The sequence below is a fragment of the Dromiciops gliroides genome, chromosome 3 (genome assembly GCF_019393635.1).
Source record: "Dromiciops gliroides isolate mDroGli1 chromosome 3, mDroGli1.pri, whole genome shotgun sequence".
NCBI lineage: Eukaryota > Metazoa > Chordata > Mammalia > Microbiotheria > Microbiotheriidae > Dromiciops > Dromiciops gliroides.
In genome coordinates, this window is record NC_057863.1 from 400491111 (window position 1) to 400563199 (window position 72089).

The 72089-nt window shown below is 36.3% G+C and overlaps 1 pseudogene; it reads right to left on the reverse strand.

The window, feature by feature from the left end:
- Positions 1–19313: 19313 nt before the first annotated feature.
- LOC122745374 lies at positions 19314–20077 on the reverse strand (annotated as a pseudogene).
- Positions 20078–72089: the final 52012 nt, after the last annotated feature.

Sequence of the window (72089 nt, forward strand, 5' to 3'; positions counted from 1 at the left end):
CTAGGGTCCTCCCTCCTTCTAAATCTGTAAAGCTTTTCCTATAAATACAATAGAATTCCAGGAAAAGGAGACAATGAAAACTGTGGTTGTGAGGAAAACCACAGAGAGGAAGTTGGAACTTGATTTAGTTCTTGGATAGACAAAGGGATAGGGAAAATGATTCTGGGCAAAACAGGGGGGACATCATGATCAAATATTTTGAGGCAGTTATGAAGAAATAGTATGCAGGGCAGTGAAGAGACAATCTTTACCAGAGCAGGAGTTTCAGGTATATTGTTCCCTGTCCCCAAGGATTTAAGATGGGGACAAATCATGGAGTGGTCTTGAAAGCCAGGCAGAGGAGACTGGACTTGCTGCGGCATCCAGCTGGGAGGCAGTGAAGATATTTGAGAGAGTGACATGATGAAAGCAGGTATTTTGAGAAGATTAAACACCTACCTTTTTCTAAATCTGTTCATGCTTCCTTTCTCCCTAAGACTTCTTTCTATTTTATGACTTTTCCTTACATTTGGTACCTTAGGGATTAAGGAGATTGGCATTTCATAGTATCACGAATGCGTGGTAGAAAACTAACCTAACTAAACTATCAAAATTTATAAATCTGAAGGCTGATCTTAAGCATAAGAATGATGGGTAGCCATCTCCGTGGCATAAGAGAAGGAATTCCTAGAAAGTCCACCTCAACAAAAGAAAAAAAATAGTTACTTCATTGATTTTTCATAGGTGACTAAAATATCACCATTGTTAATATGAATATATGGGTCACCTGGATTTGATGGAGGTACCTTATTATCCAAAAGTATTTTTTAGGAAACCCTGGTTTAATAGGATCAAAATGTCCTTCAACTGAACTCCAAACTGAACCCAGATAGCTAGCAGATAAAAGACCCTACCCAGTGACTTCTTTTCCCTCAGAATAGTAAGTCCCTGTCTTATGGACATCTCAGTGTCCTCATCCTTGCCACCACCCCCCTCCTTTTTTAAACTGCCTTTACTTCTGTATTATAATATTAAAACTTACAATGCCCTATAATCAGTGGACAAAAAATCCATATATACCCTCAGAAGTGGCAAGTCTCTGAGCTGTCTTCTTTTCTTTTCTTTTTTTTTTTTTAGTGAGGCATTTGGGGTTAAGTGACTTGCTCAGGGTCACAGAGCTAGTAAGTGTTAAGTGTCTGAGGCCAGATTTGAACTCAGGAACTCCTGACTCCAGGGCTAGTGCTCTATCCATTGCACCATCTAGCTGCCCCCTGAGCTCTCTTCTTAGGAGGGGAGTCTCCACATGATCATGTGTTATATATTTCTTCTTGGGACAAAATATTAACTTGATATTATGTGCTTCCTATCCATTCTCTGATCTGTTTTTTGTGAGGTACCAATTTCTAGTAAGAGGCAGAAATAGCCTTCTCTGATCTGGGTGAACAACTTGTAAGAGATATTACTGATGTCTCTGACCTGTTTATTATCTTGTAGGAGGATGGGCAGGAAAACCATATTTAATATTCTACACCATTGACCCTTTGGTTTAAGGAATCCTCATCTATTAAAATTTCATTTCCTCTGAGAAAATAGTCATTGGTACCTTAGTGTAAATTAGCTCATTTTATCTTTTCCAAATTGACAATTGACTGAAAACAGGCTTAGGAAAGGAAGGTCAGTATAGACCCTAAGACAAGGAATTTTTAACCCAGAAGGAGAGTCCTACGTGATGAGTCTTAGGCAGCAGTGGGACAACATGAGGGTCATGGATACTTGTAGAGATAGGGGAGAAACTATCACAATGGAAAGTAGAAAAATGCAAAAGACAGACTCTGCCAGCTTAACAGGTTGCTTCACAGCTGGCCCACATTGGGAAGGCCTCTATTGGTCAGGTAGAGCAAACACTTGATTTCTAGACTAGGGACAAGAGGTACTAGTGGTGGTTTGGACTTGCTGTTCCCTTCTCAGCTGTACAAATAAATTTGAAGAGTGCGGGCTACTGGCCAGTGATCAAATGCAGGAATTTTCCAGTGGATTAGTCTAGCCCTGGATGACAGTGAGCAATTTGAAGCTCATTTCTTTGTATGGGGTGATGGACTCAGGCCAAAAAATATAGTGTGTCTTCTTGAGTTACTCAGTAAATGGTATAGTATGAAGGCTATTAAGGACTCGGGAGAAAGCATGATCACTGTTGGCTTGCAGAAGTAGCCTGAGAAAGTTTTACTTATTAGTAGAATTAAGCTCCTTGAGGGGAGGTACTGTTTTTGCTTGTTTATTGTAGTATACTCAGTGCCCATTTCAAAGTCTGCCATATAGTTGTTTGTTCTTTGTTTTCAAAGAGGACTAAGGTCATCATGGGTGATTCTTGACTCCCATGTGAATTGAATTTAAATGAAGCAGAGATGAACAAAGTCAATCAGCCTCATTCTCTTTTTCAGAGTCATTAGAAATCCAGTGGCAAGACAGAAGTTGGGAAGACTGGTGATTGCCTGGTGTTGGGTGGATGAACTTGGCATCTTCAATGTCTGACTAAGCATTAAGCACTCTGCAGCACCTGCATGGCCATTGGAACAAATTGTTCTCACCTGCCCATTCCATTGGGGGAAAACTTCACATGCTTGGGGTAGATATCCCCCTAACTCACCAAAGGGTTTGAGTCCCATGAGTTACCCTCAACCTGGTTTAGCTCATCTGCTGAGATGGTTTTTACTAGGGTGTAGCTGCTGTACATGCTATGGCTTCTTGGAGTTATAGGTAAGAAGAGGTGGGTGAGAAGTAGACACCAAAGCTGGATGAGCAGCCCTGAAAAAAGCTGGGGAAACCCTCACACCAGAGCTGTTACTCCTCCTGAACATCCCATACACCCCTTGTTATATAGTAAGTATTTAATAAATGCTTGTTGAATTGAATCAAATTCATCCAATCTATACTACTCATTTTGAAACTTGAGGTTCTCTGTTCTCTGGCTCTACCTCCCCTTTCTAATCTTTTCTTTTTCAATGTGGCTCTTCTACTTAAGTCAGTCTCTTCACGGGTCCCTATACAAAGCAGATTTATTCTTATTAGTCTTATCCTGAACCTTTGAGCATTCTCTCTACTCTTAGGCTAGGCAGTTAGGTGGCAAAGTAGATGCAGAAGTGGGCCAAGAGTCAAGAATACCTAAGTTCAAATACATCCTTAAACACTTTTTGTCTATGTGAAGCTGGTCAAATTACTTAACCACTTCCTGCCTCAGTTGCCTTATCTGTCAAATTACAATAATAATAGAATCTACCTCCCAGGGTTGTTGTGAGGATGAACTGAGATATGTGTAAAATGTTTTGCAAACTTTATAGAAATATAACAATAATATTAACTCCTCCTCCTCCTCCACTTTATACCCATTTTTAATGCCAAGCTTAGTTCTACCTTTTTTAGGGATCTACCACTGAACAATCCAGCCTAAACACCTTTCTCTAGTCTTGCAATACATAAGGCACTAACATCTGCAGAAATAATGATAATGATGATAGACGTTTATATAGCTGTTTAAAGTTGGCAAAATGTGTACCATCTACTTCTTGAATGTATGTTTGCCTTATATTATTTTCTAAGTCCATCAAAGTACTTGGAGACATCCCTCATACCATCCTTGTCAATAACATGGAAAAGTATGTCAACAATAATATAGTTTGGTTACTTGGAACTGGTTGAATGACTGGGCGCAAAGAGTAGTCATTAATGGCTCAGTGTCACCTTGAAGGGAGGGGTCTTATGGAGTAGCCCAGGGATTTTGTTTGGCCTTATGCTATTAAAAATGTTTTTATCAATGACATAGGCAGATGTCTAAGCTTGTAAGATTGGTAGATAATAGAAAACTGAATACGATAGCTAACATTGGGTGACAGAATGTGGATCTCAAAAGATTTTGACGGACTAGAACAATGGGGTGACTTGAATAGGATGGAATTGAAAAGGGGTATGTATAAAGTTCTTCCCATGTGCTAAAAATTAGCTTCACAACGTAGGATTGGGGGAATATGCCTAGATAATAGTTCTGTGAGAGAAAAAAAAAACCCTCCAAACATCTGGGGCACAAGCTCAGTGTTACTTCATAGTGTGGCATAGTGACCAAAAAAGTTAGTTCCCTCCCAGGAAGCATTGTTCATAATGGGGAGGTTCATAATGCAGAGTTTCCTTACTTCCCAACCTGATCACATATGAGCACTCTGTTCATTTCTATGCATTCCATTTTTTTGAGAGGCAATGAGGTTAAGTGACTTGCCCAGGGTAACCCAGCTGGTAAGTGTCAAGTATCTGAGGTGTAGGGGCCAAATTTAATATGGGGAGAGTTAATTGGGTGGCTCGCCGTAATATTGGGGTTCAGAAAATGAGGGACCTCTAGGTCCAAATTTTCCTCCCTCCTGAACTGCCTTTTTTAGTTATTTCTTCCAGGCCAATAAGAAAGGAGTTTAACAGTCTCTTTTCCACAAACAAATCAGGTTTTATTAATGGGAATAAAATACACAGCAAAGGTGAAATTAATTAAGCCAATGACAAGGAAATGGGGAAAGAGGAAAATGGATAATCCACCTAGCTCTAGCAAAGACCGACACAATCCCCAAACTTGCTTCCAGCTCAGCTAATTCAAAGAGCTTGATTCTTTTTTATTAACTCATCACCTGGGGTCCGTAATTTCAATAGCAAACAACTGTGCAGTCTCTTAGCAGTGTCCTCCTGGAAGCTCAACCACAGGAAAAGATGATCTCCTCTCAGCAAGTGTTCCTTTTTCTACTTTTACTTCCCCTCCCCCAAAAGGGAGGTCCTTCAAGCTGGATGTGCAGAGTGGTTCTCCTGCTGACATTAGCAGCATACAACACTCAGGGCAGGCTAGGTGTGGCCCATAGCCAATCATCCCTAGCTGGTTTCCCAAACAGTAATCTGATCATTCAGGTGGGACCCCTGGGTGTCTGCCAAATTCCATTATTTTATCACAGAGGTCACATTTGAACTCATGTCAGCCTGAATCCAGGGCTGGTGCTTTATCCAATGCACCACCTAGCTGTCCCCATTTGCATTACATTTTAAAATCAAATAGAAAAACTGAAATGCATGCAGAAAAAGTCAGCAATAATAATAACTGACACTTCTCTGGGTGATTTCGAGTTTGCAAAGAGCTTTATATATATTGTCATCTTATTTGAACCTCATAACATGCATAGGAAGTAGATATTACAAGAATTTTGCGGGGCAGCTAGATGGCGCAGTTGATAGAGCACTGGCCCTGGAGTCAGGAGTACCTGAGTTCAAATCCGGCCTCAGACACTTAACACTTACTAGCTGTGTGACCCTGGGCAAGTCACTTAACCCCAATTGCCTCACTAAAAAAAAAGGAATTTTGAACCTTGTTTTACAGATGAGGCACCTGAGGATCAGAGGGTTGAGGGGGTTTCTTGTTCATGAAGACCCACCCATAGCTGAACCTTGCATTTGGAATTTGGACCCAGGCCTTCCTGAATCCAAGTCCCGAAATCTGCCACACCACAGTCTCCCATATGCCACACTACTTCCCAGGAGGGTGAGAAGACTGGAGAGCCTTGCATAGAATGAACTGAAGCTGGAGGAGAGAAGGCTTAAGCATGTTAACTGTCTTATTCAGAGAGCTGTTGCATGGAAGAGGAATTAGACTTTTTCTCTCCAGCCTCAGAGGACAGAATAAGGAGAGTAATAGGTGAAAATTGCAGAGAGGCAGATTTAGGTTTAATTTAAGGAAACACTTTGTAATAAGAGCTGTTCAAAGGCATAAATGACTGCCTTGGGAGGTAATAGGTGACTTCCCTGAAGGACAGACAAGGCTTGATGATTAGTTTGGGAGGAATGGAATTGAAGAAATTCTTTTTCATGTAGGGGCTTCACTAGATGGTCTCTTTAAACTCTTAGATTCTGTACTTTTGTAATTTGTGCAGATGTAGAATTGGAGAGCTAGAAGGATTCTTGAATAACTGTAATGATAATGATAACAATGATAAGGATAGCTAGCATTTCTATAGTGTTTTAAGGTTTGCAAAGTGCTTTACCTATATTCTCTCATTTCATCCTCAAGACAGCTCTAGGAGGTGAGTGCTATTATTATCCTGCATTTACAAATGGGGATACTGAGGCAGACAGCTGTTAAGTGACTTTGTCCAGGGTCACATAGCTAGTAAGTGTCTGATACAGAATTGGAAGGTCATCTGGTCTAGCATCTTCTTTTTAGAGCAGGGAACCTATGCCCAAATCAATTAATGGATTTATCTGCAATTATAAAAGGTATTAGTGACACAGGTGAAATGAACCTGGTCTCTGAACTCCCAGTCTAGTGTTCATTTTCTTTGTCACCCTAACTAAACTGTATGCTCCTTAAGGGCAGGGATTATGTCTTCAACCTCTTCCAATCCAGCAAGCATTTATTACAGGATAAAATGCTATTCTGAAAGCTGGGGATACTCTCAAATACTGATACACATCTTTGATTTTTGTCAATTTGAATGTTTCCTGGAACAATAAGGATCACAACCAATAACTTTAGTCTAATTCTTTCTTTTCTTTAGTTTCCCAAAGGCTGCTCACCCAAGGAGCTGGCATTTTTTCTCTATTTCTCTTGTTTGTGTTTTTTTTGGGGGGGGGGCAATGAGGGTTAAGTGACTTGCCCAGGGCCACATAGCTAGTGTCAAGTGTCTGAGGCCACATTTGAACTCAGGTCCTCCTGAATCCAGGGCTGGTGCTTTATCCACTGTGCCACCTAGCTGCCCCTGTTTCTCTTGACATTCCAAAGATGTCAGAGGAGTACTGAGACTGTCTGTCTGCCATCCCTTACTAGTCACGTCTTCCTACCAAACATTTCTCTGATGACCTCTTTTATTCCTGTCTGTCTTCACAATTCCTCAATGGTTATATATTGCAGCCTGCTCACACCCGTGTGCCTCTCCATTGCCCTTCACTGTGTAATGTTCATTTTCAGTTCTTTGGAGGCCATGGTGTTTCATGACTCAAAGACATGCAAAAACATCATAAGAATACTGAAACTAAAAAGAGGAATTTTTTTACAAGAGAAATTTAGGATTATTGAAGGAAATATGGATTTTCTGGAGGAAATGAATTCTATTCTCCTGCTCCTATTTCATTCTAGGTCCAATTCCTGGTTCATTTGTAGTGTTCCAGATATACATACTGAGGACCAGTTCTATAAATCATCCATCCACTTGCATGTCATAATCTGGGTAGTTAAACATTCTTTAGCCACTTGGTCATCATAAGTGGCTTGAATTGTAAAGAATGTCTTTCTAAAATTTCCTTCAGTGCTCTGAAGTTTGATAAAACTAGCACAAGGTCATCTGAAAATAGGAACATCTGGAAGGCTTCATTATCCAAAGTGAATTTTTCTTCAATTTGGATTCTGTGTTGGATCTCCCCTATCACAGGAAGAAAGTTTTTTGGCAAGTATACTTCTTTCTGATAATGCTTCCCCTGAGGTTCGTGACCAGGGGATTGTTGAATAGAGTTATTTCTGTTATTATACCTTTTAAAGAATATTGTATAATTGTGATGTGTGTATGAGAGATATCAGTTTGGAGAACCTTAAGGGAGCATTTTATTCTTTCAAATAATATGCTTTTTCATAATTGACAATAAGCACACTTGGGATTTCATATGCTTTACATCTTTCAGTCAATTGAAAGATGGAAAAGATGTGCTCCATTGGAGGGTGTCACTGATAAAAGATTTCTTATTCCCACTCATAACTTTAACAATAATACATTCAATTCATGTATAAGTACATCATATGAAGATTTTGTATAGACAGGATAAAAAGGAGCTAGGAATACAAGGCAAAACGAAAACCTTCTCTACCTTCAAGATTCTTACTGTCTGCTCTCATCTTCTCCTTGAAATTCCTTACAAGAATTGAGTATGTAGTAGGTACTTTTAAAAAGTATTTCATTTGATCTTTTGTTACTTTATATGCAAAGTACATAAAAGGATATAATTTTGGGACAGAAGGAGAGGAAACCAGTGAATGTGTATCTAAGCCTTCTATTCTGCTGAGTAGTTCGTTTGTAAGTTCATTCATTCATTCATTTCATTCATTCAACAAACAACATAAATTCATTGCTTACCATTTTCCCTATATTGTCTAAATGCTTTGTGTAGGGGAAAGTACATATGGGGGAGTAGGGACAAAAAAGTCATAAATCCTTTTATATCCTGGAGTTATGTGTTACAAATAAGACAGAATCTTTTGGAGAATAGAGATTTACATATTGCTAGAGGAAAATAACATTTTGGCTCTGTAGATGTGATACCTAAACTTCATCTAACCTTCTCCCTTGGTCGTGTTCAAGCAACACAAATAAACTTTAATTGAATTGGGTTTGAAATAGACAACATGAAAGAATTTAAAAAACTATTCTGAGTGTGGAGCTCTGGAACTGAGGGTTGAATCATCTGCCCCCACACACTAAAATTGTTTCATGAGCAATTTGGAAATATCATGGAGATGCCAATTAAGTGAGTGAGATAATGTGGAATTAGGGTGGGGTTTCCTCAGATCAGAAAGTACAAGAGCACTATTATAGTCATTCTATTTAGAGAAATGGTAGTCACTTGGAAACACACATACACACACACTCACATGAAAGTTTGGGTTGTTCTTCCCAAAATTCTCAAACATCACCATTCTCTCCCTCCTCTTCCCCTTAAAATACAGCACATCTCACCCAGATCACTTGTTTCCTTAATACCTCTCATCCTACTTGGGGCACATATAGAATGAGATAGAATTTTTTCAACTACCATAAGCCAATGCATTGTAAAGATGGTAGGGAGGGGAATAGTAGTGGAAATCAGAAACCCAGAAATGCAATCCTTAAATCATGACAGAAATAACTGCTATTGATCAGAAGGGATGAATATAATTTATCAGGACTTCCATTTGGTGCTTTCCATTTTGCTAATGATCCCATTGCTAGTCCTTGGCAAAAGTAACAAAGTCTTCTGACATTCTCCTACCTCCTTTATCAGTTTTCCTCTGGTTCTTGCTACCTCTTTTATCTCTCCCCTTCCCTGGCAGCCTGAGTCTTATTTTTTCAGGGTTTTCCCTTCAGATATCATATTCTAGGTCTAGTGGTCAAAGTCAGGTTAAAGTCTATAGCTCTTTGTGGTAAAACTGCTTTGTGAGGCAAATGAGTCCCTTTCACTGGGGTTGTTAAGTTATGCAACAAAGGGATGGGCTTCAAATGTGGATCTTCTGATTTCAGGGCACTTTTCATTACACTATATTGCCTGGGTATCAGGCCACTATCAGGTAGTAAATATTTATGTATTTGGTATGTGGGTTGGAATAGTTCACTTCTGAGGTTACTTCTAACAAACACAAGGTCGAATAATTCTTTCATTAACAAAAACAACCCTCCCACAAAAAAATCATGAATCATCTCATACTAAGGATTACTTATTTAGATCCAAACAGGTTGAACATCTCAAAGACTGAAGATCAAACATAGATCCACCCAAGATCTAGTTCAGAGGAAATGAGAGGCCTTGGCCAGTTTCCCAACCTGGGCTTTATGAAGCCTGGCAGTAAGGAGGAGGGAATGAAAGACTAGTTCTAAATACAAAGGATCACTTAATGTGATACTTACTTTTTTTTTTTTTTTTGAAGAGCATTGAGGGTTAAGTCACACAGCTAGTAAGTGTCAAGTGTCTGTGGCCAGATTTGAACTCGGGTCCTCCTGAATCCAGGGCCAGTGCTTTATCCACTGCACCACCTAGCTGCCCTCAATACTTACATTTAATAATATTACTCTATATTCTTACAGCTAGTCAGGGTAGGTGCTATTATCTATTACTGACAGATAGGGTCAGATGGATCCCAGAGGGGTAAAATAATTTATCTAACATCATGCAACTAGTTTGCAGCAGATGGAGGATTAGAACTGTAATATCTATATATCTATGCCTCTATATTTTTACGCAGATATTTATCTATCTACAGATATCTATATATGTATATCTATATATCCATCTCTATCTATATTGATTTCAAACTTGAGTGTCTTTTTTTGCAATAACACTTTCCTATTTTGGGAACATAAACTTCCAGACTTCATTAGGATCATCCCTGATTAAGAGTTTAGCTGAATCACTCTTCAGAGAAGTGGAATATCATGTTTCTGGGGGTAGTTTTTCAGTAAGATCCTGGGCTTCCCTAGCTGACTGGAAAGACATATCCTTCTTACCTGTTAACACTTGATCTTAAAGTGACTTCTACATTTTTAGATCATAAAATTATCTTACCTAATTTAATTAGATGAAGAAAAAGCATTGAGCCACCCAAGTCTCTTGAAAGATATGCCCTGGAAGGACTCTATTCAGCAAAGATTAAATGAGCAAGATTTCCCAAATTGGAAAGAATAAAAATCATCTTCAGGGAGGTTTAGCTAGGTTATATTTTGTCAATTAAACACTCTACTTATAATAGGTTCCATTTTAAAAGATACTTTGCCAACTTAATGAGAGTGAATCACATATCAAAATGACTTTTAGAAGGTTTTAATACATTTCAGTTGAGTCACTTAGAAGTTACTTTTTTATTCTCTCTCACTCTCCCTTTGTAAATGTTCCTTAGTCCCTAGAAAAGAGGGAATCAGATTTATACTCCTGACCCCTCAGCACCATAGTATTATTCTCTGAGGGCCAGCTTTTATGAAGTATTTGGCCTCTATTTTTTTTTTTTTTGCATTCCATTTCTTACTTTGTCAACTTTGCTCCCATCTCAGGTCCCTGATATCTTCTTTTTTTTTTTTAAAAAAATCAATAGTATTTTATTTTCAGTTCTGAATTTTCTTTCTCCTCTTCCCCCTCTCATTGAGAAAGCAAGAAAAACAAAACCTATCATAAATACGCAAGGTTAAGCAAAACAAATTCTGCCATGAGCTGTGTCCTGCCTCCCTCATCCAAATATGCTTCGTTCTGCCCTCTGAATCCATTACCTTTGTAAGTAAGGGAGCATCTGAAAACTGCCTGAGTTGTTGAGGAGTTAATGTTTACCTCTACCTAGGAAGTTTTTTTTTTTTTTTTTTAATGAGCCTGGAGAAGGCAAGGTTTTCTTCACAATGGAATGCTAATGGTGGGATTTGGGGCATCAGGAGGAACAATATGGGAGGGCCAAGGAGGGTCTTCTAGTGTCCCTCATATGTAATCTGTATGTGAACACTTACCTACCTTTATCCAAGGCAGGGGTTGTTACTCTGGGGAATATGAACTTGTTTTTTGTTTTAAATATTTGATAATTCTGTTTCAATAAAATTGATTTCCTTTGTAATCCTTTTATTTAATTTCATGTATTTAAAAACATTCTGAAAAGTGGTTCATAGGCTTTATCAAACTGTCAAAGGGGTCCATGCTACAAAAAAGGTTAAGAAACCCTGATGTAAAGCTAAGAGAATAACACTGAGTGCATCAGTTTTTCCAGTATATGGTAATCCTCTTCTTTCTTTGAGATGCACATACTATTTATTTTTATTCTTTATGTTTATGCTTATTTCCATGCTCCTTTAGCATATGCCACCCTCCTTCTTGTTGGCCTTTGCCTAGTCCCCTCTTCCCCTACTGACTTGTATTTTTAGTTGAAGCTTAGTTTTTAGAATGTTTTTTTTTTCTTGAATGATCATAAGAAGCAGGTAGGTCCTTGAGAACACCTATGGGAAATGGGAAACTTGAGCAGATAAACATGAGCCAGTTATGAGGCTCGTGTTTCATGTCAGCCCATGTAGCAGATGTTTTTGGAAATGATGAACAGAAGCCTTTCATTTTATGTATCTTATTCTTCCTGCTGTTGTTGGTTGCTTGGTTCATCCTGTGGGTATGATTGGGTGTGTTTGGTACCCCCAATCAGATCCCCTCCTCATGCTAAGATATTCTTTCCCAGCTTTGGAGGCTCAGAAGGGGAAAGTACAGATCAATAAATAAACAAATGTTTATTGAATCTATAAGATATATGAGATTAGGAGTTCTGGACCCAGGGTCTATAGATAGATTTCAGAGGAGCCTATGAACCTCGACAGAAAAAAATTAGATTATTATTTTTACTAACTTCTTCTTCTTCTCCTCCTCCTCCTCCTCCTCCTTCTTCTTCTGGCAATTGGGGTTAAGTGACTTGCCCAGGGTCACACAGCTAGTAAGTGTTAAGTGTCTGAGGCCAGATTTGAACTCAGGTACTCCTGACTCCAGGGCCTGTGCTCTATCCACTGCTCCACCTAGCTGCCCTTTACTAACTTCTAATTGAAATTTAGCACTTCTTTCAATTATGAATTCTTTAAAAAAGATTATTCTGAGAAAGGTACCATCATTTTTCTTACATTGCCAAGGAATCCATAACCCCTAAAAGGTTAGATATTCCTGGCATATGTCCTTTAGGAGCAAATTTTGTATGATAAGCACCAACCGGTCATAAACTGGTCTTCCAGGCTAAATTGGGTCCCTCCTTTCAGTCCATGTTGAACATAATTAACAATGTCCACATTAATCTAATTGTGACCGTGTGATCATCTCTCTCTCAAACTCCTTAAATTTGACAGTTATAGTTGATCACATTTTCCCCTGATGCAGCTTTTTACTACTTTTATGGATTCCTCAAATAATAAGACCTTTGCAATAAGGACTGACTCCTTTCTGACCTCATTTGTCCCCAGTGATTGAGACAATTGAGCTACCCCTTGAGATGTCAGGATCCTGTTAGACTAGAAATATAGGCTGGATTGAAGGGAAAAAAATCATGAGGCTCTTTATATATGATGGTGCTAGAGAGATGGAATGATTTTATGCTAGGAGCAACTTGATACTAGGTTATGTGATTCAATGATCAAGGGATGTCAACATTACAAGTTCTATCCCAGTTGGGTTCCAAAGATTTTGGTGGAAGGAAACTTAGGAGAGCAGTTCCACATGGGAAAGCTTGAAGCCTCATGACAAAACAGAAGTCATGCTATCTCCCAAGACCAAGTTGAAAAGGGAAAATTATACCTGAGTGAATCTTCCTTCATTGTGTATTTGTCGAGACAAAAAAAGATAGTTCCCTCATTCCCACAAATGCCCATACCATTTGGATATTATCGGAGAGCTGAGAATTATTCTGTTGCCTATTTATTTTTCTTTTGGTTGCCTTGCTAATCTGTCTGGAAGCAATAAGTGGTGTTCAACATGCGCTGAAAGAAGGAGGAACTAAATTTGGCATGTAAAATGGGCTTATGACTGGTTGGTGCTTATCATACAAAACTTGCTCTATAACTTGTGGTTCCTACAAGATTTGTGAAAAAAGTATGTATTTGATTGGAGACTCAAACTAAATTTACATAATTAGATTTTTCCGAAACCTCCTACACTATGCTAGTCAGGAGCAGAAAAGACATTTGAAGGGCCTTTTATCCCAACTTATTTTCCCAGCCTCTCCATTGTAATCAAACTAGAATTCTTTCTCTCTTTGCAAACTCCTAACTTTGAAAGCCCAGTTCAAATTCTTACCACTCTAGGAATCCTTCACATACCACCCCCATTTCAATCCCCCCATGCCCTGCCCAGAACACTTTCTCTAACCTCTCTACTTCCATTGTGCCCTACCTAGAAGTACAATATATACAATATATTTTCTGTGGTCATTAAATTAATCTGTCTGACTGAAGTGGACAATTTTTTCAGGGGAACTCTGTGTGTGTGTGTGTGTGTGTGTGTGTGTGTGTGTGTGTGTGTGTGTGTGTGTGAAACTGGAAAGGTAGCTTTGGATCAGAGTATGGAGGACCTTGAATGAGACATTTGAATTGGATCCTTTTAATGGCATAACTTTAAAAAGTTTTTGAGCATGTGAGTAACATGAATAAAGTAGTAGTTTAAGTAGATTAATTTGAAGGAAAGAATATTAATGATTCATTTAAAAAAAACAAACAGAAAAAAGTTTGGAGGGCTAGATGGGAACCATCATATAAAAGTAGTAGTGAGGATTCAGACAAGTAGGGCCTACAATGTTAAATTAAAAACATACAAAAGAGGGAAAAATTGCATATAATGGAGATTCACAGTTTCCTATGTTGTCATCTTTTTCTATTCTTCTCTGTATAAGAAAATACTGTTTGCTGTTCTTAAGTTCATAATAACAAAGAAAAATTAAGAAAATCTTAATTTGTATATTATGTATATATGGTATATGTGTATACATATATGCATACACACATATATACTCTCTATATGTGTTATATATTATACTATATATACATATACACATACCTACTATATATTTACCATATATATATATATATATATACATATTATTCTATCTATCTATCTAACAGGGAGGTAATGGAGGCAGGTAGGGCAGTCAGGAAGCTATTATAATAATCCAGACATGAGGTGATTGAGGATCTAGTCTCAGGAATAAAGGAAAAGAGAAAGAATCAAACTTGGAAAGGTAGAATGAAAATGATTTGGTGACTAGGAGGGATAGGGTCCAGGGTTAAATTCTGAGTTGCTCCATTACCTGGAACAGAATCTCTGACCTTCATATTGTTATAACCTTTGAGGGAACAGACCATAGGACTTCAGATCTGAGAGGGGCCTGACAATCATTCGGTTTAATCCTTCTTTGACAGAGGAGAATAGAGGGGCCTAGCGAGGTCCCACATCTAATCAGAAGCAGAGTTAGAATCAGAAGCAGAGTTAGAATTAATCCACAAGTCTTCTGATTCTTATTGTGCCTGTTCCATTCTATCATGCCATAGGAAACTTAGCAGGATTGAGGAGGGTTAGTGGCCTTAATCATCATATTGGTATCTCAAACTACAATCATTACTTACTGGGTATTACAGGTATTATCATTTGTTGTAGTAGTTCAGTTGTTTCAGTTCTGTTGACTCATTCTCACCCCATTTTGGGGGTTTTCTTGGCAAAGATACTGGAGTCATTTGCTATTTCCTTCTCCAGCTCATTTTATAGATGAGGAAACTGAGGAAAGCAGGGATAAGTGACTTGCCCAGGGTTACATAGATATTAAATGTTTGAGGCCGGATTTGAACTCAGAAAGATGTCTTCCTGACTTCAGGTGTAACACTCTATTCACTATGCTACATAGTTGCCATGACCATTACAGGTATTAAGCACTTAATAAATGCTTGTTGGTTGCCTGGCTGATTGGACTGAGCAGTGATATCTTTGGGAAGGATTTGGTATTTGACTTAGGCTTGAAAGGATGGACAGGAATTCAGAAAATTATGAGTATAACTATCAGTATTTGACATTTTAATTGTGTTTGGGCACTCTCAACCTTTGCTGAAGGTCCTTTGCTAGACACTGGGTAAATGCTTGACAATTGCCATAATGAGAAGGCCAAAAGAGCTATGAAACTGATGCAATCAACAAACTTGATCTTGCCAAAAGGAGAGAAATGTCTAGGCACATATGCAATATCAGTTTACAATACAAGAACAATTGCAGAACAATCTGGAGGAAGAAAGCCTGTATTGTCTCACAAAACAAAGGAAAACAGTGGGTGGAAAAACACACTTAAAGAAAGCTCTTCCCCAAACGAGATCATGTCAAGAATATTTATAGATAAAAGCAGAGGGAGAGAGAGCAAAAATACATGGTATAAAGCAGATCTGCTAATGTTTTTATAGGAATTTATTCTTGGCATTGGTGACGGTGCAATCCTGATGTTTTGACTTTACCACCTCAGTACCTAATATGCTATATGAGAAAGTAGAAATGGCACTCAAGAAAATTAAGTTAGGACAATTAGCTGGCCTTAGATAAATCTAATACAAAAGAACTATATGCAAGAGGAAAAGCAATTTTAGAGTCACTCAAGAATTGATATTTTAATATATGCCATAGAGGGAGAGTTAGCAAAATAATGGCAAATATCATGCATAGCATTATTACAAAGAAAGGCAGTCAAGTAGACATGAGTAACTACTTTTAAATATTATTTATTTTTTATTTCTTCCTTTCTGTCTATCCATTTAACTATATGTACATGAGAAAACATAAAAATTCCATAACTAGATATAATACTTCTATGATCTTTTTGATTATTTAATTTTATTTTTTTCCTTAGTTCCAAATTCTCTTCCTCTCCCTACCCCTCTTCCAACCATTAAGAAGGCAAGAAATACAAAACTCATTACAAATATGAAGTCATACAAAACAAGTTTCTGCATTAGCCATGCTACTCCCTTATCTCCCTCTTCAAAAGATAAAAAGAAATATCCTTCAATATGCAGTCTGAGTTCATCAGTTATCTTTCTGGAAGTAGGTAGCATTTTTCATCATAAGTTTTATGGAATTGTGGTGCGTCATTGTGTTGATCAGATTTGCTGAAACTTTTATAGTTTATTATCTTTATAGTATTGCAGTTATAGTGTAAATTATTTTCCTCGTTCTGCTCATTTCACTTTGCATAAGTTCATGTCTTCACATATTTTTCTGAAACCATCCCCTTCATCATTTCATATAGTACGGTAGTATTCCATTACATTCATATATCATAACTTGTTTAGCCATTCCCCATTGATATATATTCCCTTAGTTACCAATTCTTTGACATGAGAGAAAGAATTAATATATATATATATATATATATATATATATATATATATATATATATATATATATATATATATATATATATAAATATTTGTACATATGGGTCCTTTCCTTTTTTATTCAGTTTCTTTGGGTACAGATTTAGTGCTTTTACTGGGTCAAAGGGTATTCATAGTTTTATACCTTTTTGGGCATAGTTCCAAATTACTTTACAGAATGTTTAGACTAATCACAATAGTACATTAGTGTATTTATTTTCCCACATCCCTCCAATATTTGTCATTTTCCTTTTCTGTCATTTTAGCCAATCTGATATATGTGAGGTGGTACCTTTGTTATTTCAGTGACAATTTCTCTAATTGTTATTGATTAGTAGCATTTTTTTCATATGACTATTAGTAGCTTTGATTTCTACCCCTCCCCCACCAAAATTTACTTGTTTATATGCCTCAATCCTTTCTCAATTGGGAATGGCTTTTATAAATTGGCTCAGTTCTCTATATGTCTGAGAAATGTCCTTTATCAGAGAAACTTGCTGCAAATGTTTTTTTGCCCGTTTCCTGCTTTTCTTCTAAGTTTACTTACATTGGTTTTGTTTGTACAAAACCTTTTTTTTTTTTTCTAAACAAAATCATCCACTTTACCTACTGTAAACTCTTTTCCTTATTTGGTCATGAGCTCTTCCCCTATTCATAGATCTAACAGATAATTTCTTCTGTGCTTCACTATTTTAATAAAAGTGATAAAGGATCTTATCCTCTATGTCTAAATTACATACCCATTTTGAGTTTATCTTGGTATACATTGTGAAGTGTTGGTCTGGGCCCAGTTTCTGCTAGACTGTTTTTCAGTTTTCCCAGCAATTTTTGTCAAATAGGAAGTTCTTGTCCCAATATTTAGGATCTTTGGGTTTACCAAATACTGGATAACTCTTCTGATTTGCTTCTGTATGTTATGTACCTAATTTGTTCCATTGGTCAACTGCTCTATTTCTTATCCAGTACTGAATTGTTTTGATGATTATAGCTTTGTAGAGCAGTTTGAGGTCTGGTACTGATAGGTCCCTTCCTTCTAATTTATTTTCACTTATTCCCTTGATATTCTTTTTGTTCCTTCAAAGGAAACATTGTTTTTCCTAACTCTATAAAGTATTTGATAGTTTGATTGGTATGGTACTGAATAAGTTAATTTTGGTAGTAGTCATTTTTAATATATTGGCTCAATCTATTCATGAAAAAGAAATATTTTCCCAATTATTTAGATATGTATTTATTTGGGTGCAGAGGGTTTTGTAATTTTGTTCATGTAGTTCCTCTGTGTTTTTTTGTAGGTAGAATCCCAAGTATTTTTTACTGTCTGTAGTTATTTTAAGTGAAATTTCTTTTCCTAGCTCTTCCTGATGGATTTTGTTGGTGATATATAGAAATGCTAATGATTTATGTGAGTATATATAACGTCCTTGAAACTTGCTGAAGTTGTTAATTGTTTCAAATAGGTTTTTTTAGTTCATACTCTAGGGTTCTCTAAATTAACCATAATATGATATGCCAAAGTGATAGTTTTGTTTCCTCATTTCCTATGCTTACTACTTTCATTTCTTTTTCTCATCTCATTGCTATACATAGCATTTCAAGTACAATATTGAATGATAATGGTGATAATGGACATTCCTGCTTCATTTCTGATCTTATTGGAAAAGCTTCTAATTTATCTCCATTACACACAATGCTTGCTTTTGGTTTTAGATAGATAGCACTTGTCATTTTAACAAAAGCTCAGTTTATTCCTTTGCTTTCTATTTTTTAACACTTTATTTTTCCCAATTATATATAAAAACCCTTTTTAACCTTTCCTTTTTAAAAAATGAGTTCCAAATTATCTCCCTCCATACCCTAACTCCTTTCTGAGACAGTAAGCATTTTTTTTGAGAATTATAACATGTTTATTAAGTATTTTTAAGGGAAAAAGGTTAACAAGTTAACACTAAAAAATCTGTGAATACAATTTGGATTTTCAAGAGTTGAATTCTTAAATATCCCAATTTGCAAGTCATATTTCTTTTAGGTGAGAAAATATAAAAAATAACATTTACTTACATATTACACAACACCTAAACTCATGTATTGTTTTAGCAAGTTATAGTAAAATAATAATTTACATGTTATAACAGAATTTTCACTATTGAAAAATTCATATTTTGAAATGTTCTGTATGTTTTCAATAAGCATTAATTACATATTATAAAAATAATTGTTTATAAGCAATAATTTATCAGTGAGTTACTAAGGAGTTTAACCACTCTTATTAAATTTCTCTGACTCTGATAGGTATAAAAGCCCTATAAAGTATGCCAGAGTAATTATGAAAAATTAGTGCAATCACTTAGGTGAGATAACTAAAAGATACTGATATATAAATATCAAATCTCAAACTGTAAACAAAACTGTGGTTCTTAATACAGACCAAGTGTAGCAGGAAAAAAATGTATATGATAAACCCCACAGAATTGCACTATAGAAGTCCTTTCAATAGTTTTCCAAAATTAACCATTTTCCTATGTTGATAAATGCTATTTACTATGATTCAGTGGGATCAATTTTGTGTATTAGCTTTTATCATGTGAAAATCCATAGCTGTGGGAAAAAAGAAACATATTCAAAAGGGATCCTACAATGTTTACCACAAGCTCTTACCACTTAGTCAAATGGTTTTATTACTCCTTTGGTTTAAGAGCAGATGGAACAATAGGTTAGAATTTTATCTTTGATAATCATAAATCTGCCACTTTCACCATATTGTTCTAGTTTTTGTAAAGCGCTGGTGATTGGTTCTTTGAATTTCTTATCCATTAGTCTCTTGGAAAGACTTGTAAGCAAACGCTTCAGATGATCATTTAGAGAAGGCCCCAAAACATCACTCAACTGTACTAAAGTGTTCAATCCCCTTTCAAACACTTCATCATCTGAATGGTCAGAGATGCTTTCAAGACAGGAATCAGTTTAGGTTGCAAGAGCACAGTTTTTTTCAGTAGCACCTTCAACCAAAAGTAATTCTCTAAAATCTTCTTTTGATACAAACGTGTATGGATGTTTAGTCTCTCTTAGACCCTCTGCAAAAGTAATAAGAAGCAGGTCAAATGGAAGAGTTTCAGGAATACAGTTCCACTGTAATTTGTGTTCTCCTAAACCATGTACCAACCTTCAAGGAATACCTCCTTAGTAAATAGCAGCATAAGCACAAGGGGCATGTGGCTGATCACTAAATGGATCAATAGTTTTAGGATTAAGTCTGTCACTTGGCTGAGGGTGAGGTTTCTTTATAAAATCTGGAGAATTTTGGAGGGTAATGACTTATTTTTGTGTACTACAGATAAATGTTTTACTAAGGAACCTGACAACATTCTTTGCTCAAAGGTCCCTGTCACTCTGTTTCTCATCTGTAGGCTTCCATGATTCTCTGATTTCTGCATTCTTCCTTTCTCAGTGGGTGCTCCTGATTTCCAGGAGCGCAGGCCTCCATCTGGAATCCCTAAGTCCCCTCATACAGGCCATGATCAGCACAGATTCCTGGCCCAGGTCCCTAGGACCTGGTACCACTTGAGCCAGCCCAGGCTGAGGCAGATAAGGTGAGGAGGGACAGTAAGTAATTTGATATCGGTTATACATGTGCAATTATTCAAAACATATTTCCATATTAATCATGTTATGAAGGAAAACACAGACCCACCCAAAACCAAACAAACACATGAAGAAAATAAAGTGAAAAGTAGTATGCTATGATCTTCATTCAGACTCCATCAGTTCTTTCTCTGGAGCTGCATAGCATTTTTCATCTTGAGTCCTTTGGAATTGTTTTGGGGACATTGTATTCCTGAAAATAACTAAGTCATTCACAGTTTATCATATACAATATTGCTATTACTATGTACAATGTTCCCCTGGTTATACTCACTTCACTTTGTATCAATTCATGTAAGTCATTCCTGGTATAAATCCAGCCTGGCTATAATGTATGATCTTTGTGATCTATTTTTTGTAATCTCCTTTCTAGTATTTTATTTCAAATTCTTGGCTGTACCTCACCCCTGATTCTTTACTGTTGCTGCTGCTGTGATGCTTTCTTGGCCAGCTTCTGCCCCGGTGTCCATAGGCTCTGTCTTTGTAAACTGGCCTGGGTTAGAAAAAAATGATTTATTGTGACCTTTTTCTTGGCTTTTCCTGGTTGGGCAAACTTTTTAGGACTCTATAATGGAGTTTGTGGAGGAGCTAAGATAATATTCCCAACCTGTCACTCTAACAACTTGTTTCTACCTCCCCTTTTATGGTCTTAATATATACACAAGAGACACTTTATTGGAGGAGAATTTTTTAAAGATTGTATTTAGTTCTATTGACTCAAGTATCTTTTTGTTAATGATAAACAGTAAATAGAAGAATCTTGTATTATCTACAACTTTCAATTAATCATGTGACTGTGAAGATGTATGGTAGAAAAGACTATTTTCTTTTCCTTCATGTCTTGTGCGGTGAGTTTTCATAGAAAAAAAATTCCATAGAAAGTTGTCTCCCATAGATTTAAAAACTTTTATGGTTTTAAAAATGTTTTACTTATTTTTTTCTTCTTAAACATAGACCAATCACTTCCTAATAGGCTCTCTCCATCTAATAGAACCCTCCCTTCTAACAAATAAGTACACTCAAAGCAAATAATTTCAGTGACCATATCAGAAAGATTTCTTTTATTTTGTTCCTATTGTCTACTACTTTTTTTGTCATAACCAGTAACATGCTTCATGATCAAATTCTTTGAAATTACAATTAGTCATTACATTGATCTGAGCTCTGAAGTCTTCACATTACTTTGGTTATCATGTAAATTGTTTTCATTTAGCTTATTTTGCTTTGTAGTAGTTCATTAAAATCTTCACAAATTTCTTTGTCTTCACCATGTATGTCATTTTTTGGTGGCACAATAATAATCCTCTACATTCATTTTCTACAATTTCTTCAATCATTCTTCAATCAATGGATTCTCATGTTCCTTCAGATTCTTTGTTTCTTTAAAAATTACTGCCATAAACATTTTTGTATATGAGATTTTCTCCTCTGTCTTTGACCTCTTTTAGGGTAAATGCCTTGTAGTGGTATCTTTGGATCAAAGGATATACTCAGTTTAATAAGATTTTTAGTATAATTACAAATTGTTTTTCAGAGCATTCTAATTAATATATGGCTCCACCAGCATTGTTTTAGTGTTTCTACTTAAATATTTATAATTATTTTGTCATCTTTGCCATTCTGAAGGCTATTAAGTGACTTTGCCTGTTGTACTTTTCACATAGTTGTCTTCTTCTGAGTTTGTATCTTGGTCTTTTTGCCACCAACAGTAACCTTTTTATGGTCTATTTATTTATTTATTTATTGATTTATTGATTTATTGATTTATTGATTTATTGATTTATTTATTTTTGTGGGGCAATGAGGGTTAAGTGACTTGCCCAGGGACACATAGCTTATAAGTGTCAAGTGTTTGGGGCAGAATTTGAACTCAGGTCCTCCTGAATCCAGGGCTGGTGCTTTATCCACTGTGCCACCTAACTGTCTCTCCCCCAATTTTTAAAAAATGATAGTTTGCTCACTTTTCCAGCCTATTTATTGACTTTGAACATTATATTAAAGTTGGGCTCTGATCACCTTGGAATAGGGAGATACTGTTCCAAGCTCTAGGCTTTCTCTTGCTATTGTTTTCAGAGCTAGTTCTGGGGGTTTGTAAGTTTTCAGTGTTTCCAAGATGATATGATCTGGGGAGAGGTTTGGTCATTACTCTTCTGGGTTTATACTTTGGTCTTTACCCAGGAAGGGCCCCTGTTTCTCTGCAGCTACAAGTGCTAGTGATCCCCTCCGCCTTGGAATTGTGCCCTGGGCCCTTGCTCCCCTTTGGCCAACCAAAAGCACTCCTCTCTATCCTGTAACTGCAAACCAGAACTATGTATAAGCGATTGAGTTGTCAACAAAAAAATGCCAGGTCCTGCACCCAGTGCTAGCAAAGTGTCATTTGTAATCTATTTCTGACTAGTTGTCTAATCCCCTTATTATCTCTGGGCTGAGAGCTCTTGAAGTTGCTGCTAGTGCTATCACAGCTGTTTCCAAGGCCCACCACTGGTGTTACTGAAATGTGGACTCCGGGTCAGTTCTGACCCCAATGCCACATACCTCTCTTGCTGACCTAAATTATTGTAGACTGTAAAATGCTTCTCCCCCCCCCAACCTTTATTGCTTCTGTCACTCCAGGATTTAATTTGATGCATTATTTTAGAGTGGGTCAGAGAATATTATTGGTAGAGTTTGGATGGGTTGATTCCTCTACTCTGTCATGTTGGCTTTGCCCCCAGTATTTTATATTTAGATCGTGTATCCATTTGAAATTCATTTTGCTACATGGTTCAAATTCTTTATCTAAAGCTAATTTCTACAAATCTCAACATAGATTTTCACATTTAATTGACTGAGAAATATAGTTGACATAATATTCTATTGTATTTACTATTTATTGATGAGAAAAATACATTTTATTCAGTACAGCAAAATGTAATCCTAAAGGTTTCCTGGAATAAGATATCTGTCACAGATACATTAAAATCATACAAGAATTATCAGTGAATGAAGCCATAAAATAAGTTTGTTTAACATACTCTGATGCTAAATCTCAAGCTAGACATAACACAGGAAAACTTATGTTCACAAGAGCTATTTGCCATTGTGCTGATTGAATCAAGCACCAGAACACTGCAGGGTCTTCTCAATGACCACCATGGTCACTCAAAAGAAATTGGTTTAATAGTTTATAGAGAAAAATACAAGTGATAAGGAATTAGCATTACCCAGATTATGGGATACAGGTGGATAGTTAAAACATTAAATTAGTTAATCAGTATGTATAACTTGGACAAGCACTGCAGATGGTTAATGAGTTGGGTTCAGGATCGAATAAGAGGATAAAAGAAGGCTGGATTAGATTTGTAATAATTCCAATTTGTTCCCTGCTGTGACAGGTCATATTTTTATTACCATTATTCTCCCAGTGATGCTACATAGTTATTATCAACATTATCCTAAAGAATAAGAATTTCAGATTACATATAGAATATTAACAGTGTTGATTTTTGAGCAAGAAGTACTCAAAGATATCATTAGGGACATCACAAGACAGTAAACAAAACAGTGGACATGAGTTGACATGGATAAGAGTTGTAAAGAATGGAATGATATGAATAAATTGTGGTCTGAATTTCTATATTATGTCACAGAGTTCTAGCATATTTTTAAAACTTGCTGTAGTGTAGAGAAGCAACTGCAGTGGATAGAGACCTGACATTCAAGCCAGGAAGACCTAGGTTCAAGTCTTCCCTCTGATACCTCCTGGTTGTGTGGCCTTGGGCAAGTAAAATCTTCTCTCACAGCTCTAGATAAACCCAAATCATTCTGACTTTCACTGATTGGCCAATAATAAGTTCCAGCCCAAGCTTCACTTGCTCATTGTTTAGGTTTTGATGACTCAGAGTGAATGTGAATAGTAATTTTCTGTTCTGGCCAGAAACTCAGAGGGTCTTCACCTCCTAGATTGATTCCTTTATGAGGGCAAACTAGGCCATCTTTTGCCTCATTTCTTACCTAGCCTCAAATCACTGAACAGGTGTTGCCTCAGGCAAACTGAAACCTGGGAAAGATCTTACCTTAAAAAGGCCAAAGGCTCTTACTGCATCTGGTACCAACACTAGTTGTCCTGACCTATGTCTTGCCATTGGACTCTGATGACTGTGGAGGGCAAAGTGAGACTGATGACTCTCCATAGCTCTCTCTCTCACTTAAATTCAATTCACTTGCAAGTCAAGATATCACCCTTCTGATGTCATTGGTTCTCTTTGAGAATGAAGGACAGACAACAACATAACTCCAAGAGACTATAATTTGAAGAGAAGGTACTAACCTGCATTGGTAGAGGAAATTTCCTCATCTGAGAGTTCCCCATGTCAATGTAATCATAAGTCTAGTCTCTATTCATATCCCATATGTAATGATAATGTGAGGCATTTTCTGCTTTTCCTTTCTTCTCCAATTCGATTAATTTTGAAAAAAAAACAACCCTACTATTCTGCCTGAAAATATAAACAACAATGTGTGGGGCTGGTAAGTGGAACATAATGGAAACATGATAAAGAAGGGTATGAAAGAGAAGAGCAGTGGTAATTGAGGGCAAGGAGGAGAACTATAAATGATTTTTGCACAGGAAAGTAAAAGCAAAATACTGGGGAATGCTCAAGATTTTACTCACCTTGTCTTAGATACTAAGGAAAACTGGTGAAATGGGTAGCTGAACTTCTGAGTTAAGAGTAGAGCAGGGGGGGGGGGAGAGAAAGGGAGGGAGAGGGAAAGAGATATAGGGAAAGAGACAGAGAGAGAAAGAGAGAAAGAGAGAAAGATTTGGCTGCCAAGAGGTCATCAAAGTCTCTGCCATTCAATAGATATTGGGACAAACCAAAGAGTAGAGCATCATAATAGGCAAATGTATGATACTAGGGGTCATGAAATTCATGGTGACAGAATTTGGAAGGAAGTCTCAGGAATGGTGGTACCCATGGGAACAAACAAACCATGAGTATTGCTTCAGTATCCAACCCAAATGGAGTTGAGACAAGAAGAAGGGACTGGCTACCCCCATAAGCTGTGCCAACCAAGGTTGCTTAAATTACCACTAGAAATCAGCATTGTATAAACTCATCTCTATACTTTGGTGTTTAATGTTCATTTCTCCTTGGTCTCCAAGTTCCTCATGAAAGAGTCTAACTTCATTTCTACAAAACCTAAGATAAAAGAAAAAAAAAGGATTTCCACAGCTTCGGCAGGACAAAGAGGGATATAAAGACCCCACTAGCTTCCCCACTCCAATAAATGAAGAATCAGTCAGTCAATAAGAATTTATTAGGCACTTACTATGTTCCAGGCACTGTGCTAAACACTAGGAATACAAAAATAGGCAAAAAGACTATCCCTGGGGGGCAGCTAGGTGGCACAGTGGATAAGGCGCTGGCCCTGGATTCAGGAGGACCTGAGTTCAAATCTGGCCTCAGACACTTGACACTTACTAGATGTGTGACCCTGGGCAAGTCACTTAACCCCTATTGCCCTGCCCCCCCCAACTATCCTTGTCCTCAAGGAGCTTCCATTTTAACGGGGAGGTTGTTGTTCAGTCATATCTGACTCTTCAAGGCCCAAGTCCATGGGGTTTTCTTAGCAAAGATAATAGGATGGTTTGTCATTTCCTTTTTCTTTCTTTCTTTCTTTCTTTCTTTCTTTCTTTCTTTCTTTCTTTCTTTCTTTCTTTCTTTCTTTCTTTCTTTCTTTCTTTCTTTCTTTCTTTCTTTCTTTCTTTCTTTCTTTCTTTCTTTCTTTCTTCCTTCCTTCCTTCCTTCCTTCCTTCCTTCCTTCCTTCCTTCCTTCCTTCCTTCCTTCCTTCCTTCCTTCCTTCCTTCCTTCCTTCCTTCCTTCCTTCCTTCCTTCCTTCCTTCGTGTGGGGCAATGAGGGTTAAGTGACTTGTCCAGGGTCACACAGCTAGTAAGTGTTAAGTGTCTGAGGCTGGATTTGAACTCAGGTCCTCCTGAATCCAGTGCCAGTACTTTATCCACTGAGCCACCTAGCTGCCTTTGCCATTTCCTTTTCCAGTGTGCCCCCAATTTACAAATGAGGAACTGAGATTAATACGGCTTAAGTGACTTACCTATGGTCACATAGCTAGTAAGTTTCTGAGGCTAAATTGAAACTCAGTAAATTGAAACTCAGATCTTCCAAACTCCAGGACTGGAATCTATCCACTGTACCACACAGCAGCCCCTAAAAGGACATTAAAAGGCAGATGGGTAGCTAACCAGCATAGGGACATGATAGAGAAATCCAGAGGAGTACAGCTGGTGGAAATGAAGATATGCCTGACCTGGGTATCTTTCTTAAATGAAGGTTCATAGAGGAACTCTGTCTCCAATTAGAGGGAAGGTGCCCAGGGACAGAGGGTGCTTTTGAAGCACAAGTTTCAGGGCTGAAGTGGTATTCCATGATGAAAAGCTTTCTGGGTCATGATGGAGAAATCCAGAGTACTGCAGTCTGTTTTGGACTCAAAACCTGAGTTAGCCTGTCATGGTAAAACCTGAAGTAATGAGGGGGTGGCTAGGTGGCGCAGTGGATAGAGCACCGGCCCTGGATTCAGGAGTACCTGAGTTCAAATCCAGCCTCAGACACTTGACACTTACCAGCTGTGTGACCCTGGGCAAGTCACTTAACCCCCATTGCCCCATAAAAAACAAAACAAAAACCTGAAGTAATGGTCAAAAGCCTCTGCTTCCCCCTCACTCCCAAATTTGAATATTTATAAGCTGTTAGTTTCTCAGTACTCTCCACCATCCCTAGCATGAATCAGTCCGGGCTCCTCACCCTTTCCCTCTAATGCCTGGTTCTGCTCAATCCAGATAAGAACCCTATAAATGCCCACCAGATTTTACTGGTTTTGGTGCCCAATTTCTTCCGAATCTTAGTGGACCTGACCTATTTCCGTCCTTCTTGAGAGTTTTTAAAAATTTCTCTGATCAAGAGTGATCTAGAGCATTTTTTCATATGATTATAGATACCTTTGATTTCTTTGTCTGAAAACTGCCTGCTCATATCCTTTATCATTTGGGGAATGACTTGTGTTTTTATAAATTTGACTCAGTTATCTATATATTAGAGAAATGAGGCCCTTATCAGAGATACTTGTTTCAAAAATTCTTTCCAAGTTTTCTTCTGCCCTTATAATCTTGGTTACATTAGTTCTGTTTGTGCAAAAACTTTTTTAATTTTATATAATCAAAATTATCCATCTTACATTTTGTTTTTCTTTATATATCTCCTTTGGTCCTAAATTCTTCTTCTGTCCATAAATCTGACAGACAAACAATTCCATGATCTCTTAATTTACTTATGGTATCCCCCTTTATGAGTAAACCATTTACCCATTTTGACCTTATTTTAGTATATGGTATAAAATGTTGGTCTTACCTAGTTTCTGTTATAATGTTTTCCAGTAGTTTTGGTCAAATAATGAGTTTTTGTTCCAAAAGATTGGATCTTTTGGTTTATCATATATTACATTACTATAGCAATTCTATTCTACTGATCCACCTCTCAATTTTTAGCCAATATCATATTGTTTTGATAATTACCACTTTATAATTCAGTTTGAGATCTGGTACTGCTGGAACACCTTCTTTCCTGATATTTTTTCATTGATTCCCTTGATAGCCTTGATAGTTTGATTGGTATAGCACTAAATAAATAAATTAACTTAGGTATGATTGTCATTTTTATTATATTGGCCCAGCCTACCCATGAACAATGAATATTTTTCCAATTATTTCGATCTGACTTTATTTGTCTGAAAAGTGTTTTATAGTTCTGGACATATAGTTGCTGTGTTTGTCTTAGCAGGGAGACTCCCAAGTATTTTATATTGTCCACAGTTATTTTAAATGGAATTTCTCTTTTTATATTGTTGCTGGACTTTGTTGGTAATATATGTGAGTATCTTGAAGAAAGATACAGTACCTTATATTAAAAAGCAATAAACATGGCCTAATGGAAAGAGCAGTGGAATTAGAGTGAGAGAACCTGGATCTGAGTACTGATTCTTTCTCTTCATAGAAGCAAGGTATGGGGCAGTACTTTCTCTTGTTCTTGTTTCTCTCAATGCAGTTAATAACTTCCATACTATCTACCCCATGGTTTGTTGTAAAGATCAAATGAGATAGTGAGTGTACAAGATGTAACTATACAACGTCAACTCTAATAAATATTGTCTCACAGTAAAAAGTAGCATGGTAGAGTTGGAGAGAAAGCCAGTTTCAGCTGGATGACCTCTGATGCATCCTGACTGGAATTCTCAGTGTCCCAGGCAACTTGCTAAGACTTTAAGGTGCAGAGCAGGTATAAATTTGCAATGTTAGAAGGAATTTCTCCTTTTTCAGGCAAACCATAGGTTCAGTTAAAGCATATCCTATAGCACAGGATCCCATAGCATGAATTATAGCATGGAAATTTTAAAGTTATATTATTAGAACATAAACTGGAAGGTTTTTAATCTGAGCATGGTGATGGACTATATATATATATATATGATCTGAGAATTGGCCCAGCCAAATTCAGATAGGTTCCTCCCCAGAGGGTTGGATTCCAGGTAATTTTTTTCTTAAATTATTATTATCATTATTGTTATTATTATTATTGCTTTTCTTTGTATAGTGATCTCCTAATAAATGTTTGTTGACAAACTGACCTCAGTACCTCATTAACACTAGGTACTAAAACATGAAAGGGTTGAATTAATATGACTTCTATTCCCTCTCCCCCTACTTCCATATCTCTTTCTCTCTCTCTCTCTCTCTCTCTCTCTCTCTCTCTCTCTCTATATATATATATATATATATATATACCCAACTGCATCAACATAGGTCTGTGCACATAGTCATCATGGAATAAATCCTAGTTTAGGTGAAAAATGTATCTCCTTTAGAATCATAGCATTGGACAGTCATCAAGGCCAAACTACCATATCATTTTAGAAGTCCTTATACAATATCCTTTATTGATATTCATATAACATCTATTAAACTATATTCAGTGACAGGGGATTCACTGCCTCTTGAGGCAGTATGTTCCATTAAAATAGATATCTTTGTGAGAATGTTCTTCCATATGCTGAGTACAAAACTACCTATCAGTTAGATACCCTTGACCAGGCATCTGTTCAAGCCTGTGAAGCATTATCATTTGGGAACTTTACCACTGCTGTATTAAGGACAAGAATTCAATGTATAACTGATTGGCTTGGAGCCTTTCCAATGCTTCTAGGTTTCTATACCACCAGAAAGACTTCCTGATGCTTCTCATGTACGTAGGTACCTTACTCATTAATAGCACTGAACTATTAGGTACCCCTCTCTCTATAAGGGTGCCAAGGCCAGCTATATTGGTGAGGGGCTCATTCCAATGTCTTTTCTAAGCCTACTGAGTCAGACTGGTGAAGCATCATATGCTTTGGGATGAATTGAGACTTTATTAACTTCTATTCAATAAACATTTAGTTGGCACCTACTATTTGTAAGGAACTATGCTAAGAGCTGAGAACACCAAGTCAAAACAAAATTGTCCCTACACTTAAAGAACTTATATTCCATTTGTTTTTTTTAAAGTATTTTATTATTTTCCTGTTACATATAAGGATAGTTTTCAACATTAGTTTTCACAGGATTTTTAGTTAGTTAGTTAGTAAGGATTTTTTTCTCCCACTCTCCCTTTTCTCCCTCATCCCCAAGACAGAAAGAAGTGATATAGGTTGTATATGTACAATCACATTAAACATATTTCTACATTAGTCATCTTGTGAAAGAAGAATCAGAGCCCAAGGGAAAAACCTCAAAAAAGAAGGAAAAAAAAAAACAGTGCAAAAGCAGAAACAATATGGTTCAATCTGCATTGATAATCCACAGTTCTTTTTTCTGGATGTTGAAAACATTTTCTATCATGAGTTCTTTGAAACTTTTTTGGGTCATTGCAGTGCTGAGAAGAGCCAATCTATCACCATTTTTTATCACACAATGTTGCTGTTACTGTGGACAATGTTCTCCTGGTTCTGCTCCTCTCAGTCAGCATCAATTCATCTAAATCCTTCCAGGTTTCTGTGAACTCCTCCTGCTCATCATTTCTTACAGAACAATAGTATTCCATTACATTCATATACCACAACTTGTTTATCCATTCCCCTATTTATGGGCATTCCCTCGATTTCCAATTCTTTGTCACCACAAAGAGAGCTGCTATAAATATTTTTGAACATGTGGGTCCTTTTCCCTTTTCTATGGTCTCTTTGGGATACAGACCTAGCAGTGGTACCACTGGGTCAAAGGGTATGAATAGTCTGATAGCCCTTTGGGCATAGTTCCAAATTGCTCTGCAGAATGGTTGGATCAGTTCACAACTCCACCAACACTGCATTAATGTTCCAATTTTCCCACGGGTTCTCCAACATTTATTATTTTCCTTTTTTTGCTATATTAGCCAATATGATAGGGGCAAGGTGGTACCTCAGAGTTGTTTTAGTTTGCATTTCTCTGATCAATAGTGAATTAGAGCATTTTTTCATATGGCAATAGATAGCTTTGACTTAATCAGAAAACTGCCTTTTCATATCCTTTGACCATTTCTCAATTGGGGAATGACTTGGATTCTTATAAATTTTATTTAGTTCCCTATATATTTTAGAAATGGGGTCTTTATCTGAAATGCTGTAAGTAAAAATTATTTCCCAGTTTTCTGTATCCCTTCTAATTTTGGTTGCATTGCTTCTGTTTGTACAAAACCTTTTTAATTTAATGTATTAAAAGTCTTCCATATTGCATTACATAATATTCTCTATCTCTTGTTTTCCTCTCCATAGATCTGAGAGGTAAACTATTCCTTCCTCTCCTTATTTATCTATGGTATCACCTTTTATGTCTAAATCTTGAACCAATTTTGACCTTATTTTTGTATAAGATATAAGATGTTGGTCTGTGTCTAGTTTCTGCCATACTATCTTCCAGTGTTTGTCAAATACTGAGTTCCTATCCCAGAAGCTGGAGTCTTTGGGCTTATCAAACAGTAGATTACTATAATCATTTACTACTGTGTCTCCTGTACCTAACCTATTCCACTGATCCTCTACTCTATTTCTTAGCCAGTACCAAATAGTTTTGATGACTGCTGCTTTAATACTATAGCTTCAAATTTGGTACGGCTAGTCGACCTTCCTGTGCATTTTTTTCCACTAGTTCCCTTGATATTCTTGACTTTTTGTTTTTCCAGGTCAGTTTTGTTATTATTTTTTCTAACTCTATAAAATAATTTTTAGGTAGTCTGATTGATATGGCACTGAACAATAGGTAAATTAAGTTAGGTAGAATTGTCATGTTTATTATATTAGCTCAGTCTATCCATGAGCAATTGATATTTTTCCAATGACATAGATCTGATTTTGTGTGAAAAGTGTTTTGTAATTGTGTTCGTAGAGTTCCTGGATTTGTCTTGGCAGGTAGACGCCCAAGTATTTTATGTTGTTTTTTATTACTTTAAATGGATTTTCTCTTTCTTAACCTTGCTGCTGAGCTTTGTTGGTCATGTATAGAAATGCTGATGAATTATGTGGATTTATTTTATATTCTCCAACATTGCTAAAGTTGTTAATTGTTTCAAGAAGTTTTTTGGTTGATCCTTTAGGATTCTCTAAGTATACCATCATATCATCTGCAAAGAGTGAAAGTTTTGTTTCCTCCTTGCCTATTCTAATTCCTTTAATTCCTTTTTCTTCTCTTATTGCTATAGCTGACATTTCTAGTACAATATTAAATAATAGAGGTGATAATGGACATCCCTGTTTCACTCCTGATCTTATTGGGAAGGCCTCTAACTTACCTCTGTTACATATAATATTTGCTGATGGTTTTAGGTAGATACTGCTTATTATTTTTAGGAAAGCTCCACCTATGCCTATGCTCTCTAGAGTTTTTTAATAGGAATGAGTAGTGTATTTCGTCAAAAGCTTTCTCTGCATCTATTGAGATAAACATAAGATTTTGGTTAGTTTTATTATTGATGTGGTTGATTATATTAATAGTTTTTCTAATGTTGAACCAGCTTTGCATTCCTGGTATAAATCCCACCTGGTCACCGTGTATTATCCTTGTGAACACTTGCTGTAATCTCCTTGCTAATATTTTATTTAAGATTTTTGCATCAATATTCATTAGGGAAATTGGTCTGTAATTTTCTTTCTCTGTTTTGGCTCTGCCTGGTTTAGGTATCACCACCATATTTGTGTCATAAAAGGAATTTGGTAGAACTCCTTCTTCACCTATTTTTCCAAATAGTTTGTATAGTATTGGAATTAATTGCTCTTAAATGTTTGGTAGAATTCACTTGTAAACCCATCTGGCTCTGGAGATTTTTTCTTAGGGAGTTCATTAATGGCTTGTTCAATTTCTTTTTCTAAAATGAGCCTATTTAAGGATTTTATTTCCTCTTCAGTTAACCTGAGAAATTTGTGTTTTTGTAAGTATTGATTAATTTCATTTAAATTGTCAAACTTATTGGCATACAGTTGAGCAAAATAGCTCCTAATTATTGCTTTAATTTCCACTTCATTGGTGGTGAAATCACCCCTTTAATTTTTGATATTTTTAATTTGGTTTTCTTCTTTCTTTTTTTCAAATCAAATTAATCAAAGGTTTAATTATTTCACTGGCTTTTTCATAAAACCAGCTCTTAGTTTTATTCATTAATTCTAGATTTTTTGCTTTCAATTTTATTAATTACTTCTTTGATTTACAGGATTTCTAATTTAGTATTTACTTGAGGATTTTAAATTTCTTCTTTTTCTAGCTTTTTTAGTTGCATGCCCAATTCGTTGATCTCCTCTTTCTCTTTTTCATTCATGTAAGCATTTAGAGATATAAAATTTTCTCTAAGCACTGCTTTGGCTGCATCCCATAGGTTTTGGTATGTTGTCTCATTATTGTCATTGTCTCAGATGAAGTTATTGATTGTTTTTATGATTTGTTGTTTGACCCACTCATTCTTTAGGATGAGATTGTTTAGTTTCCAATTAATTTTCAGTCTACCTTTCCATGGCTCTTTATTACATGTAATTTTTATTGCATCATGATCTGAGAAGGATGCATTTACTATTTCTGCCTTTCTACATTTGACTATGAGGTTTTTGTGCACTAATGCATGGTCAATTTTTGAGTATGTGCCATGTACTGCTGAGAAAAAGGTTTACTCCTTTCTATCACCATTCAGTTTTCTCTGAATATCTATATCTAACTTTTCTAACATTCTATTTACTTCTTTAACTTCTTTCTTATTTATTTTGTGGTTAGATTTATCTAATTCTGAGAGAAGAAGGTTCAGATCCCCCACTAGTATAGTTTTGCTGTCTATTTCCTCTTGTAACTCATTTAACTTTTCCTCTAAGAATTTGGATGCTATACCACTTGGTGCATATATGTGTAGTATTGATATTCCTTCATTATCTATCATACATTTTAGCAAGATGTAGTTTTCTTCCTTATCTCTTTTAATTAGATCTAGTTTTGCTTTTGCTTTGTCTGAGATAAGAATTGCTACCCCTGCTTTTTTGACATCAGCTGAAGCATAATATATTCTGCTCCAACCTTTTACCTTTATTCTGTGTATATCTCTCTGCTTCAGCTGTGTTTCTTGTAAACAACATATTGTAGGATTCTGGTTTTTAATCCACTCTGCTATTAGCTTCTGTTTTATGGGAGAGTTCATCCTATTCACATTCACAGTTAAGATTATTAACTGTTTATTTCCTTCCATCCTCTTTTCCCCTTTGTTTTTATTTTCCCCCTTCTTTCACCCTATTCCACTTGACCAGTGTTTTGCTTCTGATCACTGTCTCCCTCAATCTGCCCTCCCTTTTATCAGGTGTCTTTCTTTTTCTTGCCCCTTCCCAACCCTGCTTCTACTCCCCTTTCTATCAATACCACCATTTTCTCCTTCCCCTTTTGTTTCCTTAAAGAGTAAGCTATGGGGGCAGGTAGGTGGCACAGTGGATAGAGCAGCGGCCCTGGAGTCAGTAGGATCTGAGTTCAAATCCAGCCTCAGACACTTAACACTTACTAGCTGTGTGACCCTGGGCAAGTCACTTAACCCCAATTGCCTCACCAAAAAAAAAAAAAAAAGAAGAAGAAGAAGAAGAAGAGTAAGCTATGTTCCTTTATACAAATGGGAGTGTATTTTATTCCCTCCCTGAATCAAATCTGATGAGAGTAAGGTTGAAACAATGCTCACCCCTCCCTCTTTTCCCTCTATGGTAATGGGTTCTTTTTGTGCTTTTTCATATGATGTAAATAATGGCATTCCACTTCCCCCTTCCTCTCCTCCCCCAGTATTCTTTTATTCTGCCCCTTACATTTCTTTATATCATCACATCAAAGTCAATATAATATCAATACTTTAAGAGAGATAGGGATCCCAAGAGTTAAAAGTATTATCCTCTCTCATAGGGATGTAAGCAGTTTGACCTCACTGAACAACCTTGGGATCTCTATCTCTGTTAAGGTATTGTTATTAGATTGACTTCCATTCCATTTGAATGGAATCTCCTTGTAATCAGGGACCATTTTAGTTATTGAATTAATTAGGGGCAGCTAGATGGCACAGTGGATGGAACACTGGACTGGAGTCAGTAAGACCTGTGTTCAAAACTAACCTTCAGACACTTGTTAGATCTGTGACTTTGGGCAAGTCATTTAACCTCTGTTTGCCTCATTTTATTCAACTTTAAAATGGGTTTAATAATAGCATCTACCTCCCAAGGTTCTTGAGAGTAAAATGAGATAATATTTACAAAAATTTTATGAAGTGAGATAATATTTTTAAAGTCTGGTCCTGGTACTTAGTAAGTGCTATATAAATGCTGTTGTTGTTGTTGTTGTTATTATTATTATTATTATTATTATAACCATTAGTATTAGTGGTGGTGGTGGTGGTGGTGGTGGTGGTGGTAGTAGTAGTAGTAGGAGGAGGAGGAGGAGGAGTATTTGTAGTTGTAGTATTTGTAGTAGTAGTAATAATAGTAGTAGCTCCAGTGGTTTGAATAGTACCTGGCACATAATAGGCATCTAATATATACTTGTTGATTGAATGACAAACTGATTCTACTGGGGGGTGGATACAATATTTATGTAAGTCAATATAATGTATATGAAAAGCAATGCAAATTAATTCAAAGAGAGAAAGAATATCTATAAATGGGGGTATTAGGAAAGACATACTCCAGAGATAGCACTTGAGCTGTGCTCTGAAGTAAGATACAAATTGTACAGGCAGAGGTGAGGAGGGTGCATGCTAGACACAGTTCTGTACAAAGGTACAGAAGTGAATTAATATGAACTCCTTAGGTGACCTTAGGCAAATGACTTGATCTGAATCTTGGTTTTCTCACTCACTAAAGGATAGAGTTAAACAAAACATGCACAGTATATTGAAAAGAGTTTTTGTAAAAATAAGTTAGTTGAACTAGATGACTTCTAAGTTCTCTTCCAGTTCCAAATCTTTGGTCCTGTGATTTTTATTTTTGGGGGGTGGGAATAAAAAAAATCAGATTTGATTTCCCACTTCTATTTATTAGCCAGAAAATCTTGGGCAAGAGGTAAACTCTTAGGTTCCCTATTTCCTCATCCGCAAAATGAGAGGATTGCACTAGATGGTCCCTTCCAACTCTAGGAGTGTTGCATCTGCTCTGCTTGTCAAAGTCAGTCAGTCTCTCTCTCTCTCTCTCTCTCTCTCTCTCTCTCTCTCTCTCTCTCTCTCTCTCTCTTTTATCAGTCTAAGGAGGGACTTGGGAAAGCTATTATTTCTATATACTAATTGGCTTCTAGTCTCCCCATCAACCAAGATTGCATGCAAGATTCTTTTTGAGATACCTTGAAATGAAACATGGCCCAGGAATGTAAATCCTGATTATACATCCCACATCAGAGCAGCCATGAGAACATACAAATGCTACAGCTGGGGGGCATTTATTTTTGATGGGGCCGCGGGTTGGGTGAGGGAGAGAGGGGAAACACCAGGCAAATATGGATGCAAAATAGATGTAGCTTCAAGGTTCTATGCAATTTGGCTTGTCAAGGCAACCCATGTCAGCAGCTTGCCCTGTGGGAAGTAGTGGCTCTATTTTCTGATACTCTGAAAAGTAAGAGAATTAGCTTGTTAACTCTCAAACTGCCAGAGCAGTGATGATAACAATATTAATACCACCTATTGATACAGTGCTTTGCATTTTTCTTTTCCTGAAAGTACTATTTGAAATTTTTAGTTTTTGCAAATGTTAATATTTTAGGTAACAAGCATTTAAAATGAATTGGCCCCTCCCACTACTCTCTTCCCCCACTGAGCAAATTGACCAAAAAATACCCCCCCACACACACCCCAAATCTCTCACTACATAGCTATGTAGTCTGGAAGAACAAATTCCTGTCTTGTCCACATCTGAAAATATATGTACCTTTCTGTGTTTTAAGTTCATTCCCTGTCAGGAGGTGAGTGGTCTTCATTCTTTTGGACTCATAGTTTATTATTGCTTTGATTACAGTTCTAGAGTCTTTAAAATTTTTCCTCTATAATGTTATCATTTTATAAATTGTCCCGGTTATGCTTATCTCATTCTGTATCAGTTCACAGATGTCTTACCAATTTCCTCTGAAATCATCTGTTTCATCATTTCTTATGGCACAGTTGTAATGCTCTACTAAATTTACAAATCAAAATTTGTTTGGCCATTCCAAAATGGAATAGTTCCTAAATTTCCAACTTTTGGAAACCATGGGAAGAGCTGCTATAAATAATTACATGCTATTCTTGTTTTTGTATCTATTTTCATTTGTGTACAACAAGAGTATTTAACTTTTTCTTTTGAGAATGGTAGTATTGCTGGGTCAAAGGGTATGCACAGTTTAGTAAATTTTGGGGGGGTATAACTCCAAGTTACTTTCCAGATGACTAAACTAATTCATAGCTCTATTAATACTAGCACTAGTTTTTCATGTTACCTGTTTTTCCCATATCCTCTCCAACATTTATCATTCTCCTCTCTTGTCATCTTTGCCATTCTGATAGGTATGAGGTAGAACCTCAGAGTTGTTTTAATTCATATTTCTCTAATTGTGTCTTAGAGCCTTTTTAATTTTATTTATTTATTTATTTATTTTTGTGGGGCAATGAGGGTTAAGTGACTTGCCCAAGGTGACACAGCTAGTAAGTGTCAAGTGCCTGAGGCCAGATTGAACTCAGGTCCTCCTGAATCCAGGTCCAGTGCTTTATCCACTGTGCCACCTAGCTGCCCCCCACCTTAGAGCCCTTTTCAAAAATATAGTTATTAACAGTTTAGATTTTTTCCTTTAGAAATCCCAGCTCATATCTTATGACCACTTATCTATTGGAGAATGCCCTTTTTGTCTTATAATTTTGAATCAGTTCCTTATATATCTTGTAAATGGAACATTATTTAAAAAAAACACTCATTGCATAGATTTTCCCAGTTACTTCTTTTCCTTTTAATTTTTACATTAGATTTATTTGTGTAAAATTATTTCAATTTTACATAATCAAAACTATTCATTTTATCTTGTATGATCTTATCACTTGCTTAGTCTTGAACTTTTCCCCTGTACATTGACTTGAAAGGTAATTTCTTCTATTCTTCTCTAGTTTGATTATGATATAACTTTTTATATATACCATGTATCATGCATAGTTTTGGTCTAAACCCCCCCCTTTTTTTTGACAGATTGATTTCTGCTTTTCTAAGCAGTTTTTGTTATATAGTGAGTCCTTCCCTTAGTAAATTGGGCCTTTGCTTTTATCAAACATTATTCTGCTAATGTCAATGAATTAATCAACATTATTAAGTACCTACAATGTGCCAGGCACTGTGCAGGGTAATATGCACCAGTGATTTTCTTTCTCTGTTTCTTTGGTTTTTTGTTCTTTGTTTCTTCCTTCCTTTCCTCTCTCCATCTCTCTCTCTCTCTCTCTCTCTCTCTCTCTCTCACCAGTATCAAATCACTTTAATGATTACTGCTTTGTAGTACAGTTTGAGAGATAGTACTGGCAGATTCCCATTCCTTCCAATTTTTTTTGTTATTTGACCTGAGATTTGACCTTTTTTTCTTCTATATGAATTTTGTTATTTTTCTAGCCCCATAAAATAGATTTTTGGGAGTTTGTACTGAATAAGTAAATTAATTGAGATGTTTTACATTTTTCAAAAGTACTGTAATGATTGGAATGATGCCACCTGCTGGAGACTTACTGTAGGAAAACTCCACCATGAAGCGAAGGCCTCTGAGGGCAAGGCCATGTAGCTTTTCTTTAGCATCAGGAAGTGATGTTTGTTTGTGGGAGGAAGAGGGGATGAGGCTGGCTCTCTCACTTTCTTTTGCCAGGACTCTCCTGGAGAGAGGAGCAGGAGAACTGTAGTTCCCCGAGATAGATAGATGAATCTAGGCCTTTCTCTCTTCACCAAATTTCTTATTCTCCTTAATAAATGCTTAAAAGTCTAACTCTTGCTAAAGCTTTAAATTTATTGGTGACCACTCATTAGATATTTTAGACCGACTAGCTAGAATTTTAGCCCCTTACGGTATATTCATATCCATTATCTTCTTCCCTATCTCAGTGACCCTTCCACAGCTTGATTTTGTTTCTATGACTACCAGAGATAATTTTTTAAATGATGCTTATTTTTAAATGATTTTCTAGAAATTATCAAGAAATTAACTTTTTTTAAAGAACAAAGAAATAAAACTGGAAAACAAACAGAGACTGTTAATTCTTCTCCTATCAGCTAACTGCTCTCTCTTGAACACAGTTGGAATATAAGCTTCTGAAAAACAGGGTTGCTCTTTTAGTTGTTTCAGTGGTGTCTGACTTTTTGTGACCACATTTGGGGTTTTCTTGGCATAGATACTGCAGTGGTTTGTCATTTCCTTTTCCAGCTCATCTTATAGATGAAGAAACTGAAGAAAACAAGGTTAAGGGGCTTACCCAGGGTCATAGAGCTCATATCTGAGACTGGATTTGAATTCAGGAAAATGAGTCTTCCTGACTCCAAACTTAGCACTCTATCCACTGCACTACCTAGCTACCCTAAAGACAAGGACTGTTATAAACAAACAGATAAGTAGATAGATAGATAAATGAATGAATGAATGAATGAATGAACAAATAAATAAATAGATAATATATGAATGAACAAATACAGACATATATAGGTATTTGCTTTTCCCCTGTTAAAATCTTTTAAATTAAAAAAACTTTCTTATTTACATGCAAAAAACTTGTTTTAACATTTGTTTTATAAAATTTTGAGTTGAAAATTCTGTCCCTCCTTCTTTCAGAAGGCAGGCAATTTGATTTAGATTATACATGTGCAGTCATAATGTCATGGGGGAAATAGGTGGTGGGGGTCCTTAAGTATTACTCTGTAAAGAATTATAGTCTTGCACACAGTCCAATTAGAATTAAAATGGTCCTTTATTGGGTGACAGAGAAAGTGACCAAGAAGTTAGTAGAAGACATAGCCTCAAGGGGAGGAGATGGCTTAGAGACATCTTCTTCCCAGAATAGAAGGAAGGCCAGAAGCTTTTAGAGAGGATAGATGGGGTAACCACCTGAAAGTGGAAAGTTCCCTTTTGGGGTGGAGTGTACTGGGGAAAGATACCTGAGAATCAAGAGCATTTTCTTTCTTTTTTCTTCCTTCCTTCCTTCCTTCCTTCCTTCCTTCCTTCCTTCCTTCCTTCCTTCCTTCCTTCCTCCCTCCCTCCCTCCCTCCCCCCCCCTCTCTCTCTCTCTTTCTTTCTTTCTTTCTTATAGTCCTTATATATGTCTCCTAGCTCAGGGAGTAGCCACTCCTAATGAAATTTCCTGCTATAACATTTTATCTCCCCTTCTCAAGTGTGTCTGTCTTGATATTTAGTTGACCAAGCTAAACTTCAATATTCTCTTAATTCTTCCATATCTCTGTCCTGTTGGTCACCCTTGATTTTGCTTCTTATAGGAGAAACTTCTTCTGACTTAGCCTAAGCTCAGGTCAATAGAAAATATATTTTCATATTAGCCACATTGCCAAAGAAAATGTAGACCAGACTCCACCCTCCCACCTCTAACAACAAGAAAAATAAAGTATGCTTCAATATTCATTCAGACTCCCTAAGTACTTTCACTAGATGTGGATAGCATTTTCATCATAAGTCCTTCAGAATTGTTTTGAATCACTATTGTTGAGAAAAGGTAAGTCATTCATAGCTGATTGTTGAATAATATTGCTGTTTCCATGTAAAATGTTGTCCTGGTTCTGTTTACTTCCCTTTGAATCAGTTCATATAAGTCTTCTCAGGTTTTTCTGAAAACATCCTGCTTGTCATTTCTTACAGCAAAATAGCATTCCATCACAACCATATACTACAATTTATTCAGTCATTTATCAGTTGATGGGAAGCCCCTCAATTTCCAATTCTTTGCCAGCAGAAAAAGAGCTCCTATAAACAAACAAATAACTAAATGACTATATCTATCTATCTATCTATCTATCTATCTATCTATCTATCTATCTATCTATCTATCTATTTACATATAGGTCCTTTTCCTTAAGAGATAATATTTTGGGGGCAGCTAGATGGTGCAGTGGATAAAGCACCGGCTCTGGATTCAGGAGTACCTGAATTCAAATCCGGCCTCAGACACTTGATACTTACTAGCTGTGTGACCCTGGGCAAGTCACTTAACCCCCATTGCCCCACAAAAAAAAAAAAGAGATAATATGTTAAAAGAACTTAGGAAGAGAAAATTAAAAGGAGTTTATTAAGCTCTAGGCAATAATTTCAAACTGTGCTCTGCTTTTATATATATATTATAAGAGCAAGATAATCCTGATAAGTACAAGGAGATATGGCCTAGTGCTGTCTCAGCTCCTCCCTTATTACCTCCAGGTCATGTGAAAATGAGATTAATCTAGGGATATGGGAATCAAAGAAATTGCTCCTGCCCTTTGCTATGGGCTGTCTAATACCTGCTCAAGTCTAAATAGGGTTTTCAAATGGAGTCCCTTAGACTGAGTCAGCACAAATTTCAATAAATACCTATAGCAACCTAAGTATTTTATTTCATGCTATTAAAAACATTATTCTGAGAGTGAATCCATAGATTTTACCAGACAGCTCAAGGAGTCTATGATACAACATACAGTTTTAGAAGAACTTCTATTCCCAGAGCCAACTGTCTTGAGTGGTGACTGCTTCTCCTAGACCACTATTTCAGGACAGCCCCAGTTACCATGCTTCACTTCTCTCCCTCCTCTCTGGCCCTATTCAATAGCCTGCTAACTTCAATGTTACTCTGCTATACTCTTTCCTTCCAATCTCCCCACCCCCACCACACACACACACACACACACACACACACACACAAATACAGTTGAGGACCCATGGGACCATGAAATATTATCAAGTCAGTCCTGTCATTTTCCTTGGATCGATGCTATTAATTTATCCCTTTAAGTTCCCATTCATTATTCCTTCATCAAAGGGCCTCTCCTTGGAGACTATTCCTCCATGCATATTGTTTCCTCCATTATAATGTAAGTTCCTGGAGGGTAAGGATCTTCTTGTTTTTTGTAGGTATATCTCCAATACTTAACTTGAACAATTAATAAATGCTTTTCCCCCCATTAATTTATTCATTAACTCAATTGATTCTCAAAATAAGCCTCTAAAGTATGTATCATAATTTTATTGATAGCTGAGGAATTTGAGGTTTGGAGAGGCAAGATGAATTACCCAAAGTCATATAGTTGACTGATCTAGACCTGGTTCCCAGGCCTTCTAATTCTTAGTTCTCTCTTGCTGTAAGTAGTTGTGAGAGCTGCTGCTTTGACCATTTTCATCTTGCTGAGTGAACTAGGAGAAAGAAAAAAAAAAGAGAAAAATCAGCCATACTTCTTTGGTTACCAATTTCATTTGTGACCTCAGATCAAATTATCCAAATTTTAGCATCTTGTTGGTATTTGATTATCAGTTTTTGAGGACAATTTTAGGTAAATATTTTGTGATAATAGTGTCATGGGGCACTATGAGAGAGAATGCTTTTTCTCCCCTTTTTGTCTTTTTATTCCCAGCATCCAGGGTAGTATGCAGAACATAGTAGGTACTTAATAAATGCTTTTAAGTTTACCAAGGACAGAAAGGAGGCAAAGACTGATTCTTATTGGGACTGTTTGATTCTCATATGGACTGTTGCAATGGACTGATAAGGATAGGTTTTGGTGGTTCTAATTTGCAAATCTAATTCTCCTATTGCTGACAATGCATGTTTCCTGGTTGATGACTGAGCAATGAATGATGTCATTAGCAGGGAAGAGAAATGAACAAATTCATGAATCAACGCCTTTTCAGAATTCTTTTCTAAAGGATAATAATTTGTTAAATTAAAGAAGACTTGGTGTCTTGATTGTAGGTGTCAATCTTTGAAAGTATAGACTGAGCTTTGGTCCCTATTGTGAAAGAAAAACATACAGAATTCAAACATAGTTAGAAGAATTCAAACACACTATTATTTGCTTCTATCCAGAGAATCTTCAATTAAGGAAGAGGCTCCTATATAAATAAATGATTTAATTTGATGGGAAAAGTGAAATTTGGAATTTAATTGGAGCTATTAGTTTTTCTTCTTCACTGTGGATGTAAGCTGGTTTGGGAGTTTTCAGTGGTGATATGCATACACACATTGTAGTTATTATTTTTTAGAATAGGTACTATTTTATTTTTATATTTCAATTTTGTGTTTTTTTTTTAAACATGTGAATGTATTGGACTATGATCTTATAATTCTAAATTTGCAGTCAGAGGACATGTATTCAAATCCCAGCTCAGTTGTTAACTATCCACATGGCTTTGGGCAAGTCCTTTAACTTCTCTTGGCCTCAAATGTCAAATGAAAGGGTGAGATTAGATGACATCTGATGTTACTTCTATTCCTATTTTTCCTACAATCTGCTCTCAATGAGTTTACAATGCAGAAAAGATAAGAGAAAAATATACAATAACTTAGATTCTGTCACTTCTCCCTTCTCTCTCTCTTTTAAATTTAATGGCTAAAGTTGAGTTTATTTTCTTCTTTGTATGAATATTGAAGTTAATTTCCAGTATTTTCCTAGAGTTAAGAAATTACTGACAGTCAAATAGAAACATGAATTTATACACTTACTTACTAAATGTTGTTGCATTGCTATAGTGTTTAACAATGTAGCTAGATGCCAAATAGCTTACAGGGACTGTAGAGATCATGGGATCATACATTAAGAGCTAAAAGAGATGAGAAAGGTCATCTCATTCAACCCTTCATTTTGTGGACAAGGAAAGTGAGGCCAAAAAATGTTAAGAGACATGCCCAAGGTTACTCAGGTAGTTGAGTGGCAGAGCTAGGACAACTTCCATCAGAGTCAGCTCCTGGTAAAACAATGAAATGAAATGGGTGTTTGAGGATTCCCAGTCCTAGTCTGTGGTCCCTTCCTTACTCCCCAAACCTTCATATTGTCCAGAGCCCACTATTTGATTTCAGATACTTCAAATTCCATCAATCCAGAGATTGTTTTTAGCTTGTGGTCTGTGAACTTAAAAAAAACCCCACCAAATTATATTTTAATAATTATTTCAATATAATTGGTTCTTTATAATCTTATGTATTCTATTTTATTTTTCTTCTGAAAAGGGCTTCATAGGCTTTCTCAGACCACCTAAAACAAAAAATATGAAGAACCCTTTCTCTAGAACTTCATTCCTTTGAGTTAAGGCATTGCTTTTTATAGGCCCCCACTTTTAAAATAATAGCACGTGTTTGCATCGTGCTTTAAAGTTTACAAAGTGCTTTCCCCACAACTCTCCTGGGAATTAAGTATTGCAAATATTCTTATTTCCATTTTATAGATGAGAAAACTGATTATCTCAGAGGTGAAATGACTTGCTTATGATTATACATGGAGCTAATGTATAAGTTGAATTTGAATCCACAACATCTTTTTTACTCTAGTCAACCACCTAGAAAAGTTCATGAAATAAGATCCTAATAGTTTGGTAAGATTTGAGTTATCAACTGTTATTGTTTTTCAGTCATTTCAGTTGTATCCAATGCTCCATAAGCCTATTTGGGGTTTTCTTGGCAAAGATACTGCAGCAGTTTGCCATTTCCTTCTTCAGCTCATTTTAGAGATCAGGAAACTGAGGCAAAGAGTGTTAAATGACTTCTTCAGGGTCACACAGCTAATAAATTCCTGGGGATAGATTTGAACTCAGGTCTTTCTAATTCCAGAGCCATTGTTCTATCCATTATGCCACCTTACACTTAATAGGAGAGACCCAGGGCTTACAGGGGGAAACTTACTTGTGCAGGAGAGAGGAGAGAAAAAGAAGTTATAGGGAAGTGTGGAAAGTCAGGGAATGACACAAAGAATAGTCACTTCACTAATATTTCCCCTTTCTTCCAGTAGCTGACCTTCTTCTTGTGTGTAGAAGCACAGCTTTGATATGCTCAGACACGTTTCCTCTCATGTGTACTTGTTGCAGCAGCAGCATGTGAACTCTTTATGGCTAAGTACATGGAGGTATTCTCCAACTGGGTACTAACTTTCTTCTGTTTTGCCATTTTTGGAAAGTTTCAAAGAAGCAGATAAGCACAGCATGGTGGGAAGCAAGAAGGGGAGAAGATCACTTGGTGTTATTCTAATTTAGAAATTAGTAGTGGGGTGGCTAGGTGGCACAGTGGATAAAGCACTGGCCCTGTATTCAGGAGTACCTGAGTTCAAATCCGGCCTCAGACACTTGACACTTGCTAGCTGTGTGACCCTGGGCAAGTCACTTAATCCCCATTGCCCTGCAAAAAAAAATTAATAGTGTTTTATGCATAAAAATTAAGAAATACTAGTGAAAAAGATTTTTCATATCTCTCTGTAATATATCTTACTCATCTCTGAGTCAATAACCATTTTACAATTTGGGCAAGAGGATGAATAATAGAGTTTTAGAACTGGAAGGGATCCCTTAGAAATGATCTCATACTGTTCAATCAAAAATGTTTTAATAAATATCATACTCTGTAAGTCTCTTGATAGCCCCTTATTTTAAAGATGGGGAAATCAAGGCCTTGGTCCTTTTGGGAATGGATACATTTTTAGCCCATGGGATAGGATGAATTAGATTCCCCCTTATTGTTTTAATAGCTGAGATTTGTTTTAGGCTTTAGGTATCTACTCTTTGCTGGCAAATCTTATAATGCTATTGTTCATAGGTCATGAAGCAAGGTCACAAACATTTTAGTTCAGTCACAAGAGACTTTTAATCAAAATGATGGAGTGAATTATTCACTTAATAAAACTTTTCATACTATATATTGACAAAGTAATTCTTAGTTACCTGTGGGCCACAGATCACTAGGGGCTTCTTTTATATCCATGGGCAAATCCATAAATTAGCAAACATACCTATTATAGAATGAATAAATAACATGCCTTATTCAGATATCTTTTACTATTTTTCAAATGATATGTGAATGTTGTAAATATAGGATCATTAGATCATGGATTGAGAGTGGGAAGAGATTTTTAGAAGCCACTGAATCTAGATCCCTCATTTTGCAGATGAGGTAAATGAAGTTCAGGAGTTTTTGAGTGCTGAAGATCCCAGAAACAATGTTAGGGGGTGTAAAAATATTTTAACTTACTTAGTGGTCTAATCTGTGGACTTTTGACTGGCTGGCTATCTGACTGCTATTAACTTTCTAAGTCAGTCTGTTAGGGCCATTTAAAAATGTTCCACACTGCTTCTCCCAAATTGATAAGCAAATGCCTCTTTTAATTAAATAATCAAAGCAGGGTTTATTTATAAAAATAAATATAAGAGATAAGGGTAAAGAAATGCAAAGTTATACAACATGACTTTTAATGTTTCTCTCCTGCTGTTGCTTGCACTTATTACCCCCAAGCCTCATCTCTCACCTTTCTTTTTGTACCGTTCCTCAGTCTCCTTAGTGTCCTTGGACCGACATCCTTCTAGTGTCCCCCCTTATGGTCTAACTTCCCTGCTTCACTGTTCCACTCCTTTCTTCTCACTTCAAGCCCCCTTCACTTTGTCAACTCCCCATACTGTCTAACTTCCCTCTCTGTACCATAGCCACAATACTGCATCTCTGCCTCACGGGCTATATATCCCTTCTCTCTCAGGTGAAACTCAGGCTGCCCTCCCCCCCCAGGGCTGGCTGAGCCCAGTGCCGCCCGCGTCGGGAGCTGGGGGTTGGGCAAAGCAAACCCCAGTGTCTCGCCAGTTTTTTCGTGCACCTTTCTACTGTGCATCCAGGCTGCACTGTGCCATGCCCCAGGACCTGGGGTTTTTCATCCATGCAGCTTAGCCCAGCTTAGAGGCCCCCCCCTCAGCTGAAACAGAGGGGGCGGGGCAGCTCTTCTCAGGGAGCCTGAGGCTAATTTTAATGCCTACAGGGGGTAATATTTGAACTCAAAACTTCCTGGTTCTAAGTCCAAAACTTTATCCACTCTGCCATGCTGCACAAAATCATTTAAAAATTATGACATTCATAGTAGCTTTTTGTTATGAGATATTTTCTGAATCAATAGAAACTAGTAGTACAGTGTTTCTGTTGGGGATGGAGTCCATGAAAATTTTTGATATTAATAAAGGATCTTAATATTCCCCAAATTTGGCAACTGCTAATTTGAAAGATTCCTGACTTTTTAAAACAGAAAGGAAACAGATAACCTATCAATATTAATTAAGCTCTATGAACAACTAAGCTGCATCTATGTGGAGCTACAATGTTTAGATGAAGTAAAGTACTGATTCATCCAGATGTTTGATCTCCATGAACAAATACATTGTCTATTCTATACTGTGATGAGAAAAAAAGAGAGTAAATTGATTCTCTTTCCACCTTTCTCTCCTCCTTGTCTCAGCCTAAAATTTTATCTTTGCCCTTTCTTTAATGCTTTAGGGATGCCATGGGAGAGAGAGAAACAGAGAGACAGAGACAGAGACAGAGACAGAGACAGACAGACAGGCAGACAGGCAGGAAGATAGGCAGACAGACAGAGACAGAGACAAATAGAGACAGAGACAGAGACACACAGACACTCAGAGAGACAGACAGAAGAGAGAGACAGAGAGAGGAGAAAGAGAAACCTCCAGAGTTGTTTCAAGTGAAATATGTGTAATGTATTTAAGCAGCATGGTAATATACAGCACATATTAGGTGCTATATAAATATTTAATTTCTTCCTTTTCCTCCCACCCCCATAGTTGCCCATTCAGAATTAGTAAAATGAAATTTGAGTTTTCCAAAAGCAGCTGGATGTGTCATTCTCTTCCCATCTACTCCATCTACGTCCTATAGCTAAACATCAAGATATTTAGTGTTGATGAAAAATAAACATTATTTGAATTCCATTCATTCAATTTATCTACCTATCCATTTATTCATTCGTGTATTTATTTATTTTCTTATTTTTGGTTTTCAGCTGAGTGTTTTGATGCCCCAAAGATGCAGCCATTAACATTAATGATTAAACAATGCTGATGATGAGCATGTACTAGTTTTCTGTGCTCTAGAGCAATAAAACAACATATATGGATGAGAAAGCAGAAATGTGAATTGGTGAGTCAAGTTATAATTTCAATTCACATTTATGGAATATTTTGCAGTTTACAATGCACTTTCTTGACAAACTACCTTGGCTACTATAGGAAATATTATGTTATGTTGTGTTGTATTGTGCTATGCTCTGCTGTGTTATGTTATATTTGAAAGTTGAGAAAACTGATTCGTGGACCAGTGCTTTTCTCACTATTTCCCACTGCTTCTTGAGATATACTGGCTGGTTCACAGAACAGGATATAGAGAATAGTACCAATGATATCATGTATACTTTCTTAAACCATGGAAACTCAAGGATGAAATATGGATTTGGAACCCTTCCCTCTGCTACCCAGTTTTCTAAATAAGAAGCACTCTGTCTGGTTGTAAGATTATTATGCCCCAATAGATGGCCAATTTTTGTGTAAGTCCCATGTACTGCTGAGAAGAAGGTATATTCCTTTCTCTTCCCTTTCAATTTTCTCCAGAGATTTATCATATCTAATTTTTCAAGAATCTTCTTCATTTCCTTAACTTCTTTCTTATTTATTTTTTTGGTTAGATTTATCCAGTTCTAAGATGGGAGGGTTAAAGTTCCCCACTAGGATAGTTTTATTATCTATTTCCTTCTGTAACTCATTCAGCTTCTCCTTCAAAAATTTAGATGCTATACCAAATGGTGCATATATGTTAAGTATTGATAGGACTTTGTTGTCTATAGTAACTTTCAGCAAAATGTAGTTTTCTTTGTTATTTCTTTTAAGTAGATCTATTTTTGCTTTTGCTTTGTCTGAAATCATAATTGCTACCCCTGCATTCTTTGCTTCAGCTGTAGCATAATAAATTTTGTTCCAGCTCTTTATATTTACCCTGTGTGTATCACTCTGCTTTAGGTCTGTTTCTTATAAATAACATATTGTAGGATTTGGGGTTTTATTCCATTCTGCTATCTGTTTCCGTTTAATGGGTGAGTTCATCCCATTCACATTTATAGTTATTATGACTGTTTCTTTCCATGCTATTTTTCAACTGTTAATCTCACCCTTTCTGCCCTGCCCTTTTACTTATGATCACTGCCTTTCCCCAAATCTCTTCCCTTGTATCAGTTGCCCCACCTCCTTCTTTTATTACTGTCCCTTTTGGAACTTTCTTAAAGGGTAAAATAGATTTCTATATCAAACTGAGTATGTTTGTTGTTCTGTCTTTGAGCCAACTTTGATGAGAGTAAGGTTTAATCTTTGCTCATGTCCCCCATATTCCCCTCTATAATTATAGTTCTTTTTATATGCCTCTTTGTGTATGTGTGTGTGTGTTCACCTCATTCAGTTTCTCCCCTCCTACTTCTTCCCTGCAATTTCTTTTAAGCCCCTTAATTTGTTTTCTATGGTGGTGTATCATCAATGTTATCTTATGATCACATCCTCTGTCTACATATACTCTTTCTAATCATTATTATATTACATTTTTTTAAACTTACAAATATTATCATACTTTAAATATACCTTATGACCACAAGGTCTTTACATATACTTCTAATTTCACTAATAATTACTTTTACAATAAAGTTATTGAGAATTACAAATATTATCTTATATAGAAGTAGAAACATTTTAACATTATGAAATTTCTTACAGTATTTTTCTTGTTTTTTCATTTATTATAATTTATTATTATTATTTTTACCTTTTTATGTTTCATTTGAACCTTGCATTTGGAAGTAAAATTTCCCATTCAACTCTGGCCTTTAATCAAAAATGCTTGAAATTCCTCTATTTCATTAAATGACCATTTTCTCCCCTGAAAGATTATATTCAATTTTCCTGGGTATGTAATTCGTGGTTATAAACCTACCTCCTTTGCTTTCCAGGATATTGTATTCCAAGCCCTGTGATTCTTTAATGTGGAAGCTGCCAAATCCTGTGTAATTCTGACTGTAGTTCAATGGTATCTGAATTGTTTCTTTTTGGTTGCTTGCAATACCTTTTCTTTGATCTGTGAGTTTTGAAATTTAACTATGATGTTCTGGGGAGTTTTCATTTTGGGATCTCTTTAAGGTGGTGATCAGTGGATTCTTTTAAATATCTATTTTGCCCTCTGGTTCTAATATTTCAGGGCAATTTTCCTTGATGATTTCTTGAAATATATTGTCCAGGCTTTTTTTTTTTTGTCATGGCTTTGAGTTCAGTAATTCTTATATTATCTCTCCTGGGTTTATTCTCTTGGTTATTTGTTTTTTCAATGAGAAATTTCACATTTTCTTCCATTTTTTGCTTTTTAAATTTTGTTTTACTGCATCTTGGTGTCTTATAAGGTTGCTAGTTTCCATTTGTTCAATGTTATTTTTAAAGAATTATTTTCTTCATTGACTTTTTGTAATTCTTTTCCCACTTGACTAAATCTATTCTTCAGGGAGTTATTTCATTAGTAATTTTTGTATTTCTGTTTCATGGTTTTCATGCATCACTTCCAATTTTTTCCTCAACTTCTCTAATTTGAGTTTCAAAGTCCTTTTTAAGTTCTTCCAGGAATTTGTTTTGGGCCTGAGACCAATTTGTACTTCTCTCTGAAGGTTCACCTGTATTAATTTTGTTACTGTCCTCCTCTATATCTGTGTCTTGATACTTCCTATTATTGAAGTAGCTGTCAATGATCAAATTCTTCTTCACTGTTTTCTTACTCATCTTTGTGGCAGCTGCTTGTTGAGTTGCTAAAGTTTAGACTCTGGAGTACCATAAGTTATGACTTATGGATTCTTACAATGAGATTCAGAAAAGCAGAAATAATAAACACATTCTTTTCAGATCAAAATGCAATAAAAATTACATTTAATAATTCACAATTGAAAGTGAGATTAAAAACCAATTGGAGGGGGCAGCTAGGTGGCACAGTGGATAAAACACTGGCCTTGGATTCAGGAGAACCTGAATTCAAATCCAGCTTCAGACACTTGATACTAGCTGTGTGACCCTGAGCAAGTCACTTAACCCTCATTGCCCTGTAAAAAAAATTGGAAAGGACATAATTTGATCCTAAAAATAAGTGGTTCAAAGAACAAATCATAGAAACAATTGATGATTTCATTAAAGAAAATGACAATGATGACACAACATATCAAAATTTATGGGATGCAGCAAAAGCAGTTATTAGGGTGAAATTTATATCCCTAACCTCTTACAGCCATAAAATAGAGAAAAAAGAAAAGCAGATGAATGAATTGGGCATAAAATTAAAAAAAAACAAGAAAAAGAACAATTTAAAAATCTCCAACTAAACACCAAATTGGAAATCTAGAAAATCAAAGGAGAAATTAATAAAATCGAAAGTAAGAAAACCATAGAAATAATAAATAAAACTAGTAGCTGGTATTATGATAAAAAACACAATAAGATAGCTAAACCATCAGTTAATTTGATCAGAAAAAGAAAAGAATAAAACCATGTGACTAGTATCAAAAATGAAAGGGGTGAAATCATTACCAATGAAGAGGAAATTAAGACAATTATTAGGACTATTTCCCCAATTATATGCCAATAAATTTGACAATCTAAATGAAATGGATGAATATCTACAAAAATATAAATTACCCAGACTAGCAGAAGAAGAAATAAAATATTTAAATAACTCAATTTTAGAAAAAGAAATTGAACTAGTCATCAATTAACTTCCTGAGAAAAAATCTCCAGGACCATATGGATTCACAAGTGAAATCTACCAAACATTTAAAGAACAATTAATTCCTATACTATATAAATTATTTGAAAAAATAAATAAAGGAGTCTTACCAAACTACTTTTATGAGACAAATATGGTGCTGATTCCCAAACCATGAAAAAAAAAACAGAAACAAAATTATAGACCAATTTTGTTAATGAATATTGATGCAAAAATTTTAAATAGAATACTAGCAAATAGATTGCAAAAATATATCACAAAGGTCATACAATATGACCAGATGGGATTTATACCAGGAATGCAGGGCTGGTTCAATATTAGGAAAACTATCACCATAATTGACCATATCAATAACAGAAGCAATAGAAGCCATATGATTACCTCAATAGATGCAGAAAAGGCCTTTGACAAAATACAGCACCCATTCCTAATAAAAACATAAGAGAAAAAAAAAACCACAAGAGAGTACAGGAATAAAAGGAGCTTACCTTAAAACAATAAGTACTATTTATATGAGACCATCAGCAAGCATTATCTGTAATGGAGATAACCTAAAAGTCTTTCTAGTACAATCAGGGGTGAAACAAGGATGCTCATTATCACATCTATTATTTAATATTGTATTGGAGAAAAATTCAACAAGTGGGTGAACCAAGATGGCAGAGGAAAGACATTAAACACACAGAGCTCCTAACACAATTACCCCACAAAACAGCAGTAAAACAACCCCTAGAGCAGCAAAACCCACAAAAAGACGGGCTGAAATTATTTTCCAGCCAAAGATAGCTTAGAGAGGGCCCTGCTGGGCTGTAAGAAGAGTCCAAACCCGCAATCACACTGACACAGTTCTCAGGAAGGCTGAGCCAGAGAAACTTACCCCTGAGCCTCCAAATCAGCTACAGCACCAGCATCTTCTGGAACTAAGCTTACAGTCAGGTGAGAGGGCTGAATGGCTGGCTGGGATGGGGAAGGGGGGATACAGGTGTGTCCATGGGACCTAAGGAGGAATTCGGCTATCCTACCCCAGGAGTGAACCAGGAAGAAATCCTGAGTGGCAGGAGGCCCAGGTGGGGGAGGGGCACAGATTCATCCAAGCTAAGAACCACCACAGCACACAAGATCCTATTGGCTGGTTAATTAGGAAGTTGGGTTGAGGTTATCTTCAGACCATAGAACAGGCCAGGAAAGTGAAAAACCTGCTCTCCCTCCAACTGAAACACCTGGGACCTTCTGAAGCTTGGGACAGTGTAGCTTGGAAGTAGTGTCTCACTGTAAGAGGGAATTAAAAATCAAGTAAAAGACAGCAAGATGAGCAAGCAAATAAAGTTAAGAACTATATAGAAAGTTTCTTTTCCAAAAAAGATCGAGGTGCACCCTCAGAAGAGGATAGCAACCTCAGGGCCATTACATCCAAAGCTTCGAAGAAAAATATGAATTGGTCTCAGGCCATGGAAGCTCTCAAAAGGGACTTTGAAGAGAAAATAGGAGAGACAAAAGGAAGATATAGAGAGAGGGAAGAAAGAATGGAAAGAGAAATGAGAGCAATGCAGCAGAGTTATGAGAAAAAAGTCAACAGCTTGAAAAGCCACATGGAAAAGGAGATACAAATGCTCACTGAAGAAAAGAATTGCCTAAGAATGAGGATTGAACAAATGGAAGCTAGTGACTTTATGAGAAACCAAGACAGAGTAAAACAAATCCAAATGAATAAAAAATTAGAGGGCAATATGAAATATCTCCTTGGAAAAACAGCTGACCTGGAAAATAGATCCAGGAGAGATAATTTGAAAATCATTGGACTACCTGAAAACTATGAATAAAATAAGAGTTTTGATAGAATCTTCCAAGAAATTATCAGGGAAAATTGCCCTGCTATTCTAGAAGCAAAAGGTAAAACAGAAATTGAAAGAATCCACCTATCCCCTTCTGAAAGACCTCCCAAAAGGAAAACCTCCAGGAATATTCTAGCCAAATTCCAGTGCTCCCAGGTCAAGGAGAAAATATTGCAAGCAGCTAGAAAAAGAGGAATTCAAATACTGTGGTGTTACAGTAAGGATAAAACAAGATCTAGCAGCATATACATTAAAGGACCAGAGGGCATAGGATATAATATTCTGGAGGGCAAAGGAACTGAGACTACAGCCAAGAATCACCTACCCAGCAAAACTGTGTATAATCTTTCATATAAAAAAATGGGATTTCAGTAAAAAAGAGGACTTTCAGGCATTTGTGATGAAAAGACCTGAACTGAATAGAAAATTTGACTTTCAAATACAAGACTCTAGAGAAGCATAAAAAGGTAAATAGGAAAAAGAAATCATGAGGGATTTTAAAAGATTTAACTGTCTACATTCCTACATGGGAAGATGATACTTCAAACTCATAAGACCTTTCTCAGTATTAGGGTACCTGAAAGGAAGACACTTAGAGGGCACAGGTCTGAACGGAATATGAAAGGATGCTTTATGTAAAGCATTTATATTTTGTTTATCCTTGTTTTTTCATGGGGCAGGCAGGGTGGGGTACCTTGTGTCTGGGGCCGAATTTGGGCTTGGGGCCTCCTGGGTCCTGGGTTGGTTCTTTGTGCACTGTGCCACCTATCTAACCCATGATGACATCTTTAAAATAGGATTGAGGGGTAGGAGGAATGCACTGGAAGAAAGGGAAAGGGAGAGGTAGACTGGGGAAACATAGCCCACATAAAAGAAACAATAAAAAGCTTATGGAAGGGAGGGGAAGAGGGGGAAGGAGTAGGGGAGTGAGTGAACTTTGCTATAATCGGAATAGGCTCAGAGAGGGAATAACATACATACTCAAGTGGGTATAGTAATATATTTTGCCCTGAGGGAAAGTGGGATGGGAAGGAGATAAGGGAGGTGGGGGGAGAAGAGGGGAAGGAAGGGCAGACTGGGGGAGGTAGCAGTAAAAAGCAAAATAATTTTGGGGTAAGGTGAAGATGTTCTGCATAGCTACACATACATGACTTATATTGAATTGCTTGATTTCATAGGGAGGATTGAGGAGGGAGGAAGAAAATTTAGAACCTAGAATTAGTTCAATAACCTTAATCTCATCAGAGTGGATTCAAGGAGGGAATAACATGCATACCCAATTGGGAGTAGTAATCTATCTAACCCTACAGGAAAGTAGGAGGGGAAGAGGATAAGGAGGGAAGGGTGAAAGAAGGGAGGGCAGAGCGGTGGAGGGGGCAGTCAGAAGCAAAACCCTTTTGAGGAGGAATAAGGTAAAAGAAGATAGAAAATAGAGTAAATACCATGGGAAGGGAATAGCATGGAGGGAAATAATTATGATGATTGATTATAATGGCAAAATGTATGGTACCTACTTTGCTAGGCTATTATGAAGAAAATTCTCTGTCAAGTTTAAGGCACTATATAAAACTTAGATGAACATGATGCTATCAGAAAAACCTGGAAAGACCTACATGAACTGAAGCAGAGTGAAATCTACTGTATACAAAATAACAACAATAGTGTAAGATGATCTACTGGGAAGCACGTGGTTATTTTCAGCAATGCAATGATCCAATATAACTCTGAAGGACTTATGAAAATTGCAGTCCATCTACAGAGAAATAACTGATGATATCTGAATATAGATTGAAGCACAATTTTTTTGACAGTTCCTTAATGTGAAGTTTTGGTTTTATCTGTTTTCTCTCACAACCTAGCTAATGTGGAGATGTTTTCCATGACTACTCATGTATAACTTATATTGAATTGCTTAAGTTCTTAGGGATGGGGGTGGGAAGGAAGGGAGGAAGAAAAGTTGAAACACAAAGTTTTTAAAAAATTCATATCAAAATTCATTTTTACATGTGTAATTTGGCAAATAAAATTCTAAACAGAAAAAATATTGTATGGACATGTTAGCTATAGCAATAAGAGAAGAAAAAGAAATTAAAGGAATTAGAATATGTAATGAGGAAACATGCTATCATTCTTTGCAGATGTTATGATGTTATACTTAGAAAATACTAGAGAATCAGCTAAAAAGCTACTTGAAATTATTAACGACTCTAGCTGAGTTGCAGGATACAAAATATATCCACATAAATAATCAACATTTCTATATATCACTAATGAAGTACAGAAAGAACAGATAGGAAGAGAAATTCCATTTAAAATAACTACAGCCAATATAAAATACTTGGAAGTCTACCTTCTAAGACAAACACAGCAACTATATGACCAGAACTACAGAACACTTTTCACAAAAATAAAGTCAGATCTAAATAATTGGAAAAATATTAATTGTTCATGGGTAGGGAGAATCAATATAATAAAAATAACAATTCTACTTAAATTAATTTATTTAGTGCTATACTAATCAAACTATCAAGAATATCTTATAGAGCTAGAAAAAATAATAAGAAAATTCATCTTGAAAAACAATTTTCAAGGATATCATGGGAATCTGGTCTAGCAGTACCAGATCTCAAACTATACTAAAAGCAGTAATTAACAAAACAATCTGATACTGGCTAAGAAATAGGTGGATCATTGGAATAGAATAGATAGAAACTATACTGTAGTAAATGACTATAGTAAATATGATAAACCTAAGATCCAAGCTTTTGTAATTAAAAGCTCATTTTTTAACAAAAACTGTTGGGAAAACTGGAAAATAGTATGGAAGATTAGATATAGACCAACATCTCACACCATATACTAAAATAAGGTCATAATGGGTACATGATTTATACATAAAGGATGATACCATAAGAAAATTAAAGGATGATGGAATTGTCTGTCAGATTTCTGGACAGGTGAAGACTTTAGGACCAAAGAAGATATAGAGAATAAAATTAAATGTAAAATAGATAATTTTGATTATATAAAATTACAAAGCTTTTGCAAAAACAGAATTAATGTAACCAAGATTACAAGACAAGTAGAAAACTGGGAACATTTTTTGAAACAAATCTCTCTGATAAAGGCCTCATTTCTCAAATATATAAAGAACTAAGTAAATTTTTTAAAAATAGAAGTCATTCCCCAATTGATAAATGGTCAAAGGATTTGAATAGTTTTCAGATAAAGAGACAAAAATTATCAATAATCATATGAAAAATGCTCTAGATAATTATTGATCAGAGAAATGCAAATTAAAACAACTCTGTGATATCACCTTATACCTATTAGAGTGGTAAATATAACAAAAACAGAAAATATTGGTTGTTGGAGGGATCATGGGAAAACTGGGATGCTAATCCATTGTTGGTGGAGTTGTGAAAAGATCCAACCATTCTGGAGAGCAATTTGGAATCATGCTCAAAGGGCTATAGAATTGTGCATACCCTTTGATACAGTAATACCATTATTTGGTTTGTATCCCAAAGATATCTCCAAAAGGAGAAAAAAACCCTATTTCTTCAAAAATATTAATAGCAGCTCTTTTTGTGGTAGCTAAAACTTGGAAATCAAACGTATGCCCATCAACTGGGAAATAGTTAAACAATGTGTGGTATATAATGGTTATGGAATATTACTGTGCAATAAGAAATGATAAACAGGATGACTTCAAAAAAGCCTGGAAAGACATATATGAAATGATGTATTGGAAAATGAGCAGAACTAAGAGAACACTGTACATAGAGACAACAATATTGTTTGATGAAGAACCATGAATGACTTGACTATTCTCAATAATACATCAATCCAAGACAATCCCAAAAGAATATCGATGAAACATACTATCCACCTCCAAAGAAAGAACTGATATTGATGGCTCAGATTGAAACATGCTATTTTTCACATTCTTTTATTAAGTGACAAATATGATGATATTTTGCATGAACATATATGTATAACCCATATCAGATTGTTTGCCACCTCAGGATGGTTAGAGGGAAAGGAGGGAAGGAGGGAAGGAGGGATAGAGACCGGAACAGAAAAATCTAAATAAAAATGTTTAATCTGGAAAAAGGTTTTTAAAAAGATGGGGGAGGGGTGTTCTGGGAAGGGTTCAGTAGGTATATATGTATTTATATACACACACATAAATATGTATGTTATACATATATGAGTTATTTAGGTATTATTTATATAATAATTATATTTTTAAAATTTTGTCATAGATATTAATTATATAAATTGATATGTATGTGTTATTTATAAAAGTCATTTAAAGATTCAAAATATTAATTTATATGTATTAAAATATATCTAGGTATTATCTAAAGGCAATAATGTAGAAAATTTATACTATATATGTCATATATGTATATATCATCTATATTTGATATATGTATAAATTATAATTATATATCACAAATAAAAATAATATTAAAAAAGAAGCACTCTATCTTGAAAGATAATTGGGTGACATTGGAGCCATGGGTTGGCTTTCTTCTTATGTTGAAGGAACCATCCTTCTGGTGACTCAGGGTTATAGCCTTGGTATCATTCTTGACTCTTCACCTTCAATCGCTCAACAAATATAGTCAGTTCTTAAATCTTGCCATTTCTACCTTCCCAATATCCTTGATATCTGACCCCTTCTTCCATTCATAGAGACAACTACCCTAGTTCAAGCACTCAATCCCTTTTCCTTTGGCTGTTGCAATATCCTCCAAATTGCTTTCCCTGCACAAATCCTTCCCCCTTTTCCAAGTGATCCTTCACAAAATCTGCAAACTTTTCTTTTAGTGCAGATCTGACCATATCACTCTCCTACTCAATAAACTCTAGTTTTTACCTATTGGCTTTTTTCTGTTTAGCACTTAGAGCCACTTCATCCTGGAGGGGCACAAACATGTCTGAAATTTAATTCATAATCTTTTTGACAAAATTTTTCCTCTTCTCAATTTTTCTGTCATTGTTGAAGACACCACCATCCTCATAGTCACCAAGGTTACAATCTCCATGTCATCCTTGACTCCTCATTCTCTCTCCTCCCCCAACCCCATATCCAATCTGTCACCAAGACTTGCTGATCTTAACCTTTAAAACATCTATTGTATACATCCTCTTCTCTCTTCAGACCAGCAGTGTCACTACCCTGGTGTAGGCGGCACTCCTCACCTCAAGCCTGGACTGTTTTTGTAACCTGCTTGTGGGTCTGCCTGGCTCAAACTCTTCCTCACTCAAGTCAATTCTTTACTCTGATGGCAAATTTATCTTCCTAAAGCATAGATCTGACCAATTGTTTATTCAGTCATTTTTCACTCATGTCTGACTGTTTGTGACCCCATTTTTTTTTTGGCAAACACTGGAGTATGTTGCCATTTTCTTCTCCAGTTTGTTTTACAGATGAACAAATGAGGCATACAGATTTAAGTGACTTTTCCAGGGTCACACAGCTAGTAAGTGTCTGAGGCTGGATTTGAACTCATGGAGAGGAGTCTCTCTGACTTCTTCCCAGGCACTCTATCCACTGTACCACCTAAATTCCAATGAATCCTGACCTATTTTCATTGGGTTCAAATATAAAGTCATTTTTTGACTTTTAAAACCCTTTATAACCTGACGCCTTCCTACCTTGCACCCCATCATATACTCTGCAATCCAACAACATTGATTTTCTTCCTGTTCCTCTCACAAGACACTCCAACTCTTGAGACTTCAGGCTTTTCTCACTAGCTGCCCCTTCTTTCTGGTACATTTCCTTCCTTCTCTCTATATCCTGGCTTCTCTGGCTTTCTTCAAGTCTTAGCTAAAGTCTCAGTTTCTTCAAGAAACCTTTCTCTTCATCCATAGTCCTTAATCTTAGTGCCTTCACTCTAAGATTATCTCCACTTTATTCTGTATCTATTTTTTGGAACATAGTTGTTTGCATGTTGCCTTCTCCTATAAGATGGTGACATCTTTGAGAGCAGAAGGTCATCATTTACCTTTGTTTTGTATCTCCAGTACTTAGCACAATTGTCTGGCAATAGTAGGTACTTAGTAAATGTTTGTTGACTTTACCTAATTTGTAGCAGCTGCTGAAGCTAGTCTGACAGCAGGCAGCATGGGGCTCTTATAAGGAACTCTGAAGAGCCACTGCCAGAGAAGGACACCCATATTAGAACTCCCAATCCCCTCCTTTTGCAGATGAGGAAACAGAGCCAGCAAATCAATATAGTTTGGGATTAGGATTCAGGTCTCCTAATTCCCTAGTCCAATGTCCTTTCCATTATATTTAATGCTTCTTTTACACATAATAAATACTTATTAAGTGCCAGCTAAATTGAATTGTTGCACCTAATTGATCAGGTGACTAGGTACATGAAGTCTAGACACTAGGGAGTATAAGAAGCAAAACTGCTAGCCTCAGGTCATTTCTTTTCCTAACCTGAACCATCCATTCATGCCTAAGCAATAATTTTCACCCGCATGGATTCTGACCTCACTCCTGGCTCCCATCCCAGGACTATTAAGCAATAACATCATTCAGGGATACTAGCAAGGAAGAAACAACAATAATAATAACTAAAATGATATAACACTTTAAGGTTTGCAAAGTGTCTTGCATATGTTATTTCATTTGTTGATCACAATGGCCCTGCAAGTAAATGCTTAGTATTGCCTTCAATTAACAGATAAGGAAATTAAGGCTAAGAGGTTAAATGCTCATAGTGTCAGGGGTCACCTAGCTATTAGGTGCTGCAAACATTTTTGTTTTGTTTTGTTTTTGCAGGGCAATGAGGGTTAAGTGACTTTCCTAGGGTCACACAGCTAGCAAGTGTCAAGTGTTTGAGGTCAGATTTGAACTCAGGTCCTCCTGAATCTAGGGCTGGTGCTTTACCCACTGTGCCACCTAGCTGCCACTACTGCAAACAGTTTTCAATTCTAGATCCAGTTCTGACTTACAACTAGTAAGTTGTGACTCTGTACAGTCCTTTTACTCTTACATGTAAAATGGTGTCCCCATTTGAGGTTTTCTTGGGAAGATAACTGGAGTGGTTTGCCATTTCCTTCTCTCTCATTTTACAGGTAAGGAAACTGAGGTAAACAGGATTAAGTGACTTGCCCATGGTTATACAACTAGTAAGTGTCTGAGGCTGGATTTGAACTAAAGAAGATGAATCTTCCTGACTCCAGGACCTATATACTCTATCCACTTCACCACCTAGCTGCCCTAATATATTACATCCAAAGCAGATAAAAAGCAGTCTTAGAGATGAATGCAGTAGCATTTGGGAGGATGGGCAAAGGCCTCTTGTTGAAGGTAGCTTTCTTCAGTGGTTATGTGAAGAAAACACATTGAAAACCTTAAAGCGCTATATAAATGTAAGCTGTTATCATAGAGCAAGAAGAAAAAAAAAACGTAAAAATCCAGGCTCATCAATAATGCTAGGCTTTTAAGACACTTCAAAGCTCTTAAGGCAGCTAGAAAAATATGCTGCCTCAAACTTCAAGATAATACAGGGGTAACAAAAATACGAGAATTCACCAGAGCTTTGGCCTCTTGCCATTATAGTTACTACAAGGCACTTCAGGAATATGAAAAATAATGCTATATTTCTAATAGAGTTGGTAAGCAATCCAATTCCCAAATTTAATGAAAATCAAATAGAAACACTAATATCCTCATTAATCAAGCCAAAGAAGATATACGGTGTTTAGGAAACAATCGTTCTCTGGGTTACATAGCTTTCATGTAAAATTCCATTAAAAACAAACCAAATCTTAGTAGCCCCTTCTTGGGGGAAATGTTATAAATAAATGATTGGATTTATATTGTATCATGGGGGCAGTAACATCTATTTAAAAAACAACAACACTATTATTATTTGGTCTGATTTTCCTGAGAATGTAAAATCATATTGTATATTTCATCCATTTACTCATTTATTCAACAATTGTTTCTTGATCACCTACTATGTGTGAGGGGGAATTTATTCTAATAAACCCAAAGAAAGCAGTGTGTTATAGGGTGTTCCTTAATTAGAATCTCCAAGGAAAAAAAGACTAGCCTATCGCCTTCCACCTTGATTTTTTTTCTTCTAAATTCTTGCCTTTCATAGACAAATGTGGCTAGGAATAAAGCACACAGACTTTGAACATTGAAACATCTGTGTAAATCTATGTATCCTTTGGCACATGAAAATGCTATAAGATGGTTGAATCAAATCTCCATACTTTGTGCTCATCTATTTCCTTGAAAGATATTTGTTTTAAGAGTCTGGAGCCACAGGGAGGTGTATCAGTGATGATGTAGTGGGCAATGAATAAGAAAAATTGAAAACTGTTTGAAACAGAATTATGTACTAGAAAGAAAAATGGATGTCAGGAGTTCTGATTTCTATAGGAATATGCAAATTTCTTTGGAAAATCGATAAATTTTGTTTGTTTTCATTTTGTGATAGCAAGGGTTGTTATGTGTGCTTTTATTGACTCTAGGCCAGAAGGTTTGACCTTAAGTAGACAAAACTGGATCAAGTTGGTTTTCCTAGCATTTAGTTAGTTTTTTATCCACTGAGGGCTGATTTTTGTGCCACATCCACATATTTCATTGCTCTTTTGTTTCATTTTCAATTCTATGTGTTTAAAGAATGATTAATTAAAAAAAAACTATGGGTCTTAAAGAACACTTTTCAATGACTGTTAGATATATTGCAGCAAACACTGGAGGAATAAAAGAAAGAAGGATATTTTCAAGTCCACAGTGAGATAAGATCAGTTGCAGTAAAGTTCAAAGGAAAGCATGGTCAGAATAAAAAAAAAAAAAGGAAATGAAAGAGCCGACAAATGACATTGAAGGACAATCTTACCAATGCTCAGAAAACAAATACTTTCTGAGGGACCTGAAATCTAGAGGCATTGCTAATAATTCCTCTATGGTGTGGCAAAGACTTCCTGAAGTTGAGACATGAGTGAGAAGACCAGCAAAGAGTCAAACAACTCCCCACCCCCCACAAACAAAAAACTTAAACCAGCTACTAACAATTTCTATGAAAAAAAATACACTTGTGGACAAGACAATACAAAAACAGGAGTCCAAAAGATTGGATAAATATAATCCTTACTGATAATATTTACTTTTCCATTTAAAACCATACTAAAACCCTTGTCAGAAGAAATCCAGGTGTGCCCAGAAGATTTGTACATCTTTATCACACTAAAAAACACCCCAAAACATTTTAAGGTTTGCTACTTTCAGTGGGCCTGAAAGTTTTGTCCCCATTGAGCAAATGGAGAACTCTGATACATATATTGATATGATATACTGAGAAAGAGAATCGTTTCTGAAATTCCCACATGGAGATAGGATACTGCAGCAGGATTATATACTTTACTATACATCATGAAATGTTAAGGAATTCATGAAAGAAATGGAGATAAACATGATTCAGTGACCTGTAAAATCATCTGATTTAAACTCCATTAAAAACTTAAATTCTCTAATCAAGGCTAGAGTTGAAAATATGGAGCTATACTTAATTAAGTTAAATTTAATACAAACATTAAGTTATATCAAATATCCAGTGTGATAAAACTCTGGTTTCCTCATAAGAAATTAAATAATACATGTCAAAAACTCATGAACTTGGCAAAGAATTGGAAATTGAGGGGATGCTCATTATTTGGAGAATGGCTGAACAAGTTGTGGTATATGACTATAATGGGAATATTATTGTGCTATAAGAAATGATGAAGAGGAAGATAGAAAAACCTGTGAAGACTTACATGAACTGATGCTTAATGAAATGAGCAGAATCAGGAGAACATTGTATACAGTAACAGCAACATTGTGTGAAGATCAACTGTGATAGACTTAGCTCTTCTCAGCAATACAATGATCCAAGACAATTCCAAAGAACTCATGATGGAAAATACTCTCCATATGCAGAAAAAGAACTATTGAATCTGAATGTACATCAAAGCATACTATTTTCACTTTTTAATTTCCTTTTTCTTGTGGCTTTTCCCTTTTGTTCTGATTCTTCCATTACAACATGACTAATGTGGAAATATGCTTAACATGATTACACTGTATAACCTATATGAGATTGCTTGGGTTCTTGGGGTGCGGGGAGTGAAGGGAGGGAAGGAGAAAAATTTGGAACTTAAAATCTTATAAAATTGGGGCAGCTAGGTGGCGCAGTGGATAAAGCACTGGCCCTGGATTCAGGAGTACCTGAGTTCAAATCCGGCCTCAAATACTTAACACTTACTAACTGTGTGATCCTGGGCAAGTCACTTAACCCCAATTGCCTCACTAAAAAACAAAACAAAACAAACAAACAAAAAAAAATCTTATAAAAATTAATGTTGAAAACTACCTTTACATGAAATTGGAAAAAACCAAATACTATTTTAAAACCCCAGCAAAACTCAGGAACTCAATACCTAATAATGTAAAATATGTGATGCTAGAAAAGGAGGACATATTGCACACTGAAAGTTGCTTTGAGAATACAAAAAAATATAAGGTTATTGTGTAAATCAATAAATATAATTTTTTTTTTACTATATCTCAACTAATTCATATATCACTGTAGTTCTAGATTGTTCTCTCACTATGTACATTTTTTTTTTGTAGTTGTTGTTTTGTTTTTCTGCAATGCAAGATAAGCTTCCTGAAGATAGAGGTTGTTCTTAAATTTATTTATTTATTTATTTACAATTTTATTTTGCAAATTACATGTAAAAAACAAATTTTGACATCAATTTTTCACAACTTTGTGTTTCAACTCCTCTTCCTCCCTTTCTCCCCACCCCCACCCCACCCCCAAGAACCTAAGCAATTCAACATAAGTTATACATGAGTAGTCATGCAAACATCTCAACATTAGCCATGTTGTGAAAGAAAAGAGACAAAAACAAAACTTCAGATTAAGGAACTATCAAAAAAATTATGCTTCAATCTGTTTTCAGATACCACCAATTCTTTCTTTGTAGATGAACTGCAATTTTCATAAGTCCTTCAGAGTTATATTGGATCATTGCCTTGCTGAAAATAACCATGTGCTTCCCAGCAGATCATCTTACACTATTGCTGTTATTTTGTATACAGTATATGTCACTGTGCTTCAGTTCATGTAGGTCTTTTCAGGTTTTTCTCGTAGCATTCTGTTCATCATATTTTTTTTTTGTTCCTTATAAAGTAACTAACAAAAAAGAATTGTTTCAATTTGTATTCACATGCCATCAGTTCTCTCTGTATAGATGGACTGCATTTTTCATAAGACCTTCAGCGTTGTCTTGGATCATTGCATTGCTGAAAATAACTGAGTCATTCACAGCATATCATCTAACAACAATACTGTTCTTTTGTATACAGTCGATTTCACTTTGCATCAGCTTATGCAGGCCCCTCCAGGTCTTTTTGATAATTATCTGGCTCATCAATGTTTTTATAGTAAGCTAAAATACTTAAAGTACTTTTATAGTAAGCTAAAGTACTTTAAAGATTTCCTTACCATAAACCCATGAGGTTTATTATTTCAACAACAGTAATAGATGACTTTTATATGGTACCTTAAACTTGACAAAGAATTTTCTTCACAATAGCTCAGCAAAGTAAGTACCATACATTTTGCCATTGTCATCAATCAATAAATCATCATAACTGTTTCCTTCCATCCTATTCCCTTCCCATGGTATTTACTCTATTTTCTATCTTCTTTTACTTTATTCCTCCTCAAAAGGGTTTTGCTTCTGACTGCCCCCTCCCCCACTCTGTCCTCCCTTCTTTCATCCTTCCCTCCTTATCCCCTTCTCCTCTACTGTTCTACAGGGTTAGATAGATTACTCTACCCAATTGGGTGTGTATGTGATTCCCTCCTTGAGCCTACTCTAATGAGATTAAGGTCTTTGATCTAATTCTGTTGTGTGTAAGGCTCCTTAACTTACCCACTCCTCCCCTGTCTCTCCCCCCACCACTCCATATGCCCTTTCCTGCTTTTATGTGAGATTTCACCCCATTCAACCACTCGCCTATCCCCTCCCCCAGTGTGTTCCTCTTCCCCCTCAATTTTACCCCAAAGATGTCATCATGAGGCAACTAGGTGACAGTGGATAAAGCACCCACCCTGGACCCAGGATGAATTGAGCCCAAATCCAGCCTCAGACACAATACCCTCATCAACCCTGATCTTCCCCCCCCTCCAAAAAAAAAAGAGAAACAAAAAATAAATGCTTTACAGGTATCATCCCTTCATAATCAATTAACACCCGTGCCCTCTGTCTAAATTTATTCCTATCATCTGCCCTAATACTCAGAAGGCTGTTATGATTTAGGTATATCATATTCCCATGTAGGAATGTAAACAGTTTAACATTGTAACATCTCTCACGATTTCTTTTTCCTATTTATCTTTTTATGCTTCTCTAGGGTCTTGCATTTGAAAGTCAACTTTTCTATTCAGTTCAGGTTTTTTCATCATGAATACTTGAAAGTCCTCTTTTTCATTGAAGTTCCATTTTTTCCCTGAAAGATTATACTCAGTTTTGTTGGGTAGGTGATTTTAGGTTGTAAACCCAATTCCTTTACCCACAAAAATATCATATTCCATGCCCTCCATTCCTTTAATGTAAAAGCTGCTAGATCCTGTGCTATCCTTACTGTGACTCTACAGTATTTGAATTGATTCTTTCTGGCTGCTCGCAATATTTTCTCCTTGGCCTGGGACCTCTGGAATATGGCTGTAACATTCCTGGGAGTTTTCAATTTGGGATATCTTCCAGGAGGTAATCAGTGGATTATTTCAATTTTTATTTTACCTTCTGTTTCTAGAATATCAGGGAAAATTTCCCCGACAATATCTTGGAAGATGATGTCTAAGCTCTTATTTTGATCATGGTTTTCAGGTAGACCAACAATTTTCAAATTATCTCTCCTGGATCTATTTTCCAAGTCAGCAGTTTTTCCAAGAAGATATTTACCTTGCCCTCTATTTTAAAAATTCATTTGTATTTGCTTTACTGTGCCTTGATTTTTCATAAAGTAACTAGCTTTCACCTGTTCAATCCTAATTCTTAGGCAATTATTTTCATCAGAGAGCTTTTGTATCTCCTTTTCCATTTGGCTTTTCAAGCTGTTGACTTTTTTTCTCATGACTTTCCTTCATCACCCTCATTTCTCCTTCCTTTTTTTCCTCTACCTCTCTAACTTTATCTTCAAAGTGTTTTTTGAGTGCCTCTGTGGCCTGAGACCAACTCATATTTTTCTTGGAAGCTTTGGATATAGGAGCTCTGATGTTGCTATCCTCTTCTGAGGGTGCCTCTTGATCTTCCTTGTCACTAGAAAAGCTTTCTATGGTTCACAACTTTCTCTGCTTGCTTGTCTTGTCCATCTTTTACTTGACTCTTAACTACTTCTTGAAGTGGGGCAATGCTTCCAGGTTATATTGTCCCAATCTTCAGGGGGTCCCAGGTGTTATGATTTAATGAGGGGCAGTTTCTTCACTCTCCTGGCCCTTTCTTTTGTCCATAGATAACCAAGGCCAACTTGCCAGTCAACCAGGCAGCAAAACTTAGTGTGCTGTGGTTGCTAACTCCAATAAGCCTGCACCCCTCCACCACTCAAGGTTTCTTCCTGGCTCCATGCTGGGGTAGGATATTCAAATTCCCCCTTTGCTCCTGCATATACCCTTGTAGATTTCCCCCCACCCTCCCACCCAGCCAGCTATTCAGCCTTTTCACCAGACTGTGAGCTTAGTTCCAGAAGACACCAGGACTACAGTTGATTCTGAGGCTGGGGTAAGTTTCTCCAGCACATCCTGAGTAGGGCTGGATCTATGCTGGTGTGATTTCAGGGTTGGACTCCACTTCCAGCCTGTCTCCCCCTCCTGCCAAACTTCCAAGCTGTCTTTGGCTGAAAAAATAATCTCAGCTGTATTTTTGTGGGTTCTGCTGCTCCAGGAGTTGTTTTCTGGCTGTGTTTGGAGGTTTTGTTGGAGTAACTTTGTCAGGAAGTCTGAGCATTTACTGCCTTTCCTATATATCTTTTAAAGAATGGTGTTCTTTGGTGATTCTGTATGCCAGATAGTGGCAGCTTTGTCAGTCATCAGGAAAGGTAAGTGTAAGAGACAGGGAGCACACCCCCAATAGTCTGCAGCAGCATATTTCTTTGTTTTGTTCTTTTAAAAAATCTTTGCTCAGTGCCCAGCACAGTGTCAGGCACACAGTAGGTGCTTAATAAGTTCTTGTAAAATTGAATTGACTTAAATTCCTTTATCATGTTGATCATCATCCTTGGGGTCTTCACAAATATTTATTTAATACTTCAGGGTTTTCTCAGTGATTTCCATATATTATCTCATATGAAACTCATAGCAACCCTTTGATAAAGAAACTAAAGTTGTCATTATCCCTATTTTATTGATGAGGAAGATAATTCTAAAAGGAATGAACTGGTGTCCATGGCTGACAACTAGAAAATAAGGAAGGTTCTGTAGTCACTGAGAATTTATGCAGAAGAACACCAAATAACCTTGAATGAACAGACACTATCCAAGGAAAGGGAAAAGTAGAAGATCTGTGACTGGAAATACCATCCAAACTTCTTAATCTCTACTCTACCCCATCCTGGTCTCTTGATGCCTCTAGTTTTACCATTCAAAGTGACTTATGTGCCTTTGTACTGGTTGTCTCAAATATTGGGATATATTTCCTCCTAATCTTTATCCCTTATTACCTTTAGATTGTTTCATGAGTCTTCTCAGTTGTGTTTTATAAGAGAAGCCTTCCCAGATTCCCTAGTTTTCATGACTTTCTCTCTTCATTAAATGGTCTTTTATTTACTTGTCTGTTTACAGGTTGTCCCCACCTTCCAATCCCTCAAGTAGAATATAAAGTACTTGAGGGCAAACATTATTTCCTTCCTTCCTTCCTTCCTTCCTTCCTTCCTTCCTTCCTTCCTTCCTTCCTTCCTTCCTTCCTTCCTTCCTTCCTTCCTTCCTTCCTTCCTTTCCTTTCTTTCTTTTCCCAGCCAAGTGCAGTGGCTTGCATAGAAATGGACTGAATAAACACTAGTTGAGTCGAAGTGAATCAGATCCTTCTGATTGCTTTCTTCCTTACTTAAGAAAAGTAATTCTGGATTGATTAATAATCTACATAATAGCATGATTGTTGGTATGTTGACTATAGTGTTTAAAGCTCCATATGACTACCTCATTCTTAGATAGATAGATAGATAGATAGATAGATAGATAGATAGATAGATAGATAGACAGACAGAAAGACCACATATTGTCTTATGTCCTTTCCATCTTGATATTCTATATTGTATGAACAACCTGTTCTTTGGTAAATGAAACCACACAGATAACTCACTATTAATATCAAGGGAATATAAAACAGAAGCATGTTGTCTCACCAAAGGAGTTTCTCTACTTTCATGGGAATGTTCTGTAAAGAATATAAATTGAATAGGTAATTTTTATTGATGAGGTGATCTGCCAGGTATTTCTGTTGTGGGTTATACTGTTCTAGTGGTGAGAACATAGCTGGTGAATCATTTGTTAAAATATACATACTTATATTGGTGAGTAGGATGTATGGTTAGGGAATAGGTAAGGAGACTCAGAAGCTAGGAAATATATTACAATAGCACCATGTATTTGGTATTGGACCTCTGATTTTCTTTCCTCCTGTGTCTTCTTTGTGATGCATGTTTCATGTTCTTAGGTGATTGTGTGGGTGTTTGGAGTCATAACTTATGGTACTCCAGAGTCCTTAGTATACACTAAATGTGGGAGATGAATCATGATGGATCTGTGTTCCACATGCTGCCTACAGTTGACTACATAATTTTTATTGCTGAGATAGCTTAATTTCCCCAATGTCAAAAAAGTGGTGCCCAGGAGTATGCCCTTGGTCCCAATATAGACTTTGCAGGTTGTTTAGTTTCAAATTCATATTAACAACATTTTATCTAAGAATTTTCTGTTTCTAATATCTCTTTCCCAAACACCAAAATAGGATCCTGTCCTTTTCAATTTAAACCTTTTAAAATAAAGCCTACAATACACTTAGCATGACTATATGACACTTCATTTATGCTGTTAGTCCTATAATGCAATAATATAAATTATCACATTTCAATTTATAATTAATACTTAAACCACATAGGTGTAAAGATAGGAACTGGCCCTGGTTACATTTATATGGGGAATTCCAGGTAAGGAAATTCCTTCTATTAATACACATCAGCACCTCTTCTGGAGCTGCATAGGGAATTGAGTGGTTTTGTGAGGTCTGGGTTGACATAAAGAGTGTTTTTCAGAGGTCAGATTTTGTTTCAGGTCTTCCTGGGTTTGAAAGCAGCAATTCCTCTACGACAGCATACACTAACTCCCACTATACATACACGCATAACACACAGATATGTATAATTGATGCATCTTTGATTTAAATCTAGTGAAATTGTTTATTACTAATATTTATTTATTTATTTATTTTCCCTTATTTATTTATTTATTTGGAATTTTCCCTCACCTTACATGTAAAAACAAATTGTAACATCAATTTTTAAAATTTTGTGTTCTGAATTCTCATCCTTCCTACCTATTCCCTCCTTAAGAACTCAAGCAATTCAATATAAGTTATACATATGCAGTCATGCAAAACATAACAGACATATAAAACTTTAGAAAAAGTAACTAACAACAGCAACAAAATATACTTCCATCTGTATTCAGGTACCATCAGTTCTTTCTCTGTAGAAGGTTTGCATTTTTCATAAGTCCTTCAGAATTGTCTTGGATCATTGCATTGCTGAAAATAACTAAGCCATTTACAGCAGATCATCTTACAATATTGCTGTTATTTTGTGTATAGTATATTTCACTTTGCATCAGCTCATGTAAGTCTTTCCAGTGTTTTCTGATAGCATCCTGCTCATCTTTTTTTTAAATAGTAAACTACATTTATATAGTACTTTAAGGGGAGATTTCCTTTCAAAACGTCCATGAGATTGATTATTGCAACTACAATAATAGCTAACATTTATATAGTACCTTATACCTGACAAAGAATTTTCTTCACAATAGCCCAGCAAAGTAAATACCACCACCAGCACCATGATCATCATCAGCTTACATTGCTCTTGCCTCTGCTTCAAATTTTTTCCCAGTTGCTATTGCTAACTGTGTTTCTTTCCATCCTATTTGCTCCCCATGATATTTACTTTGTTTTATATCTTCTTTTACCCTATCCCTCATCAAAAGTGTTTTTCTTCTGACTGCCTCTCCTCCAATCTGCCCTCCCTTCCTTCATACCTCCCCCCTTATCCCCTTCTCCTTCTACTTCCTTGAAGGGAAGATATATTATTACTATGCCCACTTGAGAGTGTATGTTATTTCCTCCTTGAGTAAATGCTGATGAGAGTAAGGCTCATTCACTCCGCCACTCCTTCCTCATCTTCCCTTCCACTCCATACTCATTTTCTTGCTTCTTTTAAGACACTTGGCCCCATTCAACCTCTCCCTTTCCCTTTCTCCCAGTGCAATCTTCTTATCCCTTAATTTTATTTTAAAGATATCATCATGGGGCAGCTAGGTGACACAGTGGACAAAGCACCTCTCCTGAACCCAGAAGGACCCGAGCCCAAATCCAGTCTCGGACATAAGATACTCCCCAACTCTGCAACCTTGGGCATGTCCCCCAATCCTGACTGCCCCACAAAAAGATAAATAAACAATAAATGCTTTACAGAAATCATTCCTTTCATAATCAATTCCCACCTGTACCCCCTGTCCAAATTTATTCCTTTCAGCTGACCATTAATACTGAGAAAGTTCTTATGAGTTAGAAGTATCATCTTTCCATGTAGGAATGTAAACAGTTTAACCTTTTAACATCCCTCATAATTTCTTTTTCCTGTTTACCTTTTTATCCTTCTCTGGGATCTTGTATTTGAAAATCAAATTTTCTATTCACTTCAGGTCTTTTCATCATGAATGCCTGAAATTCCTCTTTTTCATTAAAGTTCCATTCCACCCCCCCCCCTGAAATATTATACTCAGTTTTGCTGGGTAGGTGATTTTTGGTTGTAATCCCAATACCCTCTGGAATATCATATTGCATGCCCTCTGATCCTTTAATGTAGAAGCTGTGAGATCTTATGTTATCTTGACTGTGGCTCCACAGCACTGAATTGTTTCTCTCTGGCTGTTTGCAATATTTTCTCCTTGATCTGGGAGCTCTGGAATTTGACTATAACATTCCTGGGAGTTTTCATTTTCAGATCTCTTTCACAAGGTGATTGGTGGATTCTTTCAATTTCTATTTGACCTTCTTCTTCTAGAATATCAGAGCAATTTTCCCTGACAATCTCTTGGAAGATGGTGTCTAAGCTCTATTTTTTTTATCATGGTTTTTACATGGTCCAATAATTTTCAAATTATCTCTCCTGGCTCTGTTTTCCAGGTCAACTGTTTTTCCAAGGAGATGTTTCACATTGCACTCTATTTTTTTATTCATTTGGATTCACTTTATTGTGTCTTGATTTCTCATAAAATCATTAGCTTCCATTTGTTCAATTCTAATTCTTAAGCAATTATTTTCTTCAGAGAGCTTTTTCATTTGGTTTTCCAAGAT